The sequence below is a fragment of the Centruroides vittatus genome, unplaced genomic scaffold, assembly GCF_030686945.1.
Source record: "Centruroides vittatus isolate TY-2023 unplaced genomic scaffold, ASM3068694v2 scaffold_435, whole genome shotgun sequence".
In the NCBI taxonomy this organism is placed as follows: domain Eukaryota; kingdom Metazoa; phylum Arthropoda; class Arachnida; order Scorpiones; family Buthidae; genus Centruroides; species Centruroides vittatus.
Window position 1 is genome coordinate 825,419 of NW_027122708.1, and position 60,948 is coordinate 886,366.

At 28.2% G+C, this 60,948-nt stretch overlaps 1 protein-coding gene across 5 annotated transcripts; it reads right to left on the reverse strand.

Annotated features, from left to right (window-relative positions):
* Positions 1 to 10,719: 10,719 nt before the first annotated feature.
* On the reverse strand, positions 10,720 to 60,388 carry LOC136989153 (delta and Notch-like epidermal growth factor-related receptor). Of its 5 annotated transcripts, none has more exons than XM_067287252.1 (10): positions 60,045 to 60,388; positions 25,803 to 25,906; positions 21,661 to 21,872; positions 20,552 to 20,688; positions 19,188 to 19,341; positions 17,678 to 17,902; positions 17,377 to 17,613; positions 13,108 to 13,236; positions 12,776 to 13,034; positions 10,720 to 12,117 (listed from the first exon to the last, which is right to left on the reverse strand). In XM_067287252.1, exons 1-10 carry the CDS (start codon positions 60,240 to 60,242, stop codon positions 12,075 to 12,077), a joined length of 1,698 nt encoding a protein of 565 aa, XP_067143353.1. In that variant the 5' UTR covers positions 60,243 to 60,388; the 3' UTR covers positions 10,720 to 12,074. The 5 variants fall into 5 exon arrangements, with proteins under 5 accessions (XP_067143353.1, XP_067143352.1, XP_067143355.1 ...); XM_067287251.1 differs by having other exon boundaries at positions 10,720 to 12,122; positions 60,045 to 60,385; XM_067287254.1 differs by lacking the exon at positions 60,045 to 60,388 and adding an exon at positions 52,854 to 53,006 and having other exon boundaries at positions 10,720 to 12,122.
* Positions 60,389 to 60,948: the final 560 nt, after the last annotated feature.

Sequence of the window (60,948 nt, forward strand, 5' to 3'; positions counted from 1 at the left end):
TTTCTCAAAATCGATTAAAGTTTTGTCTGGAAAATATGCTTCAGTCAGTCATTTTTTCTTCCAGAAATTCCTGTCTGTAGCATATTCACTTCGTTTAAAAGTAATTGGTTAAATAGTTTTAATACATTTAACTATCGTTTGATATGAAACTTCAATACTAATAATGCGTTGTATCAAAAACACGTGGCTTTTGTATAGTAAAGTGTAGAAAAATTATCAATATTGTTCGTATATCGTCAATAATTGAACTGAAATTTGAAGAAATTGTAGACCTATAAATTCCCATCTGGATTGCTGTCTGTCTTCCTTAATCTCGAGAACGGTGTTAGATTGATGAAATTCGAGACCGGATATGGAAATCTTAGGGCAGAAGGCCCCGATTAACTATATAAGAACCTATTTCAATTCAAAAATTTTTCTCTGAAAGAAGTTAGATGACCTGCACGACTCTATTGCTAGCAGGGAAAGTATGATGTACAGGGGAAGCCACTACTAATTTGAGGTGGAGAGCATATATTTCAAATTAAATTAATTAAAAATATGATTAAAAATTGCAACCTGGCATTGTGATGTCACAATAAATAATTGCTTGTTTCAGACGTATAGTTTCAATACAATAAAAAAAATTGAATTTTTCAAGTATTATTGTGAAGAAATTCACAGTTTTTATTAAAGAAATAATAAAAATATATACAGAATAAAATTTTTATTTTATACGTAATATTAGGGGCTGTTTATAAATTACGTAACGTATATATGGGTGGTTTGGTATGCAGGTAGTCGTTACGATACGTTATAACGTGGTGGAAGTGTTTACAAGAAAGTTATTTAATGCTAACGTCTCAACTCTTGGGTAATGATTTATTTTTGTTTCTGAAGTGTTGTAGTGAATCCTACTGTTTGCTACAGTACGCTAGTGACGTAAACAGTAGCGAACCCAACTATTTACGTCACTGCTTTCTACTTTACTGGCCTGCATGTAACTAATGCAATAATGTAACGTTTGGTAACTCGTGCCGTATATTATTTCTTAGTAGCCTACAATTAAGGAGGTTGATCGAGGATCTGCGTTATGTAATTTTGGGGTGGGTGTGTGCTACAGCGTTACGGAGCTTTACAGGATGTAAATAGCAGTTAAAAAGTATAAAAATCGCGTTACGTAATTTATGGACAATCCCTTATATATAAATAAATTGTAATTGAAGTTAAAATGTTTGGAATTGCATGTTCTATGTTTCTTTTGTAGTAATTGTGTATGATTATTTGTTACGAATGTAAGTGACTTTATTACAATTTATGTAAGAAATTTTTATTGTGGAAGGTATAAAATAGAAGATAATTTGGAAGATTTTTACTTTATGTTGCTGTAATATTTTGGAATCGTGTCATTTAAACTGTTATATATATATATCAAATATTACTGTTCAAACTTTAGCTATAATTTATCGCCATGGAATTTAATATTTTCTATGATTTTTCTACCTATATCCCCTTGTATTGAAGATATATTTGATGTGTTTTCATCTTTTCTGGAGATCAGGCTCGTTTAGGGCTTTGCTCTTTAACTAAGTGTCCGGATACACTCACTTTAAAAAGCAATAAAATCATGTGGAAAGCATCCTTTTCCAAAACGCTGGCACCAACGACTAGAAGTATAGTATTTCTGTTGTTATTACTCAGCCCGAAGACAGTTGTTGCAATCAACGTAAAGCCCTCAGGGATTGTCGGCATTAGTTCAAACTCCCTTTATAATCCTGTTCCACTTAAAGATCTGTCAGCTTTTATGGCAGTTCGTTAAAGATGAGGACAACCTATTGATGTATACTTTACAGCAGCTTTCATTCGTTAATAAATTACTTCTACCGTGACTTATTCTAATAAAAATATTTAATACTTCCTCAAAAACAATATTTAAAGTTCTACAAAATATTTTTTTGTCTACGTATATTTATTCTGAGCACGTAAAAAAGAAGAAATTCTATTTTATGGTCTCTTGCCTTTTAGAACTCATCTCGAGAGGTCATCTGAAAACTTATCGTTCCAGTAAATATGCTAAGAGCGTAAACTATATTCTTTGCATTAATTAATTAAATTTTTCATTCCAATCGATTTTTTTCTCATTCGAGATGCTTATATAATTTTTAAAGTTTAAAAAAAATTCATTTTAAAATTAAAAATGGATTGCGGTTTAGTAATTGCAAATTATTTACAGAACTTAATACCTTAATACAAGGAACAAGCATTAAAAGTATTCTCGTTACTTTAAATTTCATTAAAAATAACGGTTTTATGAAGAATTTTCCATTGAAGAAATGCTTTTGAGACATTTCTAAATTAGCTAGAAATTCTTCTAGGCCATCAAACCGAGGTTAAATGGTGATGTTAAGTTCTTTTATCTTTTTTTTTCTGTAGTTCTGGTGTGAGAAGTTTTAACTGCCAGCATCATACGATTCTGTTTATGGTCTATCTCTTCTCTCCAGGAAATTGGATATTTTGCCATGCTATTTACTTTGTGTGGTTTTCCGATAGAGGGATGTTCTACTTGATACATTCCATACAGTCTGCCTACTTAAACTTTCTTATTTAATATAGAAATAACCATTTTGTCTTCTGTTTTTTAATCTAATGATATTTACTTAAGGCTTCGGTATGAGATAAAAAAAAAATAATCTATGTTATTTTAATAAGAAAAATATCATCCATTAGAAAAGTCAACTTGTGATTTATCTTATATTTTCTCCTCTTTTTTAAAATAGAATTTTCGCATTAATTTATTTTAGAAAGTGAACTACTTTCCAAACTAGAAGACCCTCAGGCTTACATGCATTAAAAACTTCGCTCTGACGATAAAAATCTTTAACTCTCTCCTGATTTAGTTAATTATTTAAGAACTTTATATCAATTTTTAAATTTTTAGTTTGGCAAAAGACTACTCGCCAGGGCCAAAAAAAACCTTATGATATAAACACACGACTCACGAATATAATTGAATCCCGCCCCATTCTTTTCACTCTGTTGTTATGATTTTTGATCTTTTCTTCATATATTTCCGATAAAGTTTCTAAAATTTAAACTTTTCATCAAGCAAAGAGCTTTTCCTTATATATATTTTGCCGTATTTTTAAGTAAAAAAAAATTATAACCTATTAAATATGATAGAGTAGTAACGTTACTACTCGTAGATTGAAACGTTAATTGTTTAAGCAGACATCCCACTGAGTAAAATAAAGATAAGGTCAATTCAAGGTTGAATTATTAAAGTGTCTTCCACGGTTCACATTGCCAGATTGAATTGGATATGACACAAAATCAATATATAACAACTGGAAGAAAAAGCGCAGGCGGTGTTAATTTGAAAGAGTAGAGAATTATCAATATGTTTTCCGCATCCTACACTCTCATAATTATCATAAAAATTTCAATTTTTTTTTTTTTTTACTGATCCGAAAAGAAAATAAAGCCGTGCAACGTTTCTATTTTAACAATTGTTATACCAAACACGTAAAGCGTGTTTACCGAAATGATTATCATTACAATTTACAGAGTGTAAATCGAAAATTCTAAAAGCTGTTAAATATTTAACGATTAGCAAACTAAACAGAATGAATAATTAGTAAACGAATATTCTAATATCATAAAGCAGATGGCAAAACATGAAGTTTGAGTATAGCTTATTCAATAATATAAAGTTAAAGATATTTACGATTTGCTTTGTAAATTTAAAACTTCTGATTTAAAAAAATAAATTTATTTAGGTCAGCATTTCTCAACCTGGGGGTCGCGAAACAATAATTAAGTCATTTTATGAGAAAAAATCATTTATTATAAACTTATAAACATTTTACTTACAATAAGTACACGTGTAACGAAAAGAAATTAATGTGATGATTGCATTTGTTTACATTTATAATTACAGTCAAAATTCAATTAGTAATAGTAAAGCTTACTGTTATTATTCCTTTGGGTGGGGGTCGCGAAATATTAATTTTATTTATATTTACTATTTGGGGAGTCGCGGAGCTAAGAAGGTTGAGAATCGCCGATTTAGGTAAAAAAAAATTAAACGTTAATTAACGGAAACGTGTGTAAAAAACTGTAATAAATGGTTTCTTGTATAATTTTTGAAAGATTTATTAAGATTTTTTTTTTGTATTCTGTTAGTATTTTTATGAATTTACATTCTCCAACTTTAAATAAATATATATATATATATACAAAATTGTGTAGCAACATTAATTATCTTTCATTTTGTATAAGCAATAATGAATGGACTGCCTTCAATTTCAAATCTGTGCCAACAATTATACTAGATTTTAATTGCATCCCATTACGAAAATTGAAATTTTGATTGATTTTCTGTCTTCTATCTTTTAATTCAGATACGCACAGATTTTTAATGACGAAAACATATTTTAAATAAAGGTTTTTTTTTGAAAAAATGATATATTATAGTCTATAATTTACGTGCTTTTCGATGATGAATTTTGCAAAATATCGTTTAAGTCCTCCGTTTCATTATATATATAAAAAAAGAAAATGCTTATAGAGTGATGAACAAAATCTTACAGGAGCACAAAGCTATAATTTTGCACACATGCACGTGAAACTAAACAGGAAACTACTTTTTTCCCTTAATGAGGTAATTTTCTGTTGTTTTGTAGAATTCAAATTTAGAATTTCTATTGATAGAAAAAGTATGATAATTATTCTGAGTTTCTATGCAGCTAAAGCTCTTTTATTACAAACGTATTTTCTTCCCTTGCATTAAAATTAATGTATTATTAAAACTGATTATGATTTATATATTTATAAAATGAATTAAACTTTCTATGTTCTTAATATATAAATTAAAACGTAATTTAGAAAATGCATACATTTAAAATTATGTTATATTTAGTAGTAACTACATAGCATAGTCTGAAAATTAAATGAATAAACTGATAAGATGAAGCAATTTGGAAATTATGTAAGAGAGGAAAAAAAAATGCATATCTTTTCTTAATTTCAAAGCGAAAAAATCATGGAGAGAGGATTAAGAGAAGAGCTGATGCTGGATAGAAAAGAGTGGAGAGGATAACGACACACAAGCTGACTCGTTAACATAAAGGAGAAAATAGTAAGAAGAAACAATGCACATCGTACATTGGCATGTATACATATAAATATATTGTATTTTTATGTTAAATATGCATATCTTTTTTATATATACGAGGTATATATCAATGTTCTAGAGCAGGGATGGAAAACCTTTTCCACGTGCCATACAGCATGCATAATTATCTTTAAAAATATTTATGCCAAGGTTTAAACTTCAAATAACGATTTTTAAATAAATCACACGAATAAGTGTAAACTAAATATAAAACCGTAATGAAAAAATACTGAAATTAAGGTAAATTAAAAAATATAAATTGTATATGTTGAGTGCCAGATAATTTTTTCCAACGTGCCACAGGTTCTCTCGTCCCTGTTTAGAGTGAAACACTCGTAAAAATTTGGATTTGGACGATTAAAAGACTTTATTAAAACCCTTAAAGGTTAAAAAAAACGTTGTTTTTAATCATTTTTACTATTAAAACATGTGTATTTCCGGATTTTAAGAGGTAAAGTTGATACAGATGCAAACCATAAAGTGATTTCCTGACGAGGTTTTCAATCTAGACCATTGAAACCTCATATAGATATAATTTTCTCTCTCTCTCCCTCTCATTATATATGAATGTGCGTACAGTTGTGTAGGTGTGTAGATGTGTGTGTAGATGTGTGTGTAGGTGTGTGTGTAGGTGTATGTGGGTGTTTTTCTTATTTCTAAATTTTTATTTAGTTTTAAAATTGAATTTGCTACTGCTATTTATAGATCTAGATCTTCGCTTAATAAATTAAATTATAGGAATGCTTTTTTCTTCTTATAATAATTTCTAGAACCATACTTCATATCATTTATAATTTTCTAATATATACATTGGAAAATTATGGCAAAATAGTATATGAAAAAAAGATACTGCAATAAACTTTGAATTAAATTTACAAGATTAAAATATTTTGAATAAGTGTACGATATTGTATTATTAAATTTAAAAGCATTGCGTTAGTTCTATCTTTAGCAGTGAAAATTTCTTAATAATATATGATAATAATAATTATACATAAGTCACAAGATACAAAACGTTATAAATTGTGTTAATTAAACTTTTATAAAATATAATTCTTATTTACGTTTATTTCTAGATGCATGTAATTAGTAGTAATTAGTAACAATTAATTAAATTATATAAAAGTTTATGACTTTTATTATCTGACACGTTTTTATCTTAAAGAATTTTGAACACTTTGCTGAATTAAAGGAATAACGTTTAATTTACATATTTATCATGCATTTGTTGTTGTCATAAGGGAATTCAAAAACAATCTTCAAAGATCTTTGAATGTTACATACAAATTCTTTGGCGAATACAAACATTAACAAGATACATTTACAGAACGTGTTATTTACTTTTATCTTCGTCTTTCACACTTCACAATTGTAAATTTCTCAGATCGAATAATTTTTTTCCTTTTCCTCCAAATTACGTGGCCCACCAATGGATAAAACCACTGTACAGTGGTAGTTGGTCGCCGGCTCGCGCTTCGCCACGTGCAGATTTCTGGGTTTTCTTCACGTGCATGACACGTAAATAGGGGCCAGTTTCCTATAAAAATTTTCTCGAGAGACACTCCCCCTCGGTAGATTGCCTAAATGTTGCATTTTCCTTACCCATCAACCCAATCGAAATTATGTGAAAATAAAAACTTTAAATAATTATAATATAATATATATATTTTATTAATCCCATTTTACTTAATTTAAATTTCAGTTTTATATATTTATTTCTATAAAAATTTCGAAACTTTATTTCAGATATATCATTTAAAAAGAGGTTTTCGCTTAATAGTGATCTATAGTTTAGCTTTTTTCAGTTAAGGGTCAACTAGTCAATTATTTAGGATATCCACTTTGCTACAAGACATTCGACTAGGCGAAACGATTTATTTTTATTTCCTTCCAGCTTTTGCTTCTGGTGATAATTCTTCTGGAGTAGAAATGCAGTAAGTTATATCTGTTCAGAAGTGCAAATCTGTGTATCGAATTTTCTGTTGTATTCACTGGTCCTATCTCCAAGAATCGAAAAGCAATTAACTGCTACTGATCTTTTGATAGTTTAGCAGAGGGATTACCATAATTGTCTGGAAAATTTTGCATTTCGCCGATCGAAAATGGGAATTACCCAACTGATCCAAATCGAAAATTATAAAGGAATATTAAGCGAAAAAGTAAAGAAATAAATCCTCAAACTTGATGCGGTTTGACTCGCTTAAATTGCTATTTTAGAAAAACTGCAAGAAATAACCCAACTTCTATTCCGGTTGCTAAATTTTTCTATCGTTCGAAAAGAAACATTTTTGGAATACTTTTCGAAGATAGAGCCGAGAAGAAACCAGTATGTGAGGTAATAATGACTGAAGTTGAAACAGAACGATAAAAAATTCCTTCCAGATGTCCGAGGAAACATCAGCAATCCAAGAATTGTAGAAAATAAAAAAATTTTTACATCTTTCTATATATGTACGTATATATATAGAAAGATGTAAAATTTATCTTAAATAGAAAATCGAAAAACAGACAATCTATACAAATCGTGTTTTACTTTTTATCTATTTATTTTTTTACCTAGCAATCACTTTTTCTACATTCTAAAATCTAACTCTTACTACACTTTTCCAATAATCTAGAGTTGAATTGGAATTTAGCAACCGTGGCATATTATAATAAGAAAAAGTCTTCCATTCTTGATGGAATTAAAACTTTTTACTTTTCCAAAGAATTTCTATCGTTGTGCCAATTAAGCATTGATCACGTCGTCTATTATCCTCCTGTAAATGGAATTTCTATTCCGTTGCGTCCACCATAAAAAAATATATAAAAAAACTGAAACATTAACATATCACCAGTTAGTGATATAAAAAGAACAAATGCATTGTACACAGTTAAGAAAAAGAGAAAGAAAGGGAGAGAAAGTGACATATGTAACTGTCAAATTCAGTGTAAAATCTATGAGGATTTTTTCCCCCTTCTCTTACTTTTTGTAGAATACGTTATGAAATAATGAAAATAAATAACTGTAGAAAAATGGGCCAAAGTATTTATTAAGAGAAAAGTGGTTGCCATTCTTTCGTATGCTTGTCTAACGGTTGGAATTCGTGCGATGGAATTGTATAATCCTCTTATCCAATCATTCTAAATTTATTGAGGTATTATAGGATCTGTAGATTGTTAGTATGTGAAACATGGATAAAGTTAAATCAATTTTTTATCGTAAAGTGCTTTCAATGTAGTCGAGATTGAAATCATCGAAGCTTTCTTCCTTTAAATATAAGAACTTTACAATTGCAAGCAAAAGTGAGTTTTAGCATCTTTTCCTTCCTTATATTTCTACTGATTGAAATCGATACCACTTGTACTTTTCCATTGATAATGAAATGAGCACTGTAACTTGTCTCTTCTTGTCACAATAAATGTAATTATATTCTTATTAGAAATTTCTATATTTCCCAATTGCTTTAAATAAAAATGCATAGTTTTTGCTGCATTAAAATATGTATATTTTTTTCTGAAACGAATAAAATTTTAAATTAGTTACTTTAAAAAATTTGCACATCATTTCCATTTTCTTCGTTAATTATATATATAGTTTTTTTTTCTCTTAAGTTACATTGCAGATAGATTAAGTATTAAAGAGGAAGCGTTAGAATGAAACATTTCTAAGAGAAAAAATAAAATCGAAGCTATTGAATTAAGGATAGAGAAGTGGAACCACTTTTTAAATTTAGTTTCAACTTGATAAATACATATTTCAGTTTCCTGCACTTCTCGATTTAAAAAAATAAATAAATAAATAAGCTTACCAGTGGTCGAGTGGATGAAACCACTGAATACTGGTAGTGGTGGTCGTAGGTTAGCACTCGACCAACCAACTGGCCACGTAAAGTTTTTTAAGGTTTCTTCACGTGCCAAACACCTAAATAGGACCAGTTTCCCATAAAAAGGGAAACTGGTCCTATTTAGGTGTTTGGCACGTGAAAAACCCCCTCCCGGGAGATATCCCTCTTAGCAGATCGCCCATATGTTGCGTTGCCTTACCCCATCAATCCAATCTTTAAAGAAACACTTTAAAAAATAAAATTGATATTAATCGATTAGAAAATTTTCCATCTTCTTCAGAAATTCGGAATCTTTTTTCTATTATTTTAGATCATTTTTAATGCCGGTAATTATTAGAAAATCTGTAATATCAGTTAACAAAGTAGGAGTGAATGTGATTACATACTAATACCACTGGCTGCCAGGACACTGGCTGTTGTAGAAGTGTATTTGTAAGGATTTATAAATTTTAGATAATGTTTTTAAAATATAATAAAATATTTAATATTGTATTTTGTCGTAATTGTATTCGCTATTTCATTAGTTAGAAAGCTTGCAGCAATATTTGATAATTTAATTATGTATAGCAATCAGAGAGTCGAATGAGTAGTTGATTAGTGTCCTATTAAATGGAGATTTTGCTTTGGGCGAATCAACAATAGTACATTAACTGGAATGGTTAGCTAAAGGGATAAAGTCTACCGCCCGTGTAAATCACTCTTTATGAGATTTATGTGGTCAAAGTAACTCATTAGCGCGTTTCGAGAATCGTCAAAGAATATTCGCAGCTACAGAAATTCAAAGAATAAATAACAGGAATGAAACGAAAATAGCATTATGAGACGATAACTTTGTGTAACTCGAATCCCATTCCACGCAAAGTAACTCTTCGAATCGCATAAACTTCAAAAATTCAGATGGGAAAGTGGGTAAATTCCTTTTTTCTAGAGTTTTATTCCGCATGCTCCGTCGATTTACAACGTAGCTGACGTTGCAATGTCCGTCACATGACCAGACAAGCGTAGGTGATTGATAAGTAGGGTCGTGACAAATTGATGTGGTTCTACCCCACAGGACTTTACATCTAAAATAAAAGAATTTCTTCTAAAATCGTTTTGTCTACTACAATATAATAGCGGTGACATTGATGGACTGTTTAGAAAACATTACTTTTGGATATCGAAATCTAACTATCGCATGGGTCTACTTAGTCTTAAACGTTTGTGGCTAGAAAGGATCGTTGCCGTTTGCACTCCCTTTTCAAGAATTATCGATATTCTACCATATACACTACGATAATTAATTAATTAATATTAAATTAGAGAATATTTACTGAAGTTTGTTTGCGCAAATATCACGAAAATGGATATTCCATAAGGGAAAGGAGGAGACTTGGCATGCAATTTCTCAATTTTCGCATTGAATTTTGGCCATTAAATACCGTCGTTAGGTTCTAATGAACATTATCAGTTCAAAACTTTCAATCAAATTTTACGATCTCGAAATGTTTCTGAAACCGAAATTATTTTAGATATTTGAATCTTGTCGTTAGTAATGTTTTAGTTTCATCATTAGTTCTAGTTATTCAAGATGGCCACCGAACTAATGATAAACTTGTACAACTTTAAAGGGATGATAATCGTATCAGATACAACTTATTTTATTTTCCTCCCCGCTATAAAACTTTCATTAATCAAGTTTCCTAAACGATTTTACAAACTTTTTTAAATCAATTTTTTTAAAAAATATCTAGACTTAGATACATAAAAATGATTTTTATTAGAATAAGGATATACAGAAAAGAACTATAGAAAAATCATACACGTAACGTTTACATTTATATATATTTATTTATTATGTGAGATGAACACTAAATTGTACCGAGATAAGATTTACAGACATGATGTACAGGAAATAGCTAACCGGGAATTAAAAAAAAAAGGCAAAAGAATAAAAAATCACTTAGACCAATAATCTTCCTTCGTCTATCTCTGTAGGCTGTGATTCTAATGTCCTTCTAACGCCTGACCCTAAACAATCGATCAACCGAGTTCTGAAGACATTACCAGTACAGATCATCTGAAAATACCTTCCAGTATTTGGCAAAATCGTTTTCAAATCCTTGCAAGAAATATTTGATTTTTTTTACTTCACTTTCTTTTCTTTCTGCAAAGTTGGTTGGTCTTTAGCTTGCGTCATTGAAATCTTGGTTTGTTTAGATGGGTGAAAAATAACCCACTATTAAATAGGTCACGTAGTTCCTTCTTTGGAATCTTTCTAGTCATAAATCTCCAGGTATTAAAGAGTATTTGAAGAGAATGAGTTTTAAAAAAGTCTTCCAAAGAAAGAAACCACTTTTGATCACGCGCCATTCAAATTAATTTTGCTATTAATCCCGCTGAGAAAATCTGTTTTGGTCAATCTTTTTTTAATGGTCTTAACAGCGTCATTGTGCAAAATTATAATTACACTCGTAGATAAAAATTTACCACTCCACCGATTTTTTTAATAATTGTTTTTCCTTTTTATAACACATATAAAATTCTTATTGGGGCTATTTTTTATTAGTATCAAATAATTTTTCACGCATTAATTATCTAATAAATATAAGATTAAATTGACAAATCACTTGGGAGAAAATGGAAGATGATCTTTCTGGTCAAAAAATAACAACGCGATGCAACAAATTCGTTGTATGAAGATAATCCTAAATATCCTCGAATAAATACATAGATAAAAAGTAATGAAATGACACAAGAGAGAATAAATATAATTCATTCGGATACAAATACTTTGCTGAGATTCTTTCCTAGAGTAGTAATGACTATAAGCACACGCTAGCGACCCTATCAAATGATAACTAAGTTCGAGGAAAGTCTTCGTGAGCGCCATCTTCCAATAGTCTCGAATACGTTTACATCAATGCGTTCTGGTCCACTTCAATCACGAGATGTACAAAAAACTGGGAGGGGTAGATGACGTCACGACGATGGCAGGACCGAAGCGAGAGTTGTCCTCTTTTTCTCACTCTTGCTAGTCGATGAGAGGCGCGCTCAAGTTGTCTACCAAATCCACGCTGGTGGCCTCGTATCCGGGATCCGGACAATGGTTCCTTTCAGAAACGCCTCCACGCAGGTTCAATAGAAACTTGTCCGGGTCTTCGCTGGGAATATACCGTGAGTGGTCTGAGTTGATTGATTTGGTAGGTCATTAATATCTTTTTAAAATAAACAGTGATATCTACATGCCGTGCTGGTTTAACCTCTTTTGCATTTTACGTTACGCTTCAATTATAATACGTAAAAGTTATACTAAATTATATGTTTAACTACACGTGAATTCCAGCACGACGTTTTCCTAATACAGGCGAATCGTTAAGTAGTGTTTAGTAAAGAGAAGGAAAAAAGTTCCAGTAAATAATTCAATTTTCTAAGTTCGAGAGCGAAATATAAATTTTTATTTTAATTAATTTTTTTATTTGTTTAATTTGTTATTGTTGCTTTGTATTTTACTATATATTTTAATGGGATTTGTTTATTGTTCGTTATATCAGGGGGTGGCAATGTCTTATACAGGCGATGTCTTAGCGACATCGCCTGCATAAAAATAAAAGAAACTTTAATGAAATTTTGTCATTAATATTGCTTCGGATAATCAACATTGATAGGACCATCTGTGAGCGTGATTTTATCCTTTCTACTTCCTTTCTCGTTTATTTCTGTAGTTAACGATTCATCCCGATAACACGATAGGCAAAATAAATCGCTTAATTTCGATAAATTAATTAAAGAAAAATACGTCTATGGAGATACTCACAGTTTTTGTTGCTTAATATCGGAACACGATCTACTCAACTTTCTCGTGAAACGTTGATAAGTTTTATGCACCCTGCAGTGACAGATAACGACCACAGCCAGCACAATTAAGCAAGCACCTGCCAGTGCAGCAGCTGCGATATAGATGTTGTGTAGATGGTCCAGAGTTACGTCTGTAGCATCTACGTTATCTCTCTCCGCCACGTGCACCGAAGTGTCCTCCAAAGTGCGTGGAAGTGGTTGAGCAGGATACATTCTTTCTGCAATTATAATAATTAATTCTATAAGCGCAAATTTTCAATTTTCCACAAAGTTTAATTGTCAACTTGTTACCTTCGCATATATCTCCGGTGTAACCAGGCAAACAAGAGCAGAAAAAAGAATCCAAATTCGGAAAACACGTCCCACCGTTTTGACACGGGCTTGGATAACACGGATCGTAATGTTGCGTACACCCGGGACCTGAAAATATTTATATTTCAAAATGTTACAGCTACGGCACACCACTTTTCCTCTTGTAAAAGCTGTAAAACGCCAAATGGCCAACGATTATTTAATGTCTGACTGCAATTCTAAGTTGTATCGTATTTAAAATTCTCATCTCGTAATAGCAATTTATGCTGTAGATAAACCAAACTAAAAATGGATTGCTGACTTTTCACGTTTTATTTAATAGTTTCAAGCGATTTGATTAAAAAAAACAAAATTAATTCAAACTGTAAGGATAATATGTGATTGTATTTATGACTTGATCTATACTTATGATTCTTTTATAAGAATTTTCATGTTAACTATTCTTCGTATTCTGTAATTATAATTGTGTTATTAGTGTTTTTGACTTAATTCTTCACTTGTAATTAATTAGGCTGCAATTAAAAAAAAAAGTTGTCCTATAAATTCCCACTGTTTGTCTGTCAGTCTGTTCTTAATCTCGATAAAGGTGGAAATCGCGACCGAATACGGAAAGCTTAGGGGCAGGAGTCCTAATTAACTATATACGAACTTCCGAACTAGACCAGAAGTCACGTAATTTCAATTCAAAACTTTTCCCTGAACGAAATTACATAGATGATCGGCACGACTCTATTGTTATCAGGAAGAGTATGATGTACAGGGACAAGATACTACTAATTTGAGATAGAGAATATCTATTTTAAATTAAATAAATTAAGAATATGATTAAAAATGGTAGCCAATTAAATTTTGTTTTTAAATTCTTTCCTTCCTAAGGGCGCTAAAAAGATCATTTTCATGGGTGGGTTCGGCCAGACCCACAACTAGGGCATCCGGGTAATGAGGGAAGGGGCACGAAATATACGAGACACACTTTCTATAAAAAAAATTCCTGGAGTTTTCGATTGTCCGGATTCGAACTCGGATCCCTCCTGCTTAAATTTTTTTTAATATTAATACAAATAGTTTGCAATATTTTACTTTTATTAATATCATTATTTTTTCTGTTTTAATAAATATTTATTAACTGTTGTAAATATTTCAGAATGCATAATATATTTATGTATTCTGTAATATTTATTGTGTGAAAATAATTTAATGCGCATAAATATTTGTAATTTAAAACCTTTCAAAAATCAATATACATCTTTAAATATTCATTAAAATAACTTGTCGACAAATTTTCATTTTAATATTATTTTAGCTGTCAATAAAGATATATTAAAAAACGTCGTTTTGATTTAACATATTTAGAGTGCAAGCTCTAACTAATTCTGCCAATTATCTTTAAGAGCATTTAATATCAACAGAACTTCACAAGGAATATTGAATTGCTTTCAATTTTTCACCAAAGAAAATAATGTCTCTAGGGTATATTCAAGCAACTCATTTAAATTTTGAAACGAATATTTTTATTAACTTTGCGGAAACTCGGAAGATTTTAATTTTAAAAGTCAATTTTGGAAACTAACAAAAAATATCCCCCCCAAAAAAAGAATACTTTAGCTTTTCTTTTGTCTTTTTTTACTTCTCTCTTTCCTAAACAAACTTTATCATTTTTTTGTCATTTTCCACTGATTTTTAATAACTCGCAACGAAGTTTCTACATTTTTTGAATAATTAAACATCACATTTGATTAAAAATATCTTTAAATTATTATTTTTCTCGAATTTACAAGCGTTAATTATGATATAAATCACGCAGACATCAATTACTTCGTATAGAACTGTTTATTGTTATGAGTAACTCGGACTAATATATACAGATTTTGAATGTCTTCGACCCTTCAAAAATTCATATAATTTAACAATAAATAGCTATTTTAGTTGACATTAGCTAAGAATAACATTGACTGCATAATAATGAGTTCTCTAATCTTAGCTTTAGAATATCCAATCTTTAAGTAGACGATTCGATGCCGTGAGCGGAATACTAAATATCAGTACATCTCCATGTAAACAGTTAGATGATAACGGGAATTTTTGTAACAGAAATGATGATAACGACTAGTGAGATAGCGAGTAACATGAAAAAAACGTCAATAAAAATCGTAGATTTTATCATCTTTCGGATTTATAGTGATGATAATTGCTTCTTTGTAGATTTTGTGTATTCTTCTCTATTTTATATTATATTCTGTGTAATATTTTGTATATTATTCTTATAATTGTAAGTGTACGAGGTATTTATCATGAAAACTTCTGTTAAATGTGTGTTAAAATTTATATAAGAGATTGTAAATATTATTTTTGAAGTCATTAATTCTATTACTTGCCTTAAATATGAAGCAACTACTATAAATTATTCGAAATTGTAAAGAAAAATGTGTTAAAATTTCGATTTTAACAACTTTTTCTTCTCTCTTTTTATATAATTTATTGATGCTCCCTTAAGTGAGTTGTGATTCATTATTAAAAATTTTCTCTGGAATACGACAACGTATTACTTATTCTAATAAGTTAAATTCTGTAATGATTATTTATGGCAGTTGGGTTAACATCTTTCATGAGTAACAAAGTTCTGCTCACTTTATCTGGTATACCTTAGATAAGAACATTGAAGATAGAAAATAATTTCAAGTAAAATAAAAAGGTTTCTTAAGCATTTGTGTCTTTGATTATTTACTATAATTTTAAGCATAATATGCTTAGATATAATTGCATATAAAGTATATATATATTAATTTTGTAGAGTATATTTGTATGAACTAACATTGCATAAAGCAGTGGACCTTTAATATTTTTCTATGGCACTCTAAGAAATATCAAATTATTCGGTTAAAATATCAAAGATTTTGATCAAATTGCTTGATCTGTTATTAATTAACTAATTATTAAAGCCTTGAATAATGGAAAAATCTTTAAATTTCATGATAAATCTATCCAAAATAAAAACAATCACACAAGCTAAATTACGTAAAGATGTGTTTGATCTTGGATGTGTGACTAATATATCAAATCTTTTATAGCAATTAATACGTTAAGTTAATATATATTATTATATATACGTATATATAATTAAATACATTATTGGTTTACAGTTAAATGATATATTGATGGTTATAAAAATTAAATGTTTTCTTACGATTTGAATAAAAGTTTGTTATGCATTTATAAACATCTCTTTATCTATCAACGTTAATTCCGAAGTTTACACAAATTCTATAAGCCGCATCACAACTTTCAGTATATCATGCATAAGAGTTTAGGTTGGAAATGTACTAAAATATATAAGCAACATTAAATATTCATTCCAAAATAAGTGTTGCTTATTTAACGCAACTGTCAACGACTTGTGACACGTCCTTATCTTAAACTTATCGGATTTCTTTCCGAAAGGGGGAGATGATTTCAATTCTAATCTGAGGTCAAACATACTTTTCCATCTTCTATTACTTTCACTCTCCGAGTAGATACGTTATTTCTGCTTAAAAATTTAAGTACTAAAGTGCTTTTTAGGTATATGAAAGGTTCTGTTGGTATCCTAATATATATGTTTTCTGCATACCAGGATGCCTATAACTACTATATATCATTATTAATATGAAATAAACGTGTGGAAGAATAATTTATAGCATGCGTTTAATAATATTTTAATTTAAAACTAATCATGTTTATTAAAAATTAACAATTTAATATTCTCTTATGCGTAAATTAAATTAAAAATTAAAGTTAAATTAGCTTATAGTTTATTGTTTAAATCTAATTTAATTGTTAAATTCTTATTTTGAAAGCTTAATATTATTATTATCATTTAAAACTTTTTACTTATTAAAATTTTTTCTATTCAAACATTTTTTAAGATTTTACTTTAAATTGCAAAATTCCTTCAACAGAATTGGAATAGAAAATAGCTCTATCCTTTTTCACACTTTATTTTATGACTAGTATGGCGTGTTATCAAGGACATTTCGAACATCATTCATTTGCTTTTTTATGCATTTCCATAAATCCCTTTGGCTTATATTGAACGACCTATCAACTCTATGGTATCATCAAATCAGAAAAGAGGATAATGTATTCTAGCATTGCTCTACATCCCGCATCCTTTCGCACATAAACTACTTTAATTTCGTCCGGTGTGCTTACATTTATCAGAAAACTATGCATCTTGTTTAATTTATATATTAAAAAAAGACAGAAGTTTACCATTATAACCCGGATGACAGATACAGCTATAATTATTTCCTCTGTCGACGCATTGGGCCGGTGGAGGGCAAGGATTAGGTTTGCAAAGGTCTACTTTAATCTGGCATCTCCTGCCGATGTAACCGGGTCCGCAATGGCACTTATAACCCGCAACAAGATCTTCGCAATCACCCCCGTTAATACAAGGACTGGAATCGCATTCGTCGTATTCAAACTCGCAATGATCGCCACCGTAACCTAGATAATGCAATTTATTAATTATGGAGTATTTAAATATGATTTCGAAGGTCATCCAACTCACCTGGTAAACAATAGCATTTATATTTTGCTATACTATCTTCACACATACCATGAACGCAAGGGTTCGATAAACATTCGTTGATGTTGATCTCACATTCTTTTCCTGTAAATCCTTGTGGACAGTCACAATAGTATGAGGTCTGATTACCGTGGCAAGTGGCATTGTTGTGACAAGGCTTCTTATCGCACTGATTAACTTCTTCTTCACATGACTGGCCTCGATAACCTAAGAGGAGGAAAAAAACTCGATTTAATTTAAAGCATTTTATCTCGTAATATCTTTGATAGTTGATTTGATAGTAGCCCTGTTAACAATTATTACAATCGGACGACTTAATAGACACATTTTTATGTAAAATAATAACAGTAAACACAGTTTAATTATCGTCATATAATTTATTCACTTAAATTATAAATAATTTTAAAAAAACAGAAGGATAAATCTTCGTATCTAATATATGCTACACTCTGAATTAAGTAGCATAAAAGTTGACAACTGTAATCGACCGAAAATTCATATTAACTTCCACTAAAAGCATACTTTGCGACAGTTAAAATATGACTTTAGAAACCTATAATCACATTAATTGTACGTAGCGGATATGTAACAGAATATTTATTCGATTATATATTCAAGTATAATTACGATAATTCAAGTTTAAGTTCCGACAAAAATAAATTATGTCATTAAATATTAAACATGGGAGAAATTAATCGCGATGTGACATGCGAAATGTATCGTAAACATTATTAGTGACAGGGGGAAAAAATGGTGTAACAATCGCTTACGTAAATACATTGCATAAAGACTAACTCGTCTCGCCAACATGATCATTGTCAATAACACACAATCAATATAGTCACTTGTCAGAAAAAATTGTCAAATGTCTGCAGAAAGAAGACCGTGGTAGACGGATAAAGCGATCACAGTAACAGTAATCCTCTCTGTCACCGTGTTATCTCAAGAACGTTACACCGAGTGTACAAATGCTATCTACACTCTACACACACAGACGCGCGTGGCATTAAATTATGAAGGTTTCAATTTAATAGCTTTGCCATTTAAACTAAAATAAACTTTACCTATTAATATCTAGCTTTAACTATATTATATCCTACAACAGTCGAGATTTTCGGGGAATATTTAACTCAAATATTAGAAAGTTTTCTCAGTTTATATTTTGATTTAATTTTAGCATTACATTTGCATAAATTACATTTGAATAATTATTAAGTTATTAATTTAAACGTGCCGAACAATCAATTGAAAATAACCTTGACCATGACTTTTTTCCAAGTCCTTAAGAAATTGGAACATAAATACTTTTATAGCATTTATGTCCCATTTTTGTTGGCAAAACATTCTTTTATATCTTTATTATTTTTAAAAAAATATTTTCTTCATAAAAATAAAATGCTTTCTCGTTACCGTAGAAAAGTTCCCGTGTGATAAATTAAATTATATGAGTTTAAAAATAGCGAGTGTTTTTTTTATTTAAAAAAGTTTTTACCGTGAGGACATAGACATTGATAGGTGGTCCCAATCAATCCTTCGGAGATGTCTACGCAGAATCCTCCGTGCTTACAAGGGTTCCCATAGCAACCATCTCTTTCTCCGCAGTATCTCCCGCTGTATCCTGGACAGCAACGACACGTAAAAGATGCCTACAAGAGAAAAATATTCTTCAGCATGTGGATGGATCGGTGAGATTCTAATATCAGCTGATAAAATAGACACAAGAGCAATCAATATCCAAAATTTCAATCGCAATTCGACACGTCCAAACAATCACATAGGACATTTTGACAAGTAAGAGAAGTTTTAATATTGACAATGTCATAGTGGATCCTTTGCAAACATTCTATCGATTTTGAGAAGAATGTGGCGACAAGAGATATTTGTTTAGCTATTGACTATATGGGCAAAACGGGATAGGTAAATCTTCGATAAATTTGGTTAAACAGATAGAAAAAAAGATGATAATTCGATACTTTATTTTATTATCAATTCTTGACAATAAAAAAAAATTGATAAAAAGTATTCATAAGGAATTAATAATTTCTTCAAAAAGTCTTTTCTTTTCTGTTTTTTGTTAAAGTTTTGATATATTTTTCCAGTCGTAAACTCGGTTTGTTTATGATTTTTTCTTCAACATTTAGGCTAAAACTGGCATTAGAAAGAACAAAATGAGCAATTATTTGTAAAAATATAGGTTCCATTGTTTGAAATAAAAACATATTACTGTTTAGATTTGTATATTTATTATAATATAAGGTAAAATTTTTACGCTATATTATAATAAATATCTGTAAACACATGTAGTGAAGGGCATACCCTTCACTAGAGGTGCTTACAAATATGCTACATACCTTCAGCGGCATCCTTGTTACAGTATATGAAATTATTCATGATATTCATCCAATATCCTTATGAATTTATATTTTCCGAAAATACTATACATAATTAAATTTAAATAATAAAATATCATTATATATATATATAACTAAGATAAGTATAGATAATAAATTAAGGTAGAGCTATCACGTTGGATTTCTGGTTAATGTTACTTATGGTTCCAAAATGGCGGCTCGTCTCTGATTCCAGCAAGGAAACAGTGGGGACGCACGTTCTAACCTAACCTAACCTATTCTAATAAATTACCATAATTATTACCAACAAAATTATTAGAATAGGTTAGGTTAGGTTAGAACGAGCGACCCCACTGTTTCCTTGCTGGAATCAGACAAGCCGCCATCTTGGAACCATAGGTAACATTAACCGAATTTCTATATACCTTTATATATATAAAATTAATAGTTTTGCCGTATTAAGATTACACTCCAAGAAACATTTCCAAGCTAGAATGATACCTACCTTATCGGCTTCACTGATGCAGTTTCCATAGCCTGAACATAATACCGTAGAAGGCATTTTAGAACATTCTTGCGGTTTCACTGTAGTGTTAAGTCTCCAACTCAGACCACAAATTGCTGAAGGAAAATTTAACTTTACTAAAAAGAAATATAAAAAAATAAGTTAATTCAATATTATTTTGAAATCTTTATCATTTAATTAAATTTTAAAAAGTTTTGAGTTAGCAACCTACAACAATTTTTAAACAGTTTTATTTGCATTGCAAATTAGAAACGGAGAATAAGTGCTATATTATATTAAATATGTTATCAAAGTAGAAAAAATAATTCCGGAAAAAAGTGGAAGAGATAAAAAAAATCTTATAAAAATATGTGGTTCTATGTAAATATCAGCTGAAATATTTGTATATTTTAATGGAAAATAATTTTAAAAATTCTAAATAGATTAGTGAGTGGTTGAAGGAAGATATTCCTTCTATTTCTTTCAAATATTTCAATCAATTTTAACTAAAATATATATTCCGAAAGATCTTTCCTTAAAGGAATTTCTTCCTGCTTTTCTTCTTTTCTTCCACTTCTCACGATTATTTATTTTCTTTTAATCCGTCCAACATAATCTTCATAATGGGTGATTTAAAACTTAAACTAACAAATTAAATAGATTTCAAAGTAAATATATATATATATATATATTTAATATTTTTAAATGAATCTAATACATTAATAAGTATGAAAAGCCTGTTTTACTTTAAGTGCAATATAAATATCTACCAGAATTCGTGTACATAAAAGAATATTACATATAACTTTTTGGACACAGATGAAGAAAATATTATTTAAAATGAAAATAGATTGAAGTTTTTACTGTTAAATCTTCAAAGTAGAACATTATATCATCCCTTGTGAGTAGCCTATATTTTCAAATTTATTGCTTTTCTGCTTTTCTAACCTGAATTTATATCGCTGTCGTCAGATTTAAGTTGATTTTAACCAGATTTAACATTCCGAGACTTAAAGAGGGGATGATGTATGCGCAAATATAGAGGTTGAAAGGCCTAGACAAATAGTCGACATACTTCATTTGGCTTATTACTCAGAACCGATGCTTACCACTGAATAAATGCACTCCCGCTGTTAATATATCCGTTCCGAGGGAGACATTATCTTTGATGTCAGCTGGTCTGCTTATCAATGGTACTTCGGGTTGTTTCATGACGTCACAAGTATAAACTTCTTCCAATGACATCGGATTGATGGTTAACTGGAGAGTAGTCCAGTTTTTATTGTCGTTGTCTTCATAATCTGATACGTCTATCCAAAGCCTAAATTCCAAGGGAAAACTACTCAAAAATAATTCACCACTTTAATGCTATTACAATTATAATTATCATTTACATACTACTTTAATATTGTAATTATATTATTATGTATCGTATTTGATTATGTCATGCAACGCTGATGATTCTTAATGATTATTTTAACTGTTATTATCAAGTAGTTATTATTAAGGACATCATCAACTTCGACATTGTTAACTCAAATGGCCATAAGAGAAGAGAAGAACTTCGATTCCTATAATAGAAGTAATAACATTTCAATTCGACTTTATTAAAATCTCTAAATTTTATTCTTTAAAAGCAATAAATATCATTAAATCGTCTTAGAAAACAATTTTCCCGGATTACTCTATATTATTCTGACTTTTTACTTTATTTTTTGCTCAAGTAAAATCGATGTTTGCCATCTGGTACACGTTCGTTGATAAAATAAATTATTTATTCGAGAGAACAGATCAATGAATCTACCTGATCATGTGATTATATATAAATAATGTGTTCGTATCTATATAATTTATATTATTTGGGTCTGGCAATAGTTAGCTTTTAATAATTTGCGATGAACAATAAATGAGTAATATCGATTGGAATTAACAAAATGACTGGAAAATTCTATCCTCAAGATACAAAACTATTTACCAAGGTGTATAAAATTTTACTAGTTTGAAATGTTTCATTCGATCTCCATACATGTTAACGTGGAACCACCTGTCGATTATTTCATCACGTTATCTCATTCCTAGCTTCAGAAACATCTAGAGTAGCAAATGGACAGAAAAAAATCTATCAAAGGGAAAATAACACAGAAATAGAAGCAGGGATGTAATGGAGCTTAAGTCATTGCAAAACCTCCAGATATTCTCTTACGCCATTTGACTGCTACTCTATCAACTCCATCTGGATTTATTGATTCAGAAAGAAAGAGGGATTATTTCTTTTTTCCTTCTCCTAAAAGATCACTAAAAATTTTCTAAAATCGCCCAATTTTTATTAAAAGAATTAATGTTAAGAATGCGACATTAAAATCGCGGGGTAAAAAACGACGTTGCGCAAATGATGCGTGACTAAAGATCATAAACATCTATCTTGCTTAGTATATAAATAATTAAATAAAATAGCTAAACGAACATCAAATAAATATCTTTTAAAGATATTTATCCTTTCTTAGTTATCCTTTTCGTTAGAAAGTTGTAAATGGTGTCACTCAAAGCATCTCAAGAATCTTTACATGTAACTTGTTTTGTATAAAGTTAATGTAATTTACTTTATTCCACTACTTTGACGACTTAACGAACTATTTGTGTGAAAAGTTATCAAAAGAGATAGAAATCGATACAGGAAATAACTTAATTCAACAGACTTTGCTCGAATCGATTTGACTTGAAGGATTTGGATGTACAAATGTTATTACTTTTGCAAATAAACCTCGATTGTTATAGATTTATTCCCGTGAAACCAACTAATTTGGCAGAAGTTTGGTTTAGTTTGGTATTCTAATGTGAATTTCTTATGGTTATCCATATGCAGTTTTATAGAATTTTTACTACTTAAGGTTAAGGATAAATAAACAAAATAAATTTCGAGGAAAATACATTCGAGAGATTAATGTTGCCTTATTGTTCTAGAAAGGAAATTCAATTAAATAGAAAACTTCGTTCCTGTGGGAAGTTTTCTTATTATGTAAAGCAGGTATACAAAATATATTCACATCTCCATAATTTAAATGCTTCAACAGTTACGTGATTCTATTATCTGTAATAATACATTAAAAAGCATCATTTTTGAAGCTTACGCGTGTTACACGAAGCTTGTAAATTTTATAATTGTTGTTGGCACTTCCCATTTATGACATATGTTGGATTATTGGTGTGTTATGACTTAATAAATTTACGGAATTTTCAACAAAATATAGTTATTCGGTATTCCGCTTGAGTATGTCTACCTATAAAATATTCTCGAGAGAATATTGTTCTACGTTAATTCCTGTTTTATATGCTGACAACAACTCTGTAAAATTTTATTCTTTCGCGCACAAATGTTTGGTTTTTCAACTACAAGCTAAGGTTTTCTAAAATACGTGACATGATATCAAAATTTCCGTAAAATACCGTTTCACCTAAGAGAAAATAGCCCATTTAATTTATACCTGCGAAAATTATTCAATTTATTTAGAATTACTGATCATGCGACAATTTTGAAACTATTCTGCAAGCTGGACCTGAATTCTTTCATTCTAATTTTCTCATTTATACCCGTATAATTTACATACAATCATTGAATCATTAAGCACAGAAATGCACCTTTCCAAACAGCCAATTAAGTTAGAAAATGACCAATAATTAAATAGATTTAAATGGGAATTTCGTCAAATTTATTGTGCCAATAAGGAATTTACAGCGCTTAAAATAAAATAATTTATTATGGAATACGTCCCATTTGTCATTCTGTATGACAAATGATTAAAAATAATTAGATTTAATTAAGTAATTACTAATATATGTAAATTATTGCAATTTAATTTTTTAATTAAAAAATACCGAACTACGTCCATATTATTTTCAAAATTTTTTAATAAAATTCCTCTTGGAGACAGCTAAGTTGAATAAACCACAAATATTAAAAAGAATTGACGTCATTCTTTTCGTTACCATCCGGCATTTGACACGTTCAATATTTTATAAGTTTAGAAACAGAAATTTAATATCCGTAAACTTAAGTGGAAAAGTCAAAAATTTACTTTTATCAATCGGTTTTTCAAAAAGTTAAATATCCAATGTTTATATATCTTACAAAATGTCCTATAAAAAATTTCTATTCTTCCCCTTTTAATAATAAAAATAAAAGTAATAACATTTTTTAAAATATAATTAAGTACAATACTTTTATTATTTTAAGGGGAGAAAAACATTTAAAAAAATTCCTTCTGTCCTACGGGCACTAAAAGGCCTTTTGCAAGTCCATTACGGGTTCGGCCAGGCACACAACACCACGGTCGGGGCCCGACATATCTTAACGGACCACCTCCCGAAAAATTCCTATGGAGCTTTCGACCCGTCCGGATTCGATCCCGGGTTCCCAGAGCAGTAGGCTGCCACCTTGACCTCTCGGCCATTCGGCCGTCTTAGTTCATTATGGGGCGAGGCCCACAATGGATATATCAGGCTCCATACCATGACATATCCGGACCATTCTTCGAAAAACTCCTAGAGGTTTTGACCCGTCCGGGATTCGATTCCGGGTCCTCCAGAGCGGTAGGCTATACCCCAACCGCTCGGCCATCTGACCATAAAAACAAAAAATAAAATAAAATAAATTAAGAAACAATACTTTTTAACTTATTACTTTTATTTATTTTAAAATAAAATCTTATTTATAACGGAAATCAATACTAATCTAAATTGATTCGGTTCTTCTATTATTTTCTGAGTCGTTATTCCGAATTCAAAAGAAAATCGAAATTAAATGAACCATTCTTTTATATTTGAATTTTGATTATATTAAAACTTTAATCCCATTATTATAATCTTTAAAATAATCTTAAAATATATCATCACATTAACATGAATAATTTAAATAAGTGACATTTTCTAATTTATAACAGTTTTTTATTTTTAATCTTTAAAAATAATCTCGTTCATACATTTTCTATAGAAATTTATAATTAATTAAGCTACGATGATTAATCCAATTGAAAATTTTATTGATCGTATTTTATTATTTAAAAGTAATCTTACAAAAGAAACATCGATTTGAATAAAGGTTAAGAAGTAAGCCTAATTTTAAAAAGAAAACGTCGATGATGTCATTTTAAACTAACCAATCATCATTCTTACGTAATTTAAAATTCGTAGAAAGTAGCCAATAACGTTTGAATTTCAATTCAAAAATTCAAATTTTGAATTTCGTCATACTTACGTTAACCAATCACCGAGCTGGAGATCAACTTGAAGAACGGATACAAGTATACCGTCTTGAGGAGAGGATGAAGTTGTGCAAGGGTCACCTACTTGGCAAGCGATCTGTGGAAAGAAACGATAACAAATAAGAGATTTAATAAAGAAAAAATTCCCACGTTTTCAACGTTATACAATTTTTAAAATTGCCAATAATTTTTATTTAAAGTTTTTGTAACATAAAACAAATTGACTGTATTTAAATATTTTCTAAAATAAATCGTTTAATTTACTCGAATAGAAAAGTATTTTTGATTTGTTCGAATTACATTATCCTAAAATATCATTTTATAAACAAGAAAACCGATTTCTGATAAACCCATTCATCAAAATAATTTAAATAATACTACTACAAAAAATAACCAAAAAAGTAAAATCAAAAACTAATTATTTTATAAAATTCAAAGCATTTATCAAATAAAAAATAAATTGGTATGTGTCATATTCTTGTGAATAAAAGTAACCAATTTTATAGATTTCCCGGTAGCATATAAATTTGATTCCGTATGAAATAATCTTTAGATCTCTATGGACTGAATCATAGAGATGTGAAGATTTTATTTTCTTCTTTCAGATTTGCTAAAGAATTTCACATTCTTATTCGATTGGAAAATAATCTTGTTGAAGTTTTCTCTCCCTTTTATTTTTTTTTAAACATCGATCAATTTAAATCTAATTGTATTTACAAGATGAAGTGCGCTCCTTTTATTATTAAATATGCCGAATTTTATTAAGAAAAGTATGAATATTCCTCGTATTAAAAAACGGGTAATGGATATTAGATAATAAGGTTTTAAAATCAAAAATTTGTAATATTTGTAAATATTCAAAATTCGAAATTTGATTTAACACAAATTTCTCAATAGTTTCGCTTTAATGTAATCTCTGTTTGACTAAATCTTTCGTACACAATGTCTTCTATTGCCCTGAAGGCGCTATCGCTCCCTTCAGAAGACTCGAGTGGGGGCTGGGGGCGAGGGGGTTAGAAGATAAGGGGCAAAAATTCATTTTGAAGCTGTGTAAAAATAAGAAATATATGCACTAAAATGGTGCGTTAGTCCGAAAAGCTTGGGAAACACTAGACTAAGTCGTCCATTATATTAAAAATATCCTTCTCATTTTGTTTTATTTACCCAGTAAATAATGATAAAGTAATCATCGATTAAAAAATAAAACGAAATAAAACTTTTTCCCGTTATTATCTACGAAAACATTCGTAGGATTCTTATCAATTATTGCTGAAGCTTCCAAGTACTATTTGTTTTATAAGCCAGCCATCCTATTCATCATATTAATTTAATTTAAAAAAATTCAGAAAAAAAGTGAATTATTACTTAGATCAAAGACTTAATGGATGGAGGAAAAAACGAATAAAAGAAAGAAAAAAAAACAGCATATCAACAGAAGAGAATCGAATAACAAACATAATACAGATTCAGCATCCATAAGAATCAGTCATACCTATTCTATGTTATCCTGCTTATTTTGTTGCACAAGATTAAAGAATCGCTATTAAATAAAAATATTAAATGTTTATATTATTATTTTTTTATATAGTTTATAAAGTAAATACTTTAAAAGTTATTCCCGTTCTTATAAAAATACAATAAACGTAAAAAGAATATTTGTTTTTAGAGGATCCATATTTATTTCGATTTATAAAAGATTTAAGATTCAACTATAAATTTTGAATCTAAATAAGTAGTAAAAAAAAATGTTTCCCCCTCCTTCTCTATGGATAGTTTGGATAAATGTAAGTTTTTTCTTATGTAAGTTTACCATCAAAGAACAGTTTTTATCCAGAATTTCTAACAATCTTTTTGACTTTTTATTCTGTCATCCTTTTTTTCTCTATTATTCTGGCACTTGTACATTTTAAAAATTTATTATTATTACTTCAGGATCGAAAATTTTCATTTCAACTTTTTATCAGACACATTAAGCCGTGTCGTTTATCATAAATAGTTTTGAATTTCGATTTTACTTTTAAAATTTTTTCTAAATAATAGTTTACCAATGCAATTTTTCACGATAAATAAATATATATATATATAAAGTATGGTTTATTCACTGTTATATATTTTTATTTTCATACGAAACAAGATGCAGTTTGGTCGAGGAAATATATATATATATATAAATGCATTTTTAAAATAATTTCTTCCTATAAATCCGCCTTTCTCTTTGGAATATCGACTGTACAAACACTAAAATCGTATACAAAAGTTTTTCGAAATTCCAGTTCAATATAAGACATTCTGATATTATAATGTCTATATAGGAAAATATTAAGCTGGAAAAAAAAGGAGAAAATGTTAAATTGATATTTCGCTTCGAAAAAGACATTTTAAGTATTAAGGTCGTTTAAAAGACATTTTAGAAAATCGAAAAAAGCTATCTTTACTATTTTTTCTGCCCTTTTTACTAGTTTTTAAACAATAATCATTTAGATAAGTATTTCTGTACAAATGATATCGACAGTGTTTGATTAAATCTACATTAAATAGCTTAAAAATTTGTAGATTTTGATTAAAAATAATAATAATTATTATTATTATTATTTCGTTTTTATATACGTATACTCAATAAATCTGTTTTATAAACTAATTACTATGATGATAATAATCAAGTCTATGTTAAATACCTTAAACTTTTGTAGCTTTTAATTAAATAATATATATATAAACTGAATAAATCTGTTTAAGAAATTAATTACTATGATAATTTAATTCTGAATATCTGAATAATTTTTATTAGTAAAACACGCGAATTGTTCATCCCTCTTTTTTATATTCATAAAATCGTACGTGCTGTTTGCTAAAATGGAGGTTTCTACGCCGAATAATGAGAAATACGCGAGCAAGAATATAATATTTAATACTGTAAATCACATTTTCTATCCTTTTTTTTAATTATTATTATAATGTTATTTTTGTATTGCGTGCCGAACAATGCAGTTCTACTTACTTTCATAGCGTTACGATGATAATATATAAAAGTAAAACAAGAGCAAAATTAGATTTTAAAACAAAACACCTTCTCCTAAACTTCAATAATAATAAAAAAATAAAGCCCAGAGCGAATAATTCTGCTATCTCTTTCTTTCTACAAGCAGGAAAACTTGTACATTTTATCACCACGTCGTTTATCGATCAGAAATCTCAAATATCTCAAGGAAACCGCAGAGAATTTTAAAACATAATTTAATATCTATAATATAATCCTGTAATATAAACACATAAATGTTAATTATATATATATTAATTAAATAAATTGTAATTAGTTAAATAATTTATTAAATTCAATTTCCTTATAGTCTTAAAATAAATCGATTTTAAAAATTTATAGGGATCAGAAAATGCTATTAGATTACTTTTATATATATATATACGTGTATAATCCCAATTTTATTTTCTGAAATGGCATAAAACAGAGTCTAAATTTTTTTCCTGTTAAATTCTCCGTAGGAAAATAATATATCTTATCAAAAATGACTGGAAATCTTAGCCATTTTAGATATGGTTTTATAGATCGATTAAAGATATTTAATAGACCTATTCTAAGACCCTTTTTTAAAGATCTGGCTTCATATTTTAATCCTAAAGAATTCCAGAAGTTGTTTTATGGCACTTCAAATGATAAAATGATTATTAAATTCGCCATAAATTACAACTTAACAATATTTATTAAAACAAAATCTGTGATTACTTGCCATATTTCTCTTTAAGTATCAAAATTAAAATCATTATAAGTTTTATATGAACTTCCCTCTTTAATTTCATTATTTTCCCATTAGAAAATAATTTCAACTTTACGTAGTTATGAAATATTACCGTTTAACTATTTAAATTTAAATTTTAAATATCCAAAGAGACAAGAAAAACCGACATTAACGAGAAATAATCAATAATAATTCATTTAAAGTAATTAAAGAAAATAATCAAAGTTGTTTATATAAAATATAAAGGTAATTTTAAATATTTAAACACTGTATTTATTATAGGAATTTATTTATTCGTCTTTATAAATTGAATTTTTGCGAGAAGATGCTGATTAAAATAAATCTATGAAATAAAAATATTGTATCTCCGATAATTTGGCTTTTATTTTTTAAAAAAAATTAAGATATTTTTAAAGTTATATTAAGTATAATAGCTGTATTTTATTGTAAAAGAAGAAAGTTTCGATGTCTTTGGACATTTTCTAGATGATTGAAGATCGTTTTTCACTTAAGAAATGCTACAGAAAGGTGAATGGATGAAGATTTTATGAGAAATGCTAGAAAGGAATCAATTCAGAAAGTTATAATTTAACTTCACAATTCAGAAACATTTTTTATTTATTATATTCTGATTAACTTCAGATTTGTCATATAATTAATAGCACAACACAAAATTATATTTTTAAATAAACGTTAAAATTAAATAAAATTGTCCTTATTTCGATTTTATATATTAATAAAATGCAAATTTAAGTAATATATTAACATAATTTGTGCAAAATTTCAATTATTTTTGATTAGATTTTTAATCAAATTTAATAAAATATAATCAAAGTAGCAAAACAATAAAAATAAAAATTTGTTTAAAAATTGATTTGAACAATAATTTAGCATAAAATGTCTTCATTTTCTTAATATATTGTTCTAATGTTCACTTAATAACAGGGTTAAAAATGTTTTTAAAATCTTTACTTTCTTAACTTAATCGAATTTTTAAATTAAGAAGTTAACAAGCATAAGAAAATTTCGTCTTATCTAATGAAATATTCATTTTAGATTTTTATAAAATTTCATTTATTTAACGAATTCTTCTGTATATAAAATTCTATTTTTAGCGAATTATTAAACAACATAATTCTGAAGTAATGTTTCTTTACATGTACAAATTTTCAAAATTAAAAATGTAATTATTTCTTAAAATAAATGATTCAAAATTAAGTTTTAGTTAGTATAAAAATAGAAGAAAATAAAGTCTATTTGTGCTAATAAATAAAATTTATAAGAAAATAACGAATAGCAAATGAATCGAAGGGTCATTAAGTGTTTCGAACATAAAACTTTGCCTCTTAAGAAATCAAACTCGATTTTATTTCTAATTATTCGTATAATTTAGGTTCTTATCTAAAACATTATGATGACTACAGCAATAAATAAGGAAAATTATCCTTAACATCAGATAAGAGAATTCTCGGTTTCTAAATTGCCAAATTATGAACTTATTAAAGACTTTAATTGAGAAGTTGGCAATTTTATAGAATCTCATAATTTTCTTCATAACATTGCAAAATCTCATAAAAAGGAAATGATATTTATGTAATTTTCCGATAAATTGCATAAATTATAGTACAATATCGTACATATTTAGTTAAACCCTTACAATTAGACTAAATTGGATTGAATTTTCGTATAGTAACACTGTTTGGGATCAAGTTTTAGTTATCCTTCAGCAGATTGCATTTAAAGAAATCCATCAAATTCTGCCCTATTGAGTTTAATTGTAATTCAGCTATATACATGCCCAAAAGGAAACTAGGACTCCTAAATATTTACTATCAGTCATAAAGTTTACGGCTTTGGTCCTCTGGAGACTACTGGACGATACTAAACTGTGTAATAGAAGAATTTGAAATTATGTTGACCACTTACTCTGCAATAATAAAAGCAGAAGGAATATACAAAGTATGACGTTAAAATTTTTATTATTCAGAAAGTGGTATGCTTTATTACTTAGCAATTGCCCTCATTTGTTCATTTTCCTCCCATCTGTTAGTTTAGTCTTTATTTAATATTTAAACTAAGATGCTATTTTATATAGTCGAGTGACTTCCCTGTAGGAAACTTCTAACACTTCGTGAAAGTTTTACTAATTGTTAATTACGATTTTAAATTTTTATAAGAATTTTATGAATTAATTAAATTTTCAATATATATTTATAAATATTTAAAGATTTAAACTTTAAAAAGTATAGGCTTTTGTCACTAAATCAGCGAGTAAATAACTATAAAATTGCATGAAAACTGGATTTATAATGAAATTATTTAAATATTTACGAAAAATCTAATCTAATATTTTAAATTTAATTCAAAATAAATATATAAATGATCTTATTTAAAGTCATTTTATTTTATTTTGGAAATAAGATTGAACGTAGAATATGTTAACAAGATTATTATATTCTTATAGTAAAGATATCAAAAGTTATAGAATAAATAAAAAGCAAAGCTGAATCTGAGTAAGAATTTAAAACATGTTTACTATTCTGAGGATCTAGGTGAATATAAAATCTGTAGTCGGAGAAAAATAAATAAAATATATAACACATGACACTAGCAGAGAGTGGTGGTATTATAGAAACCATTGAATAAATCAGGAAGGGAGGAATGAATAACGTCAAAGAATTCAATGTCTTGTATTAATCTTTAATATACAAGGAATTGCTGTACAGAATGCCAAAAAAGTAGCTTAAGAAATAGCACGTCTTTAATTTTTTTCCTTCCTAAATTGTGAATAACGTAAAGAAAAACTGGAGCAATAAGTGATAGTTGATAGGAAAAGGAACCTGCATTTAGGAATCGATCTGGCATTGGACTCTTTCCAGTTATGAGACAACAGTCGGGAATACAGAAGACAGGTGAATAGAAGCATTTTTATAAATAAAAATTAAACGCTAAGACGAATTTTAATTTAAGACATTTAAAGGCGATAACGAGATTAGATGGGGTGATGATGAGAGATTTAAAGCCTTGTTAAAACTAACGACACGGCCAAAAACTTCTATACAAAGTTATTCAATTCGTATACATTTTCTAAAACTACTGAATATCTCTCTCGAGATTCACTTTTCTGCTTGTCATGCAGAAAAGTAGTTATACGGGAAAAGCCTTCGGGCATTTTCATTCATATTTTTGAATATAACAATCTAATAATACTGAGAAAGTATAATGAGATGAAGAAAGTATATTGTTTGCTGTTGTTACGCGAATTTCTCTTGTGAAAGAATATGATAAAATTGACTTAGGTAATTTAAACTTAGTGATATTATAGTAATTTTTCCAATGACTTATTTTAAATACATGTCAAAAACGAGCTTGTTATTAATGGAAGAAGATAGAAAAAAGAGAACAGACAATATAGGGCAGGCTGGTTCATTCATTTTACTGACAAGGCATTGGCATCTCTACAAATGGTCAGATCTCGGACCTCCATTACTCCCATTGTTATCGGTCCGGCAGATGAACCATTCTTAAAAAATGGATATTCCCTTAGTCAAATAACCATTTAATGATAAACGCGAGACATAATTTACATTACTTTTTTCCGATTATTTAAACTATAGTTCAATTTATCACTATCGCAGGAAAAAATCATTCCATTTGTCAAAATCCATAATAATAATAATAATAATATGTTTAAATATACTTTCATAAATGAACTGTAATGATATCTGGCATTGTATAACAGCTGTGTTTTAAGCTAATATTGATAATTGGATAAGTAAAACTTTTGAAAACTTCTCCCCTATCGGGTATTGTATATCTGTCGAAAGTTGATTTGATACTTCAATCGAAAAGTTTTTCAGTCTACGCGTTTATTGGTTGCTTCAAAAACAAAATAATAATTAAAAACTTTTTATTGGTTCTTTCGCGACAGGTTTCATTTGATTCGAACATATTTATGAGAAAGGAATTGTAGTTTCTAACTTCGTTTTCCCGTATTCAAGTAAACTTGAAGAATATTTTTCGGTTAAAGAATATAAAATTTCGATCGAAAATCGATTCGGTAACTACCTTTACAAGTTTTTAAATTCTGAATATCAGAAAAATCCTCCAAAAACGTTGCCATTCGAATACCAGATTTACTTAAATTTCAAAAGGATCTCCGGAATGGAAACGAAATCCAATCGTCGTCAGATATAAACTTAAACAGAGTGCAAGTTACCACCCATTGCAACGTTATGAGTGCTTAAGACAGATGTTTTCATTAATATATTTATTTTCCAGAAAGAATAGCCACACCCACGCATCGTCTGTAATCTGGTATCAGCCACACCCTAATGACGCATTCCCTTTCTAGAAAGAGAAGGCGTTGCTTGCATTATCTAAATTTAAGTCTCAAACTTTTCACAGGAATTAATAATTAAGAAAAGCAGAGGTCGAAGTTCACGAAATTTGATCAATAACAATTATGTATTAACCTACTAACGATGGCTTTTCCTCGATTATTGCCATCTTTAAAGCTATAAGATTTCATCATTAAGGCGAATTACTTATTCATTTCTTATGTTATAATGGTAGTTTTCATTTACCACAAGAGATTAAGAGAGAAATGAACAGATATTCCGCTCTGAGTTACTATATTTTCCCATATTAACTACAAATCTACCGTATCGAATAACACGCGCACTTATAAAATTAATGATGTAGTTATGGTTATAAAAGTAACTATATCAGCCGAGTTTATGGATAATTTATAAGAATATTAATAGTATCGAGGATCGTATTTACTTAAAAGTTAATAACTTTATTATATTCATTAACAGAAGAAATATAAAAAAACTTCTAACGTCAATAAAGCTGTCAAGAAGTATTGTAGAATCAGTAAATGCCTCAGGCTCTATAGTATTGGATATTGAGTATACTACGTGACCATTTGATCTTAGTAGCCTTTGTATTAAAAAAAAGAAAGAAAGAAAGAATATTTTTACGCTCTAACTTCTTTTTAAATCGAAAATATTCTCAAGATAAAGATTTTTAAAAAAAATATGAAATAAAAAATGAAGTTTTCATGTAAAAAGATCACGTTTTATAAGATTTTGAAATGGCCACTTCTCTTTATTTTAAGTTTAAAAATGAGTTTTTTCTCCTTTTTTCTGTGAATTATAAATATTTCTAGCTTGAAAAAAATGTTATAGATTTTTATTTTTGCAAGAATTCCTTGATATTTAACGTTTATAACATACGCGCTTATGTTTATATGTATATATATATATATATATATATATATATATATTGTAAATAAAGAAACTCGTATTATATCGTAATAAAAATTTATCTCTAGGATATTTATATGTAAAAGTTTTAGATGCATCTTTCTTGTTTTATTTTTAACTACAGTCGAACTCTAAAAACTCATACAAATTTTCAACTTCCTTAAAATAGAAGTTGAGATTTAGGTGTTTATGCAGATAAAAAAATTGTTTTTATTTTTTTAAAATTGACTGCGTGATAATTCTTATAGAAAATTAGAATTATAGAATTTAAATATGCTTGTAAAATATATTTGAATATTTTCGGAATTTTTTTTTAATTTTGACGTAGCATTTTTCAATTTTTTAATATTGAAATTTAGTAAAATTGAATGATTCTATTTTCTGTGATTTTTGTAAAATGTAAAGAGTTCTAGGCTCAATTTATTCTAATGAAAAATTTCCATTACATTATTCAAGAAAACTCCTGAGATTTTTGCATTGAAAGATGAAAAATTTATATTCTAGAAACCCGACTTACAAACGGACGTTTTAATTAATTGCTTTGTTTTGACAATAAAATTTTCTTACAATTAATTATCTTGACGGAAACATTAATTGTTGCCACATTTATTAATGCAAAAATATTTTGTTTTCCATCTTAAATAACAATTTTCGAGAGTATTTTAACTATAGAATTACATTATTATTTAATTGCATACAGTCTGTAATTTTAAAATTAATTAACATTAAATGAATTTAAACACAAAATGTAATTCTAATTTATGTAGGGGAAAGAAAAAAATAGATTTATACAATGAAAGAAGCTCACTATTATAAGAAGTCAAACACAATTCTGGATACAGAACTTCTAAAGATGGATAACAAGGCATTCCCAGGTGCAAAGATTCTGATTATCTATTAGATAAGATATCGAGAAAGATAAAAGAAAGAGAAAAACATCATCACCAAAGTATTTTGCCCATATCCAATGGTTTAGCAGGCATAAAAATACGTGTACGACTCTTTTATTGGCACTGTATTTCAAAAATACAGGATTAAATTGTTATGTAAAAACTCATTAAAAGAATTACAGCGCTCGAGAACACGCTACAGTAGCGAATATTGTAGCTGAGTTAATCAATAGTTAACCTAGAAAAACTAATAAATTTTAAAGAAAAATCATTAAAATAAGAATTTCTAGCAACTAAGAGTAAATTACATTGCACAGAATAAAGATATAGGATTAATTCAGGTATAACACTAGTTAATGTTATACACCACGTAAACAACTTTCCATTAGTGGAATATCTGGCACCTTGTCATGATGAAAGCAAGAGAAAAATCTGCAGTAAAACGAAAACCAGTACTAACACATAAAAGAACATAACAACGTCCGAAAGTTAATTAAATATACAACTACGAGCTGTTGTCATTCAGACAAGAATTAAAATGAATAAAAACTTTGAAGATATTACACAAATGTGAAATAATGTATAACATGACCTCCCTCCATTATTAATCATAGAGAAATTAATGCGTTTTTGCTGAAAAATAAAGAAATATACAAAAAATATAATAATTTATTTCATTTACTAGAAAATTTAACAATGTATAATCTCTTACTGGCATCATTTTTTCCAAAAAATAGGAAGAAAAATGAGATAAAAAAATTCTTTTGCTTAATCTGTTCCTTGTTCTCGTAATAAGGAAATTTAATATTGTGTATTAGTTACTACTTTCAAAACACTTTCAAAACAATTGAGCCCTTTAAAAAATTCTTAGATACATTTAAAAGATTTACAAATTTTTTAAAAAAATCAAAATTTGAATTACTTTAGATTGAAGAAAAAGCCGTAGGTGTGTGTAATTTCATTACTCCAATGGGAAATTTAATTGAAAGAATTAACTCTTTTGTTCGAAAATACCAGGAATGTTCCTTTAGCTTTCAATTCTGCTAATGATTTATTAAATACAATTAATTAACAATAATGCAATTTATTCAAGAAAAACGATAATATTCTTTATTTTCATGTAAAAAAATATAATAATAATAATAATAATCGTAAGAAATTTTTATTAAAAGAAAATCTTATGTGCTCTTAACTTAAATTAGTGAGAAAATATTAGAAGAGAGTTATACACTAAAACAAGCACTTGTGTTAAATTAGGAACTTTGATACCAAAGTCAACTGGGTCAAGGAGTGTTTGTAGAATGTCCTCAATTTGTTAATTTGTTCTCTTATTGTATTATGTAACTAGAAAAGTCAATTAAAATCGACGTTTTATGAAATGCTCGAAGAGAATCCGTAACGCTGTAAGAATATAATGAGAACATTTATAAAAGAAAGGGAAGAAATCTGTACTTTTTATTCCTCCACCAAAAAGTGGAAGAGAAAAATAAATAAGAAAATAAGTAAACTCTTCTGGCAGAATTGTATAAGACAAATATCAATCAAAATCAATAATCGGAAGTACTCAGTGCAAAACACCAGAGAGTAGAAATTCAGTAGTATCAAAGGCATAGATAACCTACTGAAGAAAATCTAAGATTCCATTAAGGAATAAGACGAAGAAGAATTATTTTTTTACTAGAAAGCCAAGTTATATATACTCTTGAATTCTTGAGAAAGAATCAATAATAAACTTATTTTAAAAGAAGTTACACCGTAGCTCTTTTTTTTATTATTTAAAATAATTCCGAATCGTGCCGATGCCATAAAATATGCTATATAATGAAAATTTACATATCAATAAAATATCTACTACCAAAAACAAATCCATTTTTATTATAGAGCATATGTGCCAGATTCAGATATCAATTTAAACATCGATTGCTTCTTGTTTTAAAGTCAGAAACGTTTGGAGAAAATATCATAAACCGTGCTTTATTATCAATGATAAAACCTAATTAAAGGAAATAAATAAGAGACTTGTCATTCACATTTACCTGCGAAGGTTACGTACAGAAACTTATTCAAGTGAGAAATTCTTATGAGTGACAAAGCCCATTTCACGCTTAGTAACCGTATTAATATCAGTTAAAGTAATTATAAACTGTCAGAATTATTTCACATGTCAAGTAAACTTTTTAAAATTCCATATTTAACAATTTCTTTGTGAATAATTTCTACGTACAAACTGGGCGAAAGAATCAGCCGAATGAAAAAGGTAATTACATTTCTTAAGTTTAAATCGAAATAAATTAGTTTAAACAGCTTTTTCTTATTTATAAATTGTATAAATAATGGACTACATGGAATTTTCAAAGTGCTTTTGTAATCCACGGACGAATAAAGTAAGAGAATGTCATTGAAAAGAACAAAGATATCAAACTTTATAGTCAATCAATCAATCAAAATATCGAAAACTGTCGAGCGTTTTTTTATTAAAATATTATAATAAATCATTTTTATTTAATATTCGTACTTTTACCAATGATTTTCGTCAAAATAATAACAAAAATGGCTTCTTTAAAAGCGTTTTTATTATATTTAAGGTAGAAATTATGCTTGATATCGCACACAGAACTTTCGAAAATCAAAAAGTTAAAGGGTTATTTTAAAAAATAAAAAGAAAGAAATTAAAGCACAAATAACAGTCATATCGCTTTTGAAATTTTAGGAATTAATTCACAGAAGTAAAGCTAGTTTCGAAAGATAAAAAGGTAAGAAAAACACGCTGTTTTCCATCCTATTTTAGAAAATCCTACCAATCCAGATAGTGGTAAGTATTCTCAAGACAATCATTAAGATAAAGCACAAACTCATTTATTGTGTTTTACAAGGGTAAAGAATCGAAACCTTTACAAATTCGTATGCATTCTACTGGGCATTTCTTCTGTGATAATGGCCAAAATTACAACAATTCTTTTATTTCCAGTATCTCAATAACACACTTTAATTACCAGAGTTTGAATACGTTGTTTGGACTAAACTAAGAAAGGACAAAACAACCGAACGAATAAATCGTTATTTGATGGATGCAATGATTAAGGTCTTAAATAATTTTAATTGAATTCAATTTAAATAATGCAAATTTAAAGATTTAATATAAGAGATAATCGATTACGGGAAATCGAGACGAAGGATTAATTTCTGAAGCGTTCAATGAATAAAACAGTAAATTTAAGTTAATTAAACACGAAAAACATTGTCTTATCTTCATTTTTATTTCATTAAATCACCTAAAGAAACATAAATTACACGTCAAAAGCGAGGAATAGAAATTAAACTCGGTAAGTTATTTCGTTGAAAAGTAAGTTCTCCAGGTAGAGATAAGTTTGAACTAGAAATCATCTATCATAAATGTCTGGAGAGAGATTAGACTTCAAAGACATCTCATACTTTATATAACCTTATATAGTTTTACTTTTCGTCACCAGACGGCAATGTGATCCCAATAGAAGTGATTTATGGAAAAGTCTGCAAGGTCTGATTGGTGGAAGACTAGGAGCTGCTTATCACATTGAATGATGGGTAAGCAGTTTTTGTTGCTTTGACGAATGCTCAGTCAGACAAGAAGTGACAATCGTGTCTGGATGGACAGGAATTTCAAACGCCATCCAATGATGAAACTTCTGCAACAAACTGGGATCAGTCAAATGGAAGAGGCTGGAGCACTCATCAGTTTGCTTCCTTTGCCCTCTTCCAAATTGGCCATAAAATGTTTAACAGCGACTTTGCAACACTCTTAAACTATTAAAAAGTACGAAAGGGCAATTTCGATTTTCAGAATGCCTAAAATGACGAAATTAAATTAGGAGAAACGGGGAAATATTTTTTTTTTCAATTGTAAATTTGATTTAGGTCTGTTTATTTAATGATTGATCCAAAATTTGGCATTGAGTAACTTCATTACGACGCTAACCTTTCAGTTCAAAACTATCAAATTCACTACTTTTCAACGTAAATCTTATCGAAGTGAAAGGAATTCAATAAAAATTCTTTTTAATACTCATATTTAAATCATTAACAATGGGCATTTGTTTAAAGAAAACAAAGAAACGACTACTGTATATCATTAAATTTTATCTGATAACAAAGAATCAAAGCATCATTACTATCGCTCCGTATACAAACCACAATATCCTGCCGACGTAACGTTTCTTTAGATAATAAATTACATATAAATCTATGGATTCTTCCATAGATCGATATAGAAGTTTATCACTATGAATAATTATTGCAACATAATGGCATCTAATAAAATAACATCCGATAAAAGTACACGTAGTTTCATATAGATTTTTACCACAATCAATAGCATATTTTCGATAAAAATTCTAAATTACCAAATAATTAGTTTATAATATTCTAGATAAAAAATTTAAAAAAAAACTATTTACCATAATTCCAAGTTAAATTTCCATTTTCTTCTGGGAAATTTAGTTTCAAATTATATATTTCGCGTTATAATCGATTTATTCGCGGAAAAAAAAGAACATTTTCATTTATTTCGTTGAAAACTTCCGTATAAAATAAACAGACGAGCTTTTAAAATTTATTATTTTTGCATTTTCGTCTTTTCAAAATAATGCATAAAAAATAATTCCAATTTTATATTTAGTGCATTTTTTATTTATTTATTTTTATTAAAAACCGATTTAAAATTTCCATAACCAACTTTTATAAAGGAAAATAGATTATAAGACAACTTAATTTTTTTCTTTTGGTCCTATTAATTTTGCACATTATTCATTAATTTTCCAAATAATAGGCCTACATCTCGTTTAATTTTATCATTTTTTGTCTTAATTATCTAAAAAAATTAAAAATAAAAAGCATTATCAAGTAATAATCTACAAGTTAAAAATAATTCTTCTTTTTAAAAAATAAGTAGGCCTTTATACGTATTTTCCTCCCTTTCGTCTTTACTTAAACAAACGAAATTTTCATTGAAATGAGAAAAAATGCAAATGAAATTAAATTCTTTTCCATTTTAACAACAAAAGAGCTTCTTACTTTATTATAATTAGCGTCATTAAGACCTTCTGTTCGATAATACAATAAGAAATGTTAGAAACATTAAATGTGGTCGTACGAATTAAGGTCAAGCATTTTAGTTGCGCTCAATTTACTTATGTTTTGAATAAGAGAACTGAAAGGCATAAGAGATAAAAATAAAAAATAAAAATGCTCTGTTCTATTGTTAAGCTCAGTTCTGAACATGGCGCTCCTCGGGGAAAACGGATTTGCACGAAAATGGTCTATCGACATGAGCTGTCGAGTAGCATTAAGTGGACTACTTTTAAATTACATAACTGAACCAGACTTTACTCTCCAGTTTGTGGATAATGAGATAATTTTATTTACATATTAATTTTGCTTTAAGGCGCTACTACTACTATATAAATATGGAGAAAAACGCTTCTTCTCTTAATTGTTTTCGTATTAAATTTATGAATTTTTTTATATATTAAATAAATAGGCATATGAAACTTTTAAACTCTAATGAAATTAATTATCTTTCAATCGAAATTTTTATTCAATTATCTATTAAACTTCTCGATAAGGAAGGCGAAAAGTGCCATTCAGTTATACTGTACTACCTAAACTAAAATTGTATAATTTATAGAATTGTATATTATAGATACACTCGTGTAAGGTCCCCACTTGGACACACAAAACTATCTAACGATACCACTGCGCTTCGCTAGGTATTGTTGATCCAGAAGACTTTTGTCATCATTTTGAAGGCAACGTCATTGTTTGCCCAAGGTTTTAGACAAGTTTCGTGTTTGCCCCAGATCTATGTCCTTACTACAATGTTTGATAATCAAACATTCTCCCCACTCAGATAATCGACTGGTACTAAAGTAAATATTCAAATGACTTTAATTTTCGAATATCCAACAATTAATGTTCTGTAATATTTTTTCCCCTGTCCTCTACGGTACTCGAGAAACCTTATTGAAATAAGGAGAGAGAAATGCGACAGAGAGAAGAGGGGGGTTTATTACTAGTGACGTTTAAATTTACGACATTGATTGGGTCGTAAATTTCTAGAGAAAATAGTCGACGTGGTGACGCCATAAAGGGCATCAATCAGAGTCTGAAGTTCTCCTACCGATAGGACTTTTGTAACACTTCCGACTCATCTTAATATTTTAAAAAGATGCCAAGGTTGAGAGTGTTTGTTTGCCTGACCTGTTAATATATCCGGGATTTTTCTGGAGGTTTTCCAAAATGGATCGAAATTACTCCATTAAAAATACTAAGGTGAAGCCATTTTTGCTTTCTACTTCCATCATTAATATTAAAGAATTCATTAAGCAAAATGTATTTAGCAGAAAGGTAATTTAGAAATTAATATAAATGATATGTAATTAAGAAGATTTAATTCCGTTTGAATCGTTTCAAAAGTCGGGAGAACGATTTATTTTAATTCCTTTCGCGGATATTTTTTTCCTTCATTTAAAAAAATAAAATTACATTTGGGAAAACTTCTTTAGATAAATATTTTAAAAAAATTAATGAAATCGGAATCGATAGCGTTATAAGCGATTTTAAAAAATTGATAAAATATAAATTAAAAAAAAATCTTTTTAAATTAAAGAAATTGAAATTATAATTGATATAATAACGTTTTATAAAATTAATCCGTTCAATAAAAAATAACAATAAATTAATGGATATATTTTTTAATTGATTGAAGTTATGTTTAAAAAAAGTAATAAATATAACTAGAATAGTTTCATTTAAAATAAACTGAAATGTGCTTTATATACAGAAACGACATTCATTTTTTCCCTTTTTAAAACTAAAAATATACTCGTTTTTTCATATATTTTATGTATAAAGTAAATTTAGCTTTAAAAAATTAATATAATTTCTGTATATAAAGCTCATTTTAATTTATTTTAAATCAAACTTTTCTAATTATATTTATTATTTTTTAAATTGGAAATAAAATTTTGACAATCTCAACTAAATTTAAATTTTTTTTTGTTTGGTTGGACATCTGATTTCTTCATTGATTTCTCAATTGCAAAAGATAATAGCTGTCTAAAATCATTATTTATCTAATCGCGTGATTGTTCAGTTAACGATGTTCGATAGATCAAACTATAGTTCAAGAGACTTCCCATTGTCCTGACGAAAATGAATGTTATCGGTTTTGTTAGATACCTTCACTCCCTTCAAAAATATTCCTCCTGTAAAACAGTGGCGAATGTGCAAAAATTGCAAAAAATTCCTAAATTTTCATTAAAATTCGAGTCAAATACTCGAGCAAATTTCATTTTACATTCGAGTAAAAGCTAATTTTACTGGAGGAGGAAAAAAGAATAATGGAAGTTAATTAATTGTATTAACAATTAATTATCGATTACAGCAATTTTCATCTTTTATAAATTAATATTAGAAAAGGAGCTTACATATAATAATTGAATTTTCCTTATATTCCATTTGCAGAATGACAACTGATGAATGGTGTTTACTGCCCTGTAATTATTGCACTGACGCATCCACTAAGATAAGCATGCGACGGAGAAGGCATTAATTCCATATATTTCATTAAGAAATAAATTTAACTTAAAGCGAAATTTATAAATTAGTATTTATTTAAATGGCATATTTCTTAACGTGTATTAATCGCTCTGAAATTCGTTCTACGTCAATTGTTTTCTAATAAAATACTTATGTTTTCTTTAATTTTCAAGTAAGATAATTGGTAAATCTCCATTATAATATTAATTATTAACGAAGGCCGCTTATTATTATATAAGGCTATTGTTACGTTATAATTAATAATATTATAATAGAAGGTAATTACGTTGACATTATTGCAACAAACTATAATAAATATCAAGCAATAACATGTAAAGTGTGAAATCCTATATTTGTAAATGGCATTTGGGAAGAAGTCAAGAGATGAAAGACACATATATATATTTGATCCCGGATGGAGACAACTCGCAGATTTTAACCTCCCAGTAACCTAGTTGGTTAGAAAATTTCGGCACATTATCGTGAATGTGGGTTCAGTTCCGACCCCAGGCTATATAGCCTATATATATATATACACCTTTTTCTGTCTGGTTTTATTTTCTTCCTTTGGGTGTTTCTACGATTTATACGTTTAGGCTGTGTATCTAAAGTGTATTACCCACTAACAAACACAATATCTGTATTTTTTTCTATGAATCGAGTGTTGCTGTCTTTAAAATATTATTAAATACATTAAATTACTTATTAACAGGTTATAATTAACGAGTGGAATAAGCTTAGAAAGTTTTTCTCTCTTAATCATAACGAAATAATTATTAAACTCAAAAAAGATTACATTCTGATATACTACACAAATACGAATTACTATATAATTTAACAAAATGATAATTAATTTTCGTTATTATTTGAGGAATAACTCTTGCAACAACACACTCGTAATTGCAATTACTATTTTTGTTGAGTTTATCCCCATTTTATGATTAATTTAATTAGATCTAAAAGCTATTAAAGCCATTATTATTAAAAGTCGACGGTTCCGAACAAAAGTTCGGTATCCGAGTAACTATTTCGAATTTTCTGCAAAATACGTGAAGCGAACAAAAGGATTCACCACAAACCATCTCTTTCGAATCATCCGATTCGCTCGCAACTTAAAGTATTAAGTTAACTCAAGTGAGCTTAGCAGAGGCATACTAGCAATAAACCTCTCTTTTATAGCTACTCCATCGTCATCTTGATAACTCTGAGATAATTAATGTCATCCCTATAGCTAAAGAGATCTTACAATTTACATGAGAAAAAAAATATATATGTCTATAGATATTTTTTATTTTATTTTCCTGGATATATTTCTTCTTTTTATCACATATGGTTTATATCCCATTCCTTACTGGATTTTTATAAAAATGACAAAGTATTCGGTCGGAAATACTATTGAATATGTGCCAACTTCCTTCAGTGTAAATACGTGATTTTCTTTTCAGTTATATTGTGGAGACGATGCTACTTTTTTCTGCACAATATCCCGGTATTAAGACTCATCGATTAGACAACAAAATAGTTTTATCGATGTTTATATAGCCGTAATATTTGCGTCCTGTTTAAAATAAATTCTCTCCTGAGAAATGTAAATAAAAAGAAATCGACTATGCCCTCGTAACATGCCGGAAAAATAAAATACTTTTTACATACAACGCTTTTACGGTAGCGATTTTCAATTATCTTTATCCTTTAAAAGTAAACTTAATTTAAAATTTAGTTAAGTTAATACTTGTTTGAAACTAATAAATTTTTCAACGTGAATATGCGCTGATAAGACAGTTGGTCCATTCTTTCTTGAATGCGTGCGAGTAAGATGTTCTGGAGTAATTACAAGTTGGGTGTTAATCCCAATGAAGCATCTTTAATCGATGTCCCGAATTATCATGTCCTTGACTTCCTCTCTTGAAACTAACTAATCCAAATATAATCTTTAACACAAGAGAATTCAATTATCGAGCTTATAACGGAATATTCTACGAAATATTGGAATTTTCTTCGGTATAGATATTATTATTTTCTTTTTGGCATAGCGTTTAGAGGGAATAATCTTTATAATAAATTATTTTGCATCGCGATATTTTTCCCCTGTATCTATTCTGTTTAGGGTCCTATATATAGTACGGGAGACTAACGTATTCCATTTTATATTATTGAAAAATCTGAATTTAGAAATTTTGGAATGGAAAATGATATGAAAGATATCCGAAAAACTCGGATCAAAATTGTCCTTTTGGGATGGAAATTTCAAATAAGAAAAACAGAATCTTGTGCATAACAATGAGATTGGAGTGAGTTTCCATGGAAACGCATAGCTTCCTGGATGTTACAGTAATAGAAGGTCAAGTAGCAATCAACACCGACAACACCAAAGTAAACTCAACTTTTTCTAGACTTTTGTTTTGTTTATTGTGACTGGAATTCCAACGACTTTCGCAATTTATAATTCTGTATATTTTCACGAATTTAGACGAGAAAAAGAAGAAACGATAGGTTAAAAAATGTAAGTCATGGTATAAAATAAGATTCTTTAAAATAATAAAATAAAAAAAACTTGTAGATTTATTGATAAAAACATAAAAGAATGTGGTTTCGAATTACATAAACGAAATAAAATTTTATTTCGTCGGTTTACTTTGCAGCATTTTTTTAAATTAAGAGAAAGTTTAGAATTGGAAATAAGGTATCCACTTCATAAATCTGGCAGCAGGCTTCTAAACAACTTATTCAACCCTTCTACACTAAAAGCACTATCCTGTTTGCTATTGGAACTGACTTCGTAATGGAAAGTCGAAGAATCTTATCCAGGTTTTTCACTCAACAACACGATGAAAAGGCCAAATCAACTCCTTTATGGCGGTTACCAGATATTTTCAAAGGGTAAAATACCTCTACAACAAAAGCTAATCTTGCTAATTTGTTACCGGGGAAATATTGTTATTTCATTTTTACGTACCTTTTCTGCTTGGTAATTTCATTTATAAAACACGTATAAAATCCTTTCCTGTGTAAATATAACACAGGATAATAAATAATGTAATACAGCATTGCTGTAGATGAATAATTATTAAAATTTTAAAAAATAAATTAACAAACATTTGTTTTTCCTAATAATCTCATAAATTTTAATATAATAAATCTTTATTTTATATATTTTTGAAGTAGGAATAATATTTTCATCTGAATACCTTATACAATAACTAGAGGATGCCATTATAACTAATCTGGCGCTATTAGTATATAAAAAATAAAATGATTATTTAAAAATAAGGATCCTTTTTAAGTTTATCGAAAATAATATTTTGTTATTTTATGTAGAAAATGTTAAAGAGATAAAATTTTATTTAAAACAATGAATTGTTTCCAAATTTAAATGTCAAGTGTCCAATTGCATTTTTGTAAGAAATAATCATTTTAACAGAAGTTATAAAAATAATTCTGCGAATAAAATGTAATATATTTTCGAAATAATCTTAAAATCTTTATTATTTAACAAACGAAATAGTTAAAAGGCGAATTTTTAAACATTCTTCTCAAAGCTCTTATTAATTTCATTATTATTACTATATTTTTAACGCGCATTAAATCTACAAAACGTTCATTTAAACTATAAAAATTATATAAAATCGTTGATTTTATGTAACAATATACCATTTAAAAAAATAATTTCTCCGGGGAAATTTACAATAAATTTTAATTTTTATATACTGATTTTCTTTACTTATTTAATTCTTTTTGAAGCTGTGCCATTTAAAAACAGGGAAACCAAATTAAAAATATATAAAAGAAAGAAAAATAATATTACTTCCATGTAAATTTTACAATATTTTTTAAAATATTAAATACAATTTCAAAGTACCGTACATCGATTTGAAGTGAATATTATATTTTATGAATGTTTATATTAAGATTAATCGAGGCAAATTATCTAAATATTTATTTTTTAAAAATTTCTCAATAAATATCACTCCCTTTCTTTCATTTTTTACAAATTATAATGATAATTACAGTAAAAATATTTATTTACATTAAGTAACAAAGTTAATTGAGGTCTTACTTTTTAATTAAAAATATCTTTTGTACCCTTATGAAATTTCAAAGATATTTATTAAGAGTTGAAGTTAAATATTTCGATGTGTAATTATATATTTTTGGAAGTTGGTCGGTGTCAACACTCGGATCCCAAAGGCTGTGAAGGAAGTTGCTGCAGTTATCAAATGTGTCCCAATATTCCCATTGGCAACATTGCGCCTTAACTGAAACTGGCTGTAATTTTCTCAGATGTTACGTCGTTAGCCTGTTACATTAATCGCATCTCTAAGTAAAAAACACGAAAATTTTAATGTACAACCCTAGGGAATATTTTTAAATATGCCTTTTCTAAATATCTAAAAGCTAAGTAAAAAATGATCAGAATTATTATATAGAAGCAAATGATCAGATAAAAAAAAGAAAAAGAGTATAAATGATACAAATGGAGTAAAAAAATGCGGTAATTGATAGAGTCAAATATGCAAAAAAAAAATAAGAATAGAATTAAATACGTGTTTATATAAACTTCATTAAAGTAATCCTCGGGATGATTAAGCTAAGATTAAGAATCGACATAGAGATACACTTAACAGGATAATGGATCTAGAAAAAGACGACCTTGATAGATGACCTCAAGAGTCGATATGAAATGAAAAATTACTTAGAGATAAAAGGATATAAGTTCAAAATAAAATACATTAGAAAAACAAGGCAGGGGGAAAAAAACTTATTATGTGATTTGTTAGAAAATTTAGCATTTTGTCAGAAATAAATGACTTGTCCACTAGTTTAGTAACGTTGCATTCGCTACATATGATATAAATTTAGTAACGGTAACAAGCAGGTATTATCGTGAAACAATGTGACATCCGGAAACGGAAATAACCATTTTTAGTGTAAATGGAAGACGAGCAATTCAAATTCTATTCTCCAATTCCCAGAGGATTTCCAACGTTAAAATTGATTTTTAATGATGTAAGATTTTTCTTATACATTAGCCATTTAGAAAGAGAATTTTAACATAATTTAATAACTTAGTATCTAATTCCAATTTAAAGAATAAAATAAAAAAAATTTTACGAATATAATCGGATAATTTATATTTAAAAACGTTACTTAGTTTTCAAATTTATTATAAAATTAGTTAAAATTGTAAAAGTAGAAAGGAGAAGAAAAATATTTTGAAAATACTCAACTGAAACGAATAAAAAAAGACAACAAACAAAGAGACTTCTCTTGATTAAGGGAATCGATAATCATTAATTCACCAGTCTGTAAACGAAAGACAGTCTTTATTTAGAAGTTTAGAACAAAAGAATATGTAATGAATAAAAATAATTATAACAAGAGGATATTTTCGAAATTAACAATTTTTTTCCTCCTCCTCCTCCTCCCTTCCACCCTACTCTTTTGTCACTTTTTAAAATCTTCCGAAAGAAAATTGCCGATAATAATCGATGAAATTTCAAAATTAACAACATGACCTTACATTAATTTATTTACAGTGGTGATTTTTATTGACTGTTTTCTTGTTTAAAAGGTCTCTCGATACCCGTAACCAAACACTAATGAATCTAAAGAAGGATGTTTATTTTTGTAGTCATGACGACATTTTTAATCGGCATCACAAAATTCCAATTTGTTTTACGAATTTTTTTATTTTTTAATTTCCGTTTTATTCTGAACAAGTTATTCTAGTTTTATGCTTTTCTATAATCGTCAGGAAGTTTCTAGTACGTTAGATAGAAGTAAGAAACAAACAAAAGTCAACTTTAAAATTTTTTTTCAACGCGCCTTATATTCATTCGAATTAATCATAATTAAGCTACTATTTTTAGAATAAAAACTGCTTAAAATCGTTATATTTAACCTTTAAATGTCGGCATTAAATGTTAACAGAATGTGTTTAATTAAAATAACATTTCAATATTATTTTTAAAAAATCTGGCACTTCCTCCTACGCGACTTTCCCCGCACTCGAACAGGCGGTTAAGCCTTATTTTTGGAAATAAGGATGAGCTTTTAAGTAAAATGCAAATGACAATAATAATTATTTTTAATAAGTTAAAAAACTCGTACGAGTGAATCATTATGTCTGACTCCACTCGATACGTGACACCTTTCTAGTCTATCGTCCCTCCCATTTAACTTATAACCTCCAAAATATAATAGCGTCAATGCCCCATATATAAAAGTATTCCTGCCAAATTTCAAAATTTTTGGTCCATGGGGTCCCGAAATATGAAGCAAAATACAGGCCGACACACCCACACATACACACACACAATACATACACAGACACATCCATACGTACAGAATTTTATTTCCATTTCTGTTTTTTGAATCAGGACACCTTAAAATATGGAGAAATGCAAAAAACCCGGAGGGCCAAAATTTCACCAACAACACTGTTCCTCTGTATCTTTAACAGATGAGAAAATAAAAATAAAAGAAACAAAGCAAGAAAACTTCAATTTCATATTTTTGTTTAATAAATAATATAAATTACTATTAATATATATAAAATGTTAATTATTATGTAATTAAAATTATCATTTTTTTAATTATTTTATCGTGTATTAACATTATCTTTAAAACAACATTAAGCCATGCAAAAGATGAAAGAGATAAAAATAGCCGAAATTATTAAAGAATTACTCTAAATTTAATGCGATGATCGTAATTTTTTTAATAAATAATTACGCCTAAATTATTTTTTAAGTAACAAAAGATGTAATCATCCATTCTAATGATGTTTTCTCACTATCTCAGCGAAAATCACGAGACCGAAACAAGCGTTTTTAATCTCTGATAAAACAACTTTTAACATGTGTTAAAGAGCATTAAATATTTTTTTTCGTATAATGAGTAGGCTTATTTACATGCATTATACACACATTTATATGATTTAGCTATATATATATAGGCTTATATTTACCAAGATGACCTGTATAAGGCTCAACAGGGTGCAAAGGATCTTAAATATCCAAAAGCCCATTATGGATTCAACCAGTCCCACACTGCGGCGACTGTGTGGTAAGAGACGGGACCACCCACGAAAAATTTCTGGAGTTTTTCAACTCTGTCTGGATTCAAATCACGGTCCCCAGAGTGATAGGCTTCCTCCCTAATCTGTACTGTACTGTATTGTATAATAGTGTATATTATGTGATTAAAAACATGGTTTTACAAATTTCTGATTGAATGAGAAAAATAAATGAAAAATTTTGATATTTACGTAAAAATATTAATATTTTTAAGTTGTCTTTCATCTAAAAACACAATGATAATTGGATGAATTTGATAAAGATTTTAAATCCGAAATTAAAATAATGTAAATTATAATATTCAAATATTAATAATTATCGAATATTTAAGGTTATAGATCATTTAAAAAACACCGTTTAGTCAATGTATAAAAATATATTATAAATAATCACATTACGTATAATTAAAAGAATATTTTTCCCCTAATTTATTATTCCTTTTTTCTAATTCGCAGATTATTTAGAAAAGAAGATGCGATCCACATTTTAAGAAAGAATCTTCTGTATCATTTCGAACAATCCCTAAAGCACTATACATTAAAATAATTACACGTCTTTCCTTTCGTCTAATAAGCAATGGAAATTATTAAAGATAATTATGGATAATAAGAGCTATCATAATTCATTGTAAAATGAAAATCAATGCATTTAACCTTTGTAAAAACAAAATAAACATTGCTTAATACTAGCTTCATGTCTAATGGTTTCGATGATTATATTTTAATTCTTGGTTAATAGATGTTATAATTGATAAATAAACGTATAAAACTGTAATTAAATTGTATAAAACTGAATAATTACTATGTGTATAGATGTTATGTAGCCATGATCCATTGTGAACTTTTTGTCTTTTTACATATAATTTATACGATTAAATTCCGAAAATTTATGCTTTTATTCTTGGTAAATAGATGTTTAAATTGTACAATTAACAAATAACTGTATAAAACTGTAATTAAACTGTACGAAATTGAATAATTAGTAAGTATAGATAGCCTTGTTTTATCCATTGTGAAGATACTGTAGGCTTTCAAGTAAAATTGTTCTTCTTTTCGCATGTATTTTATACGATATTTTATGTAAGAAATAGTTTCTATTGACGAGTTTCTGCATCTCTTATTTCAGAAATACAAAATGTAAAAGGGCGCTTTTAATATTTATCACAATGTATCATAAATACATTAAAGAAATTGATAAAACAAGATAAGAAGAGAAAATGATTACATAAGTGCATGTAGCCAATCGAATTTTGGCATTAAACGGAAGGAACCATTCTCATTGATCTCCCAAATAAATTCTAGAGATTGTGTGCCAACGCTTGCAGTTCAATATTAGACGATTTCACTCCAGCAAATAGAAAAAAAAGGGAAACAATCACCTTGACAACTTCACTGATAAACGTGAAAAATTCATTTTTCTATTTTTAGAAGCGTGCTGCGATTAAAACTGCAGGTCTTTCAATACTAGGACGTCCAATGGCATTAATCACTTTATCCATTAACTTGTTTTACCTTTTAATGTAGGACAAAATGCTGCATCTATTGAAGAATATTCTAGAGAAGTGATCCAACAACAAGAATGCAAATTTGTAAAAAAAAAAAAAAAATTAAATTACGAAAAAAATAATAAAAAAAAACAGCTAATTTGAATTTATATGAGTTATTTATGTAACCCTGGAGATACATAAACCGTCTGATTGAATCTTAAAGTTTTTACTAAGCTTTAGTGTAACAGAGATGGAGAAGAAAAAATATATATATATTTATTTTCTTACCGGAAGAAATTTTACGCATCAGAAACGGGAAATATATTTTTAGGAAACTGTGAAAACTGATAAATGAGTCTTATAGCCGAAAGGAGAAATTTATAAATCTTAGATTGATAGTAACGTGATGGGAATTACAGAATTGATTTTTTTTCCAAGGATACGAGCCAGTTTAGCGAGATGTATCCTCTTATATTATAAATGTAACAGCGTCACTAATTCGAATTCTTAAAACAAACAAAACTAGGAAAAACTCTGCCTTTGTCTTGATTAATTTATTTATATTCAATCAATTTTATTGAACCTAAAGAAAAAAAGCAAATACCTTAACTATGTCGGGAGTTAAATTTGTTTTGACTTTACTAATTTTCTAAATCAATAAATCGTATATGTATATTTATTATTTTACTGTTTAAACAGAGATTTCAGCCGAATAACGAAGACGAAATCTGTTTTCGTTTATGAATTTAAAAAAAAAATAACTCGTCCAATCATCTAAATGAAAAAGAAAAGAAAATAAAAATCACTTTGTAGGATGAATTGCATCAATGATTCAACTGCTGCAGGTTTTTGCTGATCACACTCTTTAGTACAAATCTTTAACGCTAGGTGAGGCTTCGGCGATCAATGAAGTTCTAACTGTTAATCCTCTGTAGATGAAATTTATACTTTTATAAAAAAGAAAAATATTAATGTAAATCTCTCTTATTTACCAGTTTTAATATAAATTCTGTCAGAGTTCATCAAAAAAGATTAACACGACACACATTTTCAGGCGTGTCAGCTTTGTCACTTTTTTTATTTCATTTTTTCCCCCTTCATCATCTGGTATTGTTTTCTAGTTTGTTCCTCCTCTTCCTTATATTCTCTGCCAATCTTTTTATCCATTCTTCTCCTTTCACCATCCTCCTAATGTTCTCGGCATCCAACATAATTAAAATACATATTTTTATTTATTTAATTATTAAATTACGTTATATATAATTTTTCTTACAAGAAAACCTTTTTTTTAAAGAAAATCATTTATAATATTTTATAAATTTAATTTAACTTAATTGTGTTTTATAGTATTCCCCCCCTATTTTTAAGCTTGCTGAAAAATATTTAAGTAATGCGTTAATTTATTATTAAAATTCAAAATTAGTGAGAAAAATCAGTTATTGTGTACGTTTAAAGTGAATTTTATTTATTTTATTTTTAAAATAATGGAGAATTTTTAATCAAATTCAATATGTGAAACGAAAGAAAGTGAATATTTTCTTTTAAAGAAAATAATGAAATCGTTACAAAACATTGCAACTTTCCCAGAAATTTCATTATGAAAAATAATGTTTACAAATAGTTTCATGCAGAAAATAAATGCGTTACTATATTGAAAACATTCGCAACTTTCTCACAGTTTTATAACTTACAAATATATATATACTTTTAAAAAAAGGAAATAAAAAAACAATGCTGAATCTATTGGAAATAATTCTATAATTTAAAAATTTATACATTGTTTCCTAAAATAATCCTTAAAGAACGGCTACATAATTTTTATATTGTCCTATCGGAGTACTTATTTACTTTACTTTCGTTAATATTTAAATTCAATTGAATCCGGCTTTAGATAATAAATAATAAATAACATCATCGAAAATGGTTATTTTAATAAATAATAAAATAAAAATTTTATTTTCTGATATTCCGAAGAAAATAATTAATATTTTAAATTAAATAACATTATACATTCTTATATTTATTACACGGATTTCGAATAAAATTGGCTTTTCTCGGCCACCGTGTAAAATCAGTGCAGTGAAGACATCTTTACAGGTGACTGTAATTACTGGGTTGTTTTCATTCAATGATAAATTACCTCGCTTTAACTTTCTCCAAGTTTTCAATACACTAGACTGGGTACTCGATATGGGTCATAAATTTGGTGACTCAATTAAAGGAAGACCCTACTTTCCTATTCTATTGCTCGATAACTTGAGAATGGTCGTCTATCCTTCTTACTCCTTATATAGTAATTTTAGTTATTCTGTTCGAATTAAAAGCAGTTTTATAGTAGTAAAATTTTTATTTTAAAAAATTCTATTCAATAAATTAAATTGTTCTAACAAAATACTGATTTTAAAATTACTTTACAAGTAAATTTAAACGAATTAATCAGGAGAAAATAAAAGTAAATTAGGAGATAAGCTGAATGAGTTTTCGTTTATTATTACTGTATTATTATTATTATTTTTCAGTTAAAATTAAATGTAAGAAAAGATTTAATTTTTATTTCATTCTATTTGTTTCACATTAAAGAGAATTTGAATGATAAATTAACATTATTAACATGAGATAATTTAAATAATTTTATTTTTCACTCGAAATGCAAATTGTAATAATTTTCGAATAATTTGAAATTTTCTTATTCAAGTTTGTTTATATAATACATTCGAAATAAATTTTTAATATTTTAATATGTAAATTTGTGTATTAATACCAGAGGACATGAAGTTATTTCAATGAGAATAGATTGCTTTGTTTTGTTGTTGCTTACAAATTCATCATTAAACAGTAAGAAAATTCAATGAAATCTTAGTAAAAAAATCAATTTGTAAAACAAAACACGTTCAAACTGCATAATATAAAGTTTTGATACGATAACACAGTTCAATGTCTCAAAATTTATTGATTTGTTTATCAAACATTATTGAAATCGGCTTAGTAATCAATTAAATCAATTTGTTTGCGATATATAAACGTATATTATGCTGTATGCATAAGGATTATATAGCTGTATACATGATATGATCTATAGTTCCATAGACAATGCTGTTCTGTAATAATCTGTAAGGTATCAAACAATGGATTTTATATAAATTATTAATATATAATATATTATAAATATATCTGTTTTAATTCTAATGAATAAATATAATATGATAGTATAGTAAACAGATTCTGTTTTGTTTCTGTGTAAATCTTGTAATACAATTAGTTCATTGTATCGTTATTACACTTTAACACTAAATTATAATTGAAATTCTTAGATAATAAATATTAAATAAATAAATTCGCTAAATTATTTTAATTTGTGACTTTATATCGATTCAGTCAATCAAAATATCGAATAATATTTACGGCGTAAACGTCAAACCAATTCGATTTCAATATTTAAAACATGTTCCGAATGGCAAATACTTTCCTTCGAGGGTTTATTTTGTGTACTGTTATTCTAAAAACACCCGAAAAAATAAAAATCTTGTCATAAAACTTTCTTTTTTTTACTATCGATTAATGTAAGCACTTAAATCGCCTTGTTAAAACCAAAAGTTGAATCTGCCCAACTCACTTTTTACATTTTTTTATCTTCACCTATTTCTGTTTTTGCTTTTTACTAGTTTATTTCCTAACTTTTTTTACATTCAATTTTTTTCTAGTCGTGTTTTTTTCCTGTTTCACTTCTTTGTTTGTTAGGGAAATTTCACTCTCTTTTGCATTGTCTCACTCGAAACGTACACGCTCTTTTTCCAATTATGATTTCATTTTACAAATTTTTTTCCAAAGTATTTTATGATGTTTTACTTTTCTAATTTAAATTTTTCTTTATATTTTAAAGCATTTTTATCATTTCCTTTCGTTTTTTTTAACATTTTTTTCTTGTATTTAATTTACGCAATTTTTTAAAAAACTTGTTTTCGTTTTATTTTCTGTTTCTCTCGCTTTCTGAAGCTCCTTTCATCGCTTTTAACATTATATTTTTCTCGCTTTCGCACTTCTCGATACTTTTTACACTTTATTTCTTTCTAATTTTATTCTCTCTCATTTTTTATAACTTAATTTCTTGCCATTTTACCTTCCATTCTTTAATTCTCTTTCATTTATTCTCATTTCCTTTCCACCCTTCCAAACCAGAACTACTTTAAAACAAGGTTAGAAAATCCCAGAAGGCAAAAAAAAATATATTATAAAATTAATTCAGAAAAAAATAAAGAATAAATCTCATTATATAAACCGAATATAAAGTATTAAATCAGTTAATTCGATCGATGAAATATTTAAGTATTTAAAGGCCAATGAATTGACTAAACAATTTTCGTAGGTCATCAAATGTTAATTAAATATTTTTAAAAACTAATTAACAATTTGTTAACGTCTAATAACAATTTCCAGTTAAGATAGATAATCGATTTTCAACAATCGAATCGATTTTTACGTAATTTTTAATCACTTTTTTCCCCATTAAAACTATTCAAAATAAACTTAAATCATTAATTAAGTTTTAAAAAGTAATTAAATAAATTCGTCTTAACGCTTCGTTTAATTACTTATTGATAACTGATTATAAATAGAGCGCCGAATGACACGAATTCCTTTAATTTATATAGTAAAAATTAATTAATGTTTAAAAATTGACCGTGATATAAATATAAATGAATTTATACGAATCTATTAATTGATTTTATAATAATCACAAAAGTTATAAATTTAAAATATATTAAAGAAAATCGATACAAACTTATAATCACGAACAGAATGAATGATCTACTCAACCTTTTCCATCATCCAAAGTCATTATGATAATTCTATTTACTAGTTAATTAAATTTAAAATATATATGTATATTTTTTAAATAAAAAATAATGTATATATTTATTTTTTCCCTTCTTTTTTGAAGACGAAAATTATAAATTTATGCAAAACATTAAATATTTCACGATTATCTTTCATAAAAATAATATCTAAAAAATTCCTAGGTTTTCGCTATTTACATTTAGAATTTCAAAAATATTTGCATTATTTCTGCATTTGCTTGTATTTTTTTATTATTATTATTTTTTAGAAATAAGTTTCTATGTTTTCGGCACGCAGCTTCCTTTCGGAAAATTACTTTTTTATAGATTTTAAAATCTCTTCAATCTCCTTCTGCAAAATCGCAGAAATATACGCTTTATAATGTAAAATTGCCTATTTGAACGATAGTATTTTTCATTCGATTTTGTATTAAAGTATTTTCACACCATCTAAAACAATGTATTAATACAGTTTCTAGCAAATAAAAATAAAAAAATCCAGAATTTTTATTAAATAGTTTGTTAATTCTAGTCTTATCCAAACTCAATTTGTACTTCGAATCAATTGAAAAGTGGAGAAACTTTCGTATAATTTAATACAATTGGTAGATGATGCTTAAAAATTTATTTATAAAACACTCTTGGGCATAAAAAGGGCAATGATTAATTTATTTTTATTGCTTGGATGAAGAAATAAACAAACGGAAAGTAACAGGGGTCAGAATTCGTAGGTTTGGAGTGTTCGACTCATGTGCTATTCATCAGAGAACTGCAGAGGATTCTCAAGACACGTATCTCTCTTAAGGAAAAAAAAACGAAGACGGCGACATTCAAATGAATCACACAAGCAAGAAATTGGAAATATGGCCAACAATGCATAACAATTTCCTTCAATAGAAGCACATGGTAGACAAGAAATCTATTTTTCCTCTTCCAAAATACTTGATACTCCATTAACTTATTCTTTTCTTTGCCGTTTTCTTCAGCGCTTTACTAATGTTTTATAATAAACAAGTAAAGATTAATAAAATTCTACGTTACTTAAAAGTTATTTCCATAAAATATGCGCTAAGGTCTAGAATTTTGAAATTTTTATTAAACTAATTTCGACCGTCTTAAATTTAAAATATGCGATATGTAAATTTAACGGCAGAATCGACGAAAATAAATTGTAATTTAATAGATTAAGAGGCGAATTTACATCTAGAAATTTATATATTTTTTTAATATACAAAATACACAAACCTAACCTGATATTAACCTATTAATCAGTAGAGACAGTTTGACCGATTGTTTTCTTATAAACGTCATCTCAGGTAAACTTTTCTCCATTCGAACTTATAAAGAATAAAAATGGAGATCTCATTTGTGATATAATGAATGGATGCATCAGCTGTATAAAGCTTTAACTCCCATACTAACAACGCCATGGCTTTCGCGCTGCAGATGTCGTGTTCAATCGCTGTGCATCGCTGCACACGTCACGGGAAAAGTAAGAAAAGTATCCTCTGTCTAGTACATATATATATATTGATTCTTTATCCATGAAAAATTTCTATTCTGTTGCTTAGTAAAATTTTGCCAAATAAATAAATATACATACAAACATTAAGTATCAAATTAATTCCTGGTTTATTCTCTAAGATTTAATTTCTGCTCTGAATTAAGCGCCTATTTTTAAATAATTTCACTTCTAATTCTCGTATTACAGCTTGTTAAATTATTATTAACCGTTAATTTACGAAAGAGATGTTTATTAATTAGTTTAATTGTAAGTAAGAGGGGTTGAGTTAGCTCTTTCAGCTCTTACTTACAGTTTAAATAACGCTCTTACTCCCAACATCTGTTTTTAATCTTTTTTCCCTCTCTCTTTCTCTTTTATGAATTGCACTCGAAACTTCCACATTTTTTTTATTTTCTAATGGAAGGTTACTAAACTAATAACAACTATTGGTTTATGGAAGAATGAGTAGGGAACAGCAACTTCCATCCCAGCCATTACTTACCCAAGGCTACACATCATCCACAGGGGCAATGGGTGACAAAACCCAGGGCAATAAAACTCGAGTGACGTCATCCGAGTGGGAACAAATGCCCTGCACTGTATTAATTTTAATTCGGCGATTGTAGAGGAATCGTGCTCGGTGTTGAATTTTGTCGTCTTATCGTGTTATTCTTTCTCTAAAAACTAGAAAATTGAGCGATTCGTCCCGGAGGAGAGAGAGGAAATGGTGATGGTTTCTCATATACCATTCATCTAGAGAAGTTTGGTGGCGGATCTATAATGTTTTGACATTGTGACATATATCTTCGGCACTAGTCTTGTCGAGTTATCGACTTGGAGGAGAAAAATAAAATTACCGGATTTCGGTTTAGAAAGATTGGCCATATGTCGGATTTGCGTGTAATCGCTGCGTGGAAAATAAATGCCGATGACGTCACCGAATGTCACTTTTGAAGAATGAAAAATTAACTCCCACGCAAAGTCTTTTACTCTGATTTTACACCTCTTTAAATTTTATAAAACTCCCTGAAGCGCAATGATTCCGTGTCGCCGTTTCTTCTCCATTTATTATTAAAATTTTATTTCTAGATTAACTTTCGCGTATTTACTCTTCCGAAAACGTAAGAAGGATTAATGTGATTGTATACGTTTATATTTTTTTGACTTTTAAATGTATATCTTTATTCTATGGAACTGTGTAAATAAAGAACGACAGGGGAAAAAAATTAAGTTTAGAAGTTAGAACACTTCTATACAACTGGGAGACGACAATGTATTAAAGGAATAAAAATCGTATAATACATTCATAAAGAAAAATTGTTTAAAAATTATACACAAAAGTCACGTTTTTTATGAGGAATTTTAAAATGTAACAAGATCAAAGTTAAAAAATAAAAAGAAAACGAGAAACCTCGAAGAATAAAACGAAAAAATTGTATTGAGAAACTAAAGCAAAAGTTGCATTTTCCGTAATAAAATCGCTTCTAACTTAAATATGAAATATAATCTGGCAAATTGTGTAGAAAGTAAAGGAGACAATGCGAATTTCGCTTGCCTAACGCTTCGCTACAAAATTACGTTTTATATATCCAGCAACATTTCTCAATAACCATCCAAGTTTGGACATTCTCCAAACTCCAACCACAAGACAAGAATCTAAGAAGAAACACGAAGCAGACTGGCAAAAATATCATTTTCGGGTATAAAATCTCGAGAAATGTTTACATAAAACTCTCATAAAACATTAACAAAGTAGAGCGTCGCGCGCCGCGTTCGTAGGGGTATTACAAGAGAAATTCGAGATACCGCTATAGATTTTTTTTAATGAAATTACAAGTACTCACATTGGCTCTAGTTAGTACGACGTCCACATTTTGATTAGCTATCTGCCACGACCTCTGACCCATTTGTAATTGTGGCGAGGGACAGATTGGTTGGACCCCTTCTGACTTAGTAAATTGGGAAATTTCTGTGGGGATTGCCATATCGAAAAGCAGACAACTTGGAAAAATAATGGCAAAAATAATGAAGACGATAGACATTATTAAAGTTCACCTTTAAAATATCATAATACGGAAGAACTCCATTCACAACGTGTTTAGCTCGCTACCAGCAGAACCAGTGATGTCTACGTGTTTCGTGTTTCCGTCTGTCTGTCCGATCGATATATCCACGCGAGGGCGCTCACAAACAGAGGAACGACTGGCAGAAAATAACTTGGTGAATATTTTTGACCAAAGCGGGATGTATAATGAACTACACGCATTTACATTCATCAAATATGATACCGTGAAACTGCACGCTCGACTATTCGTGCTTAAACAACTGTGTTTACAATTAACGAAATACCGAATTGTAAAATATTTATAATCAATTTTATAAAGTTTATCACGTCATTCGGCTATTTTTATAAAGATTTTTATTACAATTTAATACGTTATTTCTGATAATTGACTGTATTTTTAAAATTTATGCCACGATGCCAAATATTAATTTTCTTACAATTGTTTAACGGCATATATTTTTTTTAAATTTTCCACGAGAAATTCCATAAAATTGTCTTTACTATCTCTCTAATAATGCAAATCGGTGCATATGATCATTATAATAATACACTCGCTAATGGAAATCTATGGATTCAGAAAGTACAGTACATAAAATTCAGACATTCGAAATTATAAATTTTATGACTTTACTTAGCGAAAATCAGCTATTTTTCTATAAAAATCGTCATTTTTATTAAAATTA

Coding starts and splice junctions, on each gene's coding strand:
- LOC136989153 (XM_067287251.1), bottom strand. CDS start 60,242: ATGTCTATCGTCTTCATTATTTTTGCCATTATTTTTCCAAGTTGTCTG. Junction 19,342..20,551: donor GCATCAGTGAAGCCGATAAG/GTAGGTATCATT, acceptor TTTCTCTTGTAG/GCATCTTTTACGTGTCGTTG. Junction 17,903..19,187: donor TCAATGTCTATGTCCTCACG/GTAAAAACTTTT, acceptor TCCTCCTCTTAG/GTTATCGAGGCCAGTCATGT.